Source organism: Oncorhynchus tshawytscha, linkage group LG09, assembly GCF_018296145.1.
Source record: "Oncorhynchus tshawytscha isolate Ot180627B linkage group LG09, Otsh_v2.0, whole genome shotgun sequence".
Lineage (NCBI taxonomy): Eukaryota > Metazoa > Chordata > Actinopteri > Salmoniformes > Salmonidae > Oncorhynchus > Oncorhynchus tshawytscha.
Genome location: NC_056437.1, coordinates 15089607 through 15156780, shown reverse-complemented (window position 1 = coordinate 15156780; position 67174 = coordinate 15089607). Strand labels below are relative to the sequence as shown.

General features: G+C 42.1%; 1 protein-coding gene, 2 long non-coding RNA genes and 2 pseudogenes across 3 annotated transcripts in view; 4 read left to right on the top strand and 1 right to left on the bottom strand.

Moving 5' to 3' along the window:
- The first annotated feature begins 7482 nt into the window (after positions 1 to 7482).
- On the top strand, positions 7483 to 9488 carry LOC112257250 (annotated as a pseudogene).
- A 10395-nt stretch (positions 9489 to 19883) lies between these two features.
- Positions 19884 to 21591, top strand: LOC121847140 (annotated as a pseudogene).
- Positions 21592 to 21617: 26 nt separating this feature from the next.
- On the top strand, positions 21618 to 35440 carry LOC121847139. Its single transcript, XR_006084032.1, has 2 exons — positions 21618 to 22025; positions 35189 to 35440. It is a non-coding gene; the product is annotated as an uncharacterized LOC121847139 (long non-coding RNA).
- LOC112257412 (C3a anaphylatoxin chemotactic receptor) lies at positions 29170 to 35440 on the top strand. The gene is made up of 2 exons (XM_024430945.2): positions 29170 to 29308; positions 33152 to 35440. The coding sequence occupies exons 1-2, from the start codon at positions 29304 to 29306 to the stop codon at positions 34239 to 34241; spliced, it is 1095 nt and encodes a 364-aa protein (XP_024286713.2). The 5' UTR covers positions 29170 to 29303; the 3' UTR covers positions 34242 to 35440.
- Positions 35441 to 57938: 22498 nt separating this feature from the next.
- LOC112259307 overlaps positions 57939 to 67174 on the bottom strand; it is an 11685-nt gene continuing 2449 nt past the window's right edge. Inside the window, exon 4 of the long non-coding RNA XR_002954816.1 lies at positions 57939 to 58280. This is a non-coding gene — a long non-coding RNA (uncharacterized LOC112259307). The remainder of the gene's footprint in view (positions 58281 to 67174) is intronic.

Genomic DNA, 67174 nt, shown 5'->3' with positions numbered 1-67174 from the left:
TTAGAAAGAGAGGGTCCAGATTGTCTAGCCCGGCTGATTTGTAGGGGTCCAGATTTTGCAGCTCTTTCAGAACATCAACTATCTGGATTTGGGTTAAGGAGAAATGGTGGGGGCTTTGGCGGGTTTCTGTGGAGGGTGCCGGGCAGTTGACCGGGGTACGTGTAGCTAGGTGGAAAGCATGGCCAGCCGTAGAGAAATGCTTATTGAAATTCTAAATTATCGTGGATTTATCGGTGGTGACAGTGTTTCCTAGCCTCAGAGCAGTGGGCAGCTGGGAGGAGGTGCTCTTATTCTCCATGGACTTTAGTGTCCAAGAACCTTTTTGAGTCAGTACTACAGGATGGAAATTTCTGTTTGAAAAAGCTAGCCTTAGCTTTCTTAACTGCCTGTGTATATTTTTCCCTAACTTCCCTGAAAAGTTGTATATCGTGGGGGCTGTTCAATGCTAATGCAATACGCCACAGGATGTTTTTGTGCTGGTCAAGGGCAGACAGGTCTGGAGTGAACCAAGGACTATATCTATTCCTAGTTCTACATTTTTTGAATGGGGCATGCTTTTTAAGATGGTGAGGAAACTACTTTTTAAAGAATAGCCAGGCATCATCTACTGACATGATGCGATCAATGTCATTCCAGGATACCCCGGCCAGGTCGATTGGAAAGGCCTGCTCGCAGAAGTGTTTTAGGGAGCGTTTGACAGTGATGAGGGGTGGTCGTTTGGTCACAGACCCATTACGGATGCAGGCAATGAGGCAGTGATCGCTGAGATCTTGATTGAAAACAGCAGAGGTGTATTTGGAGGGCGAGTTAGTTAGGATGACATCTATGAGGGTGCCCGTGTTTACGGATTTGGAGTTGTACCTGGTAGGTTCATTGATTAATTTGTGTGAGCCTGAGGGTATCAAGCTTGGATTGTAGGCTGGCCGGGGTGTTAAGCATCTCCCAGTTTAGGTCACCTAGTAGCACGAGCTCAGATGACAGATGGGGGGCAATCAATTCACATATGGTATCGAGGGCACAGCTGGGGGCAGAGGGTGGTCTATAGCAAGCGACAACAGTGAGACTTGTTTCTGGAAAGGTGAATTTTTAGAAGTAGAAGCTCGAATTGTTTGGGTACAGACTTGGATAGTAATACAGAACTCTGCAGGCTATCTTTGCAGTAGATTGCAACACCGCCCCCTTTGGCAGTTCTATCTTGGCAGAAAATGTTATAGTTTGCGATGGGGTTTTTGGTGGTTTTCCTAAGCCAGGATTCAGACACGGCTAAGACATCCGGGTTGGCAGAGTGTGCTAAAGCAGTGAGTAAAACAAACTTAGGGAGTAGGCTTCTAATGTTAACATGCACTGCAGGACCTGGATTAACCTCTACATCACCAACATCTAGCATGTTCGGAACAGAGTAAAAGGAGCATGTTTCTGGCCACAATAGCATAGATTCAAGGCATAATGTACAAACAAAGGTAAGGTAGGATGAGAGTACATTGGAGGTAAACCTAGGCATTGAGTAATGATGAGAGATATAGTCTCTAGAGACGTTTAAACCAGGTGATGTCATCCCATATGTAGGAGGTGAAACAACATGGTTGGTTAAGGCATATTGAGCAGGGCTACCAAAATCCTAATTGAGTGGAACTTCTGACCCACTGGGAATGTGATGAAAGAAATAAAAGCTGAAATAAATCACTCTACTGTTCTGACATTTCACATTCTTAAAATAAAGACAGGGAATTTTTTACTAGGATTTAAATATCAGGAATTGTGACACTGAGTGTAAATGTATTTGGCTAAGGTGTATGTAAACTTCCGACTTCAACTGTATTTATCAGTATGGTCAACTCCTACTAAAGCACTAGGTCCACCCTTTACTACTCCTTCCTGTGACTCAATTAATTCAAACACCTGATTAACACCAGTGTCCGGCACAGATTCCATCCCTGTACATAGTTCTTGCCTCACCACCTTACCATCCCTGCCTACTCCTTCCTTTAGCTGCATAACACGATCGCCTAGGCCTATATCAGCAGTCTCGTCTTTCTATAGCCACTTAAGCCGATTGGCACTAATCCTTTCTGTGTTTTCTGTAGCAGTTAACCATTGCAGAATTTGGGCTACTTCCTTCAAATGTGTCATCCATCTTTTCCTTGTGCTGCATAATGGAATTAATTGCAATTGAAATAGCAGGGTAGTGCAGAGATCTCTGTGTCCTCTTTCAGTGTCTGACCATTCCCTGACCCTACCCTGCTGCCTGCCCCCTTTTCCCCCTGACTATTTCCTGACCCTACCCTGCTGCCTGTCCCTCCACCACCACCAGACCTCTAGAGCACCTCCCTTCCCCGACACATTTCTGGTGTGTAGCCTTCCTCCTCCTGGTCTTCCACTTGGGTGTGGTCTCTCGCAGAGGTTCTCTCTGTACTCTGTAGGACTTGGACGCACAGGAAGTCCACCTCCATGTCTTGCTGACCCAGTGGGATTCCTATAGCTGCAGATGACGCCACCGTTCACTTTACCCTGTAATCAGATGGATATTTTCGGTTTTGCAGTGATTATTATACTTTCTAACACATGCGCTATGCAGAAATCACTTCGCCATTTCCTGTTTGCAACAATTCTAATATACTGAACAAAAATATAAACGCAACATGTAAAGTGTTGGTCCCATGTTTCATGAGCTGAAATAAAAGATCCCAGAAATGTTCTATATGCACAAAAAGCAAATGCACTCAAATTTGTTTATCCCTGTTAGTGAGCATTTCTTCTATGACAAGATAATCCATCCACCTGAAAGTGGCATATCAAGAAGATGATTTAAACAGCATGATCATTACACAGATGCACCTTGTGTTGGGACAATAAAAGGCCACTAGTAAATGTGTGGTTTTGTCACACAACGCTGCCACAGTTTTGAGGGAGTGTGCAATTGGCATGTTGACTTCAAGAATGTCCACCATAGCTGTTGCCAGTTAATTGAATGTTAATTTCTCTACCATAAGCTACCACCAACGTTGTTTTAGAGAATTTGGCAGTACGTCCAGCCGGCCTCACAACCACAGACTACATGTAACCACGCCAGCCAGGACCTCCACAGCTGGATTCTTCACCTGCAGGAGCGTCTGAGACCAGCCACCCGTACAGCTTATGAAACTGAGGAGTATTTCTGTACTAAAAGCCCTTTTGTGGAGAAAGTCTCCCCCAGTGGCTGGGCCTGGCTCGGCCTGTGCCCCCCCAGGCCCACCCATGGTTGCGCCGCTGCCCAGTCATGTAAAATCCATAGATTAGCGCCCCATTTATTTATTTCAATTGACTGATTTCTTTATATGAACTGTGACTTTGTAAAATTGTTAATTGTTCCATGCTGCGTTTGTTCTTGTTCAGTTTGTGACAAAACAAGCAAGTGTAGAGAATCATTGTACCGGCTAAACCACTGCGAAATATAGCATAGAAAAAGCAGACATAGAACATATCTACTGCTTCTTAGACTTGCTTTCAATTAGAATGACAGATCGACAACACATTTCTGTGAATTTGGTTGGAGCGCCCAAAAATGGACATATTGCAGCTTTTAAAGAAATGTGGATACTATTTCTGCCAAGAACAACAGTAAATAACATGCATATTCTCCGGATCATTTGAAAGTACTTCTTTGCACACCACTGTGGCACAAAAACCATCATGCCTCCACATGGCTAAACTGATGGAGAAGGTGTAGGAGCAGGTGGGTCAGCAGGTGAAGCTGCAGGCAGGGGTTTTGCTGGGGGTCCAATAGAACTGGTGGCCTTAAGTCTTAGCTTAGCTACTGATGGAGAAGCCACAGCTGTTGGGGGTTTATCAGTGGTGGCATTGGTCTAGCCAACCTTGCCCGTTGCCTCTATTAGACACCTTATTTGTGGACTGAACTTTGCATAAATGCAGAGAAACTAAGTAGGAAAAAATGACACGATTTAACATTCAAAAAATAAGATATCTCACACTTTGGATCACAGCAGAAGTAGGCCTAGTTGCACCCATGTACCCCTCAGTCCCTCGAACAAAGTGTCTTTGATAAGCATGACCAAAAATGGCATCCTGTAATTATCACTCCGGGGTACTTTATTGTGGGAGCAGAAGCACTGTTGGGAAAGCATTGGACGAAGCCCTTCTCTAAGTCACACCAAGCTCCCATGCTTGGCTTTCATACTCCAATTCCAGCTGCTCTTGGTATTGTAAACCATTTTTACAATTTATGCCACTTGGGAAGTCGAGGACAAAGATCTGGAAATAATTGCCAGTAGCATTGCAGAGTTTTAGTAATTTGCAAAACATTGTCTTGGAAATTGTGAGTTTCACTTACGTTATGTGTTTGTGGAACTAGTAATGGTAATTACTCGAGTCCACTTCAACAGAGCAGCACGGTGTAGTTCTTTAAACTCTATTCCTGCCTGGTCGATGGATGGACGGTCTATACGGTTGTTACTAGGAGCTAATAGACAATGTCCGGGACAAGGCCTTGTGGTAACACAGTTCACAAACGTCTGTCTCCAGGAGTGGACGTGAAGCCCAAAAGCCAAGGAGGGTAGCATGACCTGTGAGACCAGCTCGGTTTTGCATGTGCACAATATCATCCACCACCAGGACAAACTTAAGGAAAGTGTTTTTGTAACACTAATTCATTTTTGTTTTGTTTTGGAAATGATGTCCATATCCTAAAATGATCATGGTAAATGAAGACTGGGCTGTAGGTGTTACTGTAAAACGAATAATAATGGGAAATAAAAACTAAACTTGTATACCAGAGAAGATGCAATACAGAAGAGAGCATCCTTATTTCAGTATGTGTTATTTATAGTGTTTATACAGTTATGCAAATTAACCACTCCTCACCTCTTTACCCGAGATCTGTCTCAGCCAGCGGGTTTTGTGGCGCTTGGGGCCAGTTGATAGCACTGTAACGGGAACCATACACACAGAAAGTCTGGCATGACTGAAAGATGAAATGTCATTAATATGATTTGATAGGTGACTAGTGAGGGAGATTCCTTACTAAACTCAGCAAGAAAAGGAACGTCCTCTGTGTCAACTGCGTTTATTTTCAGCAAACTTAACGTGTAAATATTTGTATGAAAATAAGATTCAATTACTGAGACAAACTGAACAAGTTCCACAGACATGTGACTAAAAGAAATTGGATGTGTCCCTGAACAAAGTGGGGGTCAAAATCAAAAGTAACAGTCAGTATCTGGTGTGGCCACCAGCTGCATTAAGTACTGCAGTGCATCTCCTCCTCATGGACTGTACCAGATTTGCCAGTTCTTGCTGTGAGATGTTACCCCACTCTTCCACAAAGGCACCTGCAAGTTCCCGGACATTTCTGGGGGGAATGGTCCTAACCCTCACCCTCCGATCCAAAAGGTCCCAGATGTGCTCAATGGGATTGCGATCCGGGCTCTTCGCTGGCCAAGGCAGAACACTGACATTCCTGTCTTGCAGGAAATCACGCACAGAACGAGCAGTCTGGCTGGTGGCATTGTCATGCTGGAGGGTCATGTCAGGATGAGCCTGCCGGAAGGGTACCACATGAGGGAGGAGGATGTCTTCCCTGTAACGCACAGTGTTGAGATTGCCTGCAATGACAACAAGCTCAGTCCGATGATGCTGTGAGACACTGCCCCTGACCATGACAGACCCTCCACCTCCAAATCTATCCCGCTCCAGAGTACAGGCCTCGGTCTAACGCTCATTCCTTTGACGATAAACACGAATCCGACCATCACCCTTGGTGAGACAAAACCACGACTCATCAGTGAAGTGCACATTTTGCCAGTCCTGTCTGGTCCAGCGACGGTGGGTTTGTGCCCTTAGGCAACATTGTTGCCAGTGATGTCTGGTGAGGACCTGCCTTACAACAGGCCTACAAGCCCTCAGTCCAGCCTCTCTCACCCTATTGCGGACAGTCTGAGCACTGATGGAGGGATTGTGCGTTCCTGGTGTAACTCGGGCAGTTGTTGTTGCCATCCTGTACCTGTCCCGCAGGTGTGATGTTCGGATGTACCGATCCTGTGCAGGTGTTACACGTGGTCTGCCACTGCGAGGACGATCAGCTGTCCATCCTGTCTCCCTGTAGCGCTGTCTGAGGCATCTCACAGTACGGACATTGCAATTTATTGCCCTGGCCACAGCTGCAGTCCTCATGCCTCCTTGTAGCATGCCTAAGGCACGTTCACGCAGATGAGCAGGGACCCTGGACATCTTTCTTTTGGTGTTTTTCAGAGTCAGTAGAAAGGCCTCTAGTGTCCCATGTTTTCCTAACTGTGACCTTAATTGCCTAGCGTCTGTAAGCTGTTAGTGTCTTTACGACCGTTCCACAGGTGCATGTTCATTAATTGTTTATGGTTCATTGAACAAGCATGGGAAACAGTGTTTAAACCCTTTACAATGAAGATCTGTAAAGTTATTTGGATTATCTTTGAAAGATGGGGTCCTGAAAAAGGGACATTTCTTTTTTAGCTGGGTTTAGAACAGAACAGGACCATGATTTGTATGTATTTTTACCACATGTAGGCCTATACACTTTGAATAGTCAAATAACAAAGAAACAAACTATTGATAACTGTTTACTTGAACACGTAGTAAAACACTAAATTTAAGTGACTTGGATAACCTTTGGAACATTAATGCATTGAATGCAGTGGGATCCTCATCTCATTTGAGTGTTGGATTTAGGCTTGGGGTCAGTTTGTATTGAATGCAATCAATTCAGGAATATAAATTATATTCCAATGCAATAATTGAAGAGGTAGGATAAAGCAATGAGGATTGTCTCTGAATGGATCAAGTTTAAGTTTGATTGACCAAGGTGTGTGTGTGTGTGTGTGTGTGTGTGTGTGTGTGTGTGTGTGTGTGTGTGTGTGTGTGTGTGTGTGTGTGTGTGTGTGTGTGTGTGTGTGTGTGTGTGTGTGTGTGTGTGTGTGTGTGTGTGTGTGTGTGTGTGTGTGTGTGTGTGTGTGTGTGTGTGTGTGTGTGTGCGTGCGTGCGTGTGTGTGTGTAAATGTCCATTGGCTCATTTCTCTGGTTGAGGGGATATGACGCCACTCCCTTTTTACCTGTAGGCCTATCGGATGAGAGCATTCTGTAGGAAATGCTACCAAGCCATTGGAAGGGAGGTTGAAAGGAGCACAAGTAAAAACAACCATTATTTTATAAAGTATAAAACTGATCAAGTGTATTTCATTGTCCTTTCTTAGACCTTCTAGTAAGACAACGGACAAATAGTAATCACTTGTAAAAAAAAATCTTGTCAGAAAAAATATATCAATGTTATTTGTCAGGTCAAGCGATTAACCTGCTGCATTTTTTTTGGCACGTCAAGGCTGGCCTTGGGCTGATTTTAAATGTGTAACGGTGCATCAATTGCCATCACCATTAGGTTAATCTAGGTCGTTAACAGGTATGCCAGTCGATCATTGTTTACTTCGTCTTTGTTTATATTTTATTTCACACTGGAAGCAAATGGGGTAAGCAAAAAAATATATAATTATTTTGTCTTTACAACTGATGTTCAACACAACAGTACCTGTATTTATTGTTTGGGAATTACTATAACATGCAGGACTAAATGCATGTCTATAACACAGTCCCCCTCCAAAACTACACATATTTGGTTAGTGGAGACCCTGCTGAGTATTTCCCACCCTGCTTTAGCTGAGACAGGTAGAAAAGTTCTCTCTCTACAAGCCAATAAGTGTTCCATATATGTGTATTGCATTGCAGTGGAAGGAGTGGGTGGAGTAAGGAGTCACCAGTACTCTGTATTAAACCCGTTGCCCAGCACAAGAGACCCATTTAAGTTTAGCAGACTGAGTCATTTTTATTAAAATTATATTTCTTTACATATAGCTTTCAACATCCCAGTATTTGTATAAACTTTCAAAATAATTGGTGGTGTAAAAAATAAAATGCGTACAACTATCATTTTTTTTCTTCCAGAGGTGGTTGCAATGCTGTGAAAGACCGTTGTACTGCACTAGCGTGCAAAACAAAAAATGGATATTCCCAAAGTTAACATGTCTTTGCAGGAGGACTCTTATTTTGGAGGAAATAAATCTGCTATCATGCTGCCAGCATAATATCCTGCTGCTAGGAGAAATGTAATCATTTTCTCATCTTTCTTTTGCAGGTTTATCTGCATATACCCTTCCTATGTAAACAGAAAGAAGACCCTTGCAGAGGGGAGACGGATACCCGCTGAAAAGGTAAACCAAACCTGCAGGATTCTTTTTATTTGTTTGGTTCAATACATGGTGGACCACTTGCTTTTGCAGATCTATCCTGGTGAATGTGTACACACACCCACCACTGGTCTACCTCTTTCTGAAACAGATTTTTTTTTTTGTAGTTTGTCACACGAGTGCTGAGGGACATGTCTGACATGTTGGTTTTCATCTCTGTCTCCCCAACCAGGCAGTGGAAAACCCTACTTGTGCTGAGATCTGTCATGTGTTGACAGTAGGGGGGGCAAATGTTCTTATCGAGGTAATGGCAGATCTTACATCCAATAATGGATTGCGTACGTTTGTGCTTTTACATGCTTTAAATAAGAGGGTAACTTGCCTCATTCAGTACCATTGTGTAACAGTAGCTCCAACCTAGGTGAATCCACAACAGCCATTTTCCATTGTCAAACATTTGGTTATTTAGCAGACGCTCTTATCCAGAGCGACTTACAGTAGTGAGTGCATATATTTTCGTACCTGGTCCCCTGTGGGAATAGAACCCACAACCCTGGCAAGCGCCATGCTCTACCCACTGAGCTACACAGGACCAAATGTAATCATAGTAGGTTAAGGTATGGCGTTGCCCAATTTCTAAGTCTCTCATTGTTATTTTACTTATCTATCACAGAACAAGATGTACTCTAGAGAGTGGAACAGGGATGTGACTTTCGGAGGAAGAGTGCGTGTACAGCTGAAGCAGGAGGATGGAACGCTCTGCTCAGACAAGTTTGCATCACGTGAGTGCTTGTTTGTGAAGGGGAGAAGCAATGACCTATGGCTGAAGTTAGTAAAACGGGAAGCAATGCAGTTAGTTTTACCATCAACTGCTTTATGTTATTTAAAATGATTCTCCTCTCTGATCCATGTTTGAAAGTTCTGCACTACGGTCCTTCTCTGACAATGCCCTCCTACATGTTACACATTCCAGTTTGTGGATGCAACACAGTTGTGTAAAACACACTTTAGTACTACAGCTTTATTATCCTGTCTGAATGTCCCCGAAGGTAAATACGTGATGATCTACTGTGCTGAGATGATCCCCAAACTGAAGACCCGGATCGGTGGCAGACTCTGGCTCCCAGCAAGGGGAGGGCAGCAGGAAAAGCAAGAAAAAGAGGAAGTAGCCACACAAAGTCCCCCATGTTGCTGTTTGTTGGTTTTGCACAGTAACAATACTAAGGAAGGAAGTATTTCGCAAGGAACTGGTACAGTGGCAGAAAGAATGAAAGAAGATTCATTTATGTGATGTCATTTTGTATAGGCCTACTTGTGATGTTTATGCCATCAGTCACATGTAATTGTAAAAATACATATTTTGGGGATACGGTGCATTCGGAAAGTATTCAGACCCCTTGACTTTACAGCCTTATTCTATTTTTTTTCTTCACCCTCATCAATGAACACACAATACCCCTGAATGACAATGCAAAAACAGGTTGTTATACATTTTTTGCAAAAATATATATATTTTTTTAAAGTACAACTTTTACCTAAGTATTCAGACCCTTTACTCTGTACTTTGTTGAAGCATCTTTGGCAGCGATTACAGCCTCGAGTTTTCTGTGACATGACACTACAAGCTTGGCACACGTATATTTGTGGAGTTTCTCATTCTTCTCTGCAGATCCGCTCAAGCTCCTTTCAGGTTGGATGGGGAACTACTCTGCACAGCTATTTTCAGGTCTCTCCAGAGATGTTTGATCAGGTTCAAGTCCGGGCTCTGGCAGTGCCACTCAAGGACATTCAGAGACTTCTCCCGAAGACACTCCTGTGATGTTTTGGCTGTGTGCTTAGGGTCATTGTCCTGTTGGAAGGTGAACCTTCACCCCAGTTTGAGGTTTTGAGCAGGTTTTCATCAAGAATCTCTCTGTACTTTGCTCCGTTCATCTTTGCCTCGAACCTGACTAGTCTCCCAGTCCCTGCCGCTGAAAAACATCCCCACAGCATGATGCTGCCACCACCATGCTTCACCGTAGTGATGGTGCTAGGTTTCTTCCAGATGTGACGCTTGGCATTCAGGCCAAGGAGTTCAATCTTGGTTTCATCAGACCAGAGAATCTTGTTTCTGGTCTGAGTGGAAAACTCCAAGCAGGCTGTTATGTGTCTTTTATTGAGGAGTGGCTTCCGTTTTGCCACTACCATAAAGGCCTGATTGGTGGAGTGCTACAGAGATGGGAGAACCTTCCAGAAGGACGACCATCTCCACAGAGGAACTCTGGAGCTCACCTCTCTGACCAAAGCCCTTCTTCCTCGATTGTTTAGTTTGGTCGGGCGGCCAGCTTTAAGAAGTGTCTTGGTGGTTCCAAACCTCTTCCATTTAAGAATGAAGGAAGCCACTGTGTTTTTAGGAACCTTCAATTTTGAAAACCTTTTTTGGTACCCTTCCCCATATCTGTGCCTCAACACAATCATGTCTCGGAGCTCTGAGTACAATTCCTTCGACCTCATGGCTTGGTTTTTGCTCTGACATGCACTGTCAACTGTGGGACCTTATATAGATAGGTGTGTGCCTTTCTAAATCATGTCCAATCAACTGAATTTACCACAGGTGGACTCCAAGTTGTAGAAACATTTCAAGGATGATCAATGGAAAGAGGATGTACCTGGGAAGTATAAGTATTTGTAGATGAAAAATGCATATTTGGCATACATTAATGTCATAAATAGACAAGATATTGAGTTTCTTAAACTAAGGTGCAGACGGAACCGGGCAAATAGAGGTGGCTAGTCTTGCAAATGTATGATGAGTAATTTGTGTAGGTAAGAGGCATATGTACTGGCCCAGACAATGTTACAGTAATTGAGATATGGCTAAATTAAACTATAGTATAGAGCAAGCAAGCTTGATTAACCAAACCAGTAATCTTTCTGATGATACCAAAAGATTTCTTCACTTTGCTACAGACAAATTATTGAATATGATTGTTGAAGGAATTTAATTCCTCTGTTTTAATTCCCAATTAAAATTAAACACACTGTCAATTCATAGGGATCTAGGGATCTCTTATGCTTGTTTTGGAACAAAATCCTCATCATCTAAACCATGGGTCAAATTACCACTCTCCGCATACTCAAGTAGGACGTGCTGTATCAGGAATATGGCACCCACGATAAGACAGCTCAGACGAACAGCTTCCATGTGAAGCCCCACCCTCTCCCCGAGAACACATCACTAGCAAGAGCCAGACACACCTTCACTTCTATGAACAAAAACAGGGGTGATAGGACAGGGAGGATTACTTCATTCGAGAGATGGCCCCCGGAATTCTGTTAATTCCAGTTCTCCTCTCGAACACTGTTTATTGTTCGACAGTATCGTTGTGTCGTACCCTCCCACCGTGCGATATGAATCCGGGTAGCTCTTTCAGCTAGCTGTCACCAGGGATCCTTGGTATGGTCCCCCCAACAAGCCTCTGGGACTGGATTGAGTGACTTCACCTGTAGTTCACCTGTTATGCATAAAATCCTGGACATACAGGCTTGGTTAACTTCTTCGAGATAGGGGGCGCTCTTTTAATTTTTGGATAAAAAACGTTCCCGTTTTAAACAAGATATTTTGTCACGAAAAGATGCTCGACTATGCATGTAATTGACAGCTTTGGAAAGAAAAAACTCGGACGTTTCCAAAACTGCAAAGATATTATCTGTGAGTGCCCCAGAACTAATGCTACAGGCGAAACCAAGATGAAGTTTCATACAGGAAATGCCCCAGATTCTGAAGGCGCTGTGTTCCAATGTCTCCTTATATGGCTGTGAATGCGCCAGGAATGAGCCTGCCCTTTCTGTCATTTCCCCAAGGTGTCTGCAGCATTGTGACGTATTTGTAGGCATATCATTGGAAGATTGACCATAAGAGACTATATTTACCAGGTGTCCGCCCGGTGTCCTGCGTCGAAATTATTGCGTAATCGCCAGGTCCATGCGCGTTCCATTTCTTCAGAGGATTAACTAAACTGACACAAATGACTTATCATCGAATAGATATGTGAAAAACACCTTGAGGATTGATTCTAAACAACGTTTGCCATGTTTCTGTCTGATATTATGGAGTTAATTTGGAAAAAAGTTTGTTTTAATTACTTAATTTTCGTTTTTTTTCTTACCCAAACGTGAAGAAAACGGAGCGATTTGTCTACACAAATAATATTTTTGTAAAAACTGAACATTTGCTATCTAACTGAGAGTCTCCTCATTGAAAACATCTGAAGTTCTTCAAAGGTAAATTATTTTATTTGAATGCTTTTCTTGTTTTTGTGAAAATGTTGCATGCTGAATGCCAGGTTTAATCCTATGCTAGGCTATCAATACTAATACACAAATGCTTGTTTAGCTATGGTTCAAAAGCATATTTTGAAAATCTGAGATGACAGTGTTGTTAACAAAAGGCTAAGCTTGAGAGCAAATATATTTATTTCATTTCATTTGCGATTTTCATGAATAGTTAACGTTGCGTTATGCTAATGAGCTTGCCTAGACCTTTTACACTCCTGGATACAGGTTTTTTTCGTAGCCAAACGTGATGAACAAAACGGAGCGATTTGTCCTACACAAATAATCTTTTTGTAAAAACTGAACATTTGCTATCTAACTGAGAGTCTCCTCATTGAAAACATCTGAAGTTCTTCAAAGGTAAAAGATTTTATTTGAGTGCTTTTCTTGTTTTTGTGAAAACGTTGCATGCTGAATGCTACGCTAAATGCTACGCTAAATGCTACGCTAGCTATCAATAATCTTACACAAATGCTTGTTTTGCTATGGTTGAAAAGCATATTTTGAAAATCTGAGATGACAGTGTTGTTAACAAAAGGCTAAGCTTGAGAACTAGCATATTTATTTAATTTCATTTACGATTTTCATGAATAGTTAACGTTGCGTTATGGTAATGAGCTTGAGGCTGTATTCACGATCCCGGATCCGGGATGGCTAGAATCAAGATTAACAAACAGTTTCTCATATTTATTTTTTATTATTAGTTCCTTATCCAATAGGCCACTAACTTACCCACCCCCCTTTTGATACCTGGCTCTGCCCAGGTAACAACCTTATATACCCTAAATAATGACTTAGGTAGGATTAGTAAATTATCCTTATTTTCTGACATTATCATGTATGTCCAATTCTCCCTTGGGCATCCATTCATCTTAATCCAAATAAAATCAAATCAAATCAAATCAAATTTTATTTGTCACATACACATGGTTAGCAGATGTTAATGCGAGTGTAGCGAAATGCTTGTGCTTCTAGTCCGACAATGCATTAATAACCAACAAGTAATCTAACTAACAATTCCAAAACTACTGTCTTATACACAGTGTAAGGGGATAAAGAATATGTACATAAGGATATATGAATGAGTGATGGTACAGAGCAGCATAGGCAAGATACAGTAGATGGTATCGAGTACAGTATATACATATGAGATGAGTATGTAAACAAAGTGGCATAGTTAAAGTGGCTAGTGATACATGTATTACATAAGGATGCAGTCGATGATATAGAGTACAGCATATACGTATGCATATGAGATGAATAATGTAGGGTAAGTAACATTATATAATGTAGCATTGTTTAAAGTGGCTAGTGATATATTTACATCATTTCCCATCAATTCCCATTATTAAAGTGGCTGGAGTTGATTCAGTGTCAGTGTCAGTGTGTTGGCAGCAGCCACTCAATGTTAGTGGTGGCTGTTTAACAGTCTGATGGCCTTGAGATAGAAGCTGTTTTTCAGTCTCTCGGTCCCAGCTTTGATGCACCTGTACTGACCTCGCCTTCTGGATGATAGTGGGGTGAACAGGCAGTGGCTTGGGTGGTTGATGTCCTTGATGATCTTTATGGTCTTCCTGTAACATCGGGTGGTGTAGGTGTCCTGGAGGGCAGGTAGTTTGCCCCCGGTGATGCGTTGTGCAGACCTCACTACCCTCTGGAAAGCCTTACGGTTGAGGGCGGAGCAGTTGCCGTACCAGGCGGTGATACAGCCCACCAGGATGCTCTCGATTGTGCATCTGTAGAAGTTTGTGAGTGCTTTTGGTGACAAGCTGAATTTCTTCAGCCTCCTGAGGTTGAAGAGGCGCTGCTGCGCCTTCTTCACGATGCTGTCTGTGTGAGTGGACCAATTCCGTTTGTCTGTGATGTGTATGCCGAGGAACTTAAAACTTGCTACCCTCTCCACTACTGTTCCATCGATGTGGATAGGGGGGTGTTCCCTCTGCTGTTTCCTGAAGTCCACAATCATCTCCTTAGTTTTGTTGACGTTGAGTGTGAGGTTATTTTCCTGACACCACACTCCGAGGGCCCTCACCTCCTCCCTGTAGGCCGTCTCGTCGTTGTTGGTAATCAAGCCTACCACTGTTGTGTCGTCCGCAAACTTGATGATTGAGTTGGAGGCGTGCGTGGCCACGCAGTCGTGGGTGAACAGGGAGTACAGGAGAGGGCTCAGAACGCACCCTTGTGGGGCCCCAGTGTTGAGGATCAGCGGGGAGGAGATGTTGTTGCCTACCCTCACCACCTGGGGGCGGCCCGTCAGGAAGTCCAGTACCCAGTTGCACAGGGCGGGGTCGAGACCCAGGGTCTCGAGCTTGATGACGAGCTTGGAGGGTACTATGGTGTTGAATGCCGAGCTGTAGTCGATGAACAGCATTCTCACATAGGTATTCCTCTTGTCCAGATGGGTTAGGGCAGTGTGCAGTGTGGTTGAGATTGCATCGTCTGTGGACCTATTTGGGCGGTAAGCAAATTGGAGTGGGTCTAGGGTGTCAGGTAGGGTGGAGGTGATATGGTCCTTGACTAGTCTCTCAAAGCACTTCATGATGACGGAAGTGAGTGCTACGGGGCGGTAGTCGTTTAGCTCAGTTACCTTAGCTTTCTTGGGAACAGGAACAATGGTGGCCCTCTTGAAGCATGTGGGAACAGCAGACTGGTATAGGGATTGATTGAATATGTCCGTAAACACACCGGCCAGCTGGTCTGCGCATGCTCTGAGGGCGCGGCTGGGGATGCCGTCTGGGCCTGCAGCCTTGCGAGGGTTAACACGTTTAAATGTCTTACTCACTTCGGCTGCAGTGAAGGAGAGACCGCATGTTTTCGTTGCAGGCCGTGTCAGTGACACTGTATTGTCCTCAAAGCGGGCAAAAGTTATTTAGTCTGCCTGGGAGCAAGACATCCTGGTCCGTGACTGGGCTGGGTTTCTTCCTGTAGTCCGTGATTGACTGTAGACCCTGCCACATGCCTCTTGTGTCTGAGCCGTTGAATTGAGATTCTACTTTGTCTCTGTACTGGCGCTTAGCTTGTTTGATAGCCTTGCGGAGGGAATAGCTGCACTGTTTGTATTCAGTCATGTTACCAGACACCTGGCCCTGATTAAAAGCAGTGGTTCGCGCCTTCAGTTTCACACGAATGCTGCCATCAATCCACGGTTTCTGGTTAGGGAATGTTTTAATCGTTGCTATGGGAACGACATCTTCAACGCACGTTCTAATGAACTCGCACACCGAATCAGCGTATTCGTCAATGTTGTTGTCTGACGCAATACGAAACATCTCCCAGTCCACGTGATGGAAGCAGTCTTGGAGTGTGGAGTCAGCTTGGTCGGACCAGCGTTGGACAGACCTCAGCGTGGGAGCCTCTTGTTTTAGTTTCTGTCTGTAGGCAGGGATCAACAAAATGGAGTCGTGGTCAGCTTTTCCAAAAGGGGGGCGGGGCAGGGCCTTATATGCGTCGCGGAAGTTAGAGTAACAATGATCCAGGGTCTTTCCACCCCTGGTTGCGCAATCGATATGCTGATAAAATTTAGGGAGTCTTGTTTTCAGATTAGCCTTGTTAAAATCCCCAGCTACATGTGGAATGAAACTTCATTCCACATCAAGTAACATTCACAGATTTCACAACACACTGTGTGTCCTCATGCCCCTACTCCACCACTACCACATATCTACAGTACTAAATCCGTGTGTGTGTGTGTGTGTGTGTGTGTGTGGAGTGCATAGTACATGTTATCGTGTGTGTTTGGTAATGTCTGTGCCTATGTTTGTGTTGCTTCACAAGGTGTTTTTTAATCTGTTTTTTTTAAATCTAAATTTACTGCTTGCATCAGTTACTTGATGTGGAATGGAGTTTCATGTAGTCATGGCTCTATGTAGTACTCTGCGCCTCCAGTCCAGTCTGTTCTGGACTTGGGGACTGTGAAAAGACCTCTTGTGGCATGTCTTGTTGGGTATGCATGGGTGTCCAAGCTGTGAGCCAGTAGTTTAGGCAGACAGCTCGGTTCATTCAACATGTCAATACCTCCTCCTCTTTGAGCCAGATGATATTGACATGCATATTATTAATATTAGCTCTGTGTACATCCAATGGCCAGCCGTGCTGACATGTTCTGAGCCAATTGCAATTTTCCTAAGTCCTTTTTTTGTGGCACCAGACTTCTCCCCATCTTAGCTACTTCTGTATCAATATGTTTTGACCATGACAGTTTACAATCTAGGGTTACTCCAAGCAGTTTAGTCATCTCAACTTGCTCAATTTCCACATGATTTATTACAATATTTAGTTGAGGTTTAGTAAATGTTTTGTCCCAAATACAATGCTTTTAGTTTTAGAAATATTTAGGGCTAACTTATTCCTTGCCGCCAACTCTGAAACTAACTGCAGCTCTTGAAGTGTTGCAGTCATTCAGTCGCTGTTGTAGCTGACGTGTATAGTGTTGCGTCATCCGCATACATAGACACTCCGGCGTTACTCAATCAGTGGCGTGTTGTTTCCCCAGCTAAACTGGGGAAATCCTGATTCTACCTGGATTATGTTTGAGAGGCTTCCATTAAAGAACCCTCTATGTTCTGTTAGACAAGGATCTCTTTATCCACATTATAGCAGGAGTTGGAAAGCCATAACACATACGGTTTTCCAGCAGCAGACTATGATCGACAATGTAAAAAGCTGCCCTGAAGTCTAACAAGACAGCCCCCGCAATCATTTTATCATTACTCTCAGCCAATCATCAGTCATTTGTGTAGGTGCTGTGCTTGTTAGGTGTCCTTCCCTATAAGCGTGCTGAAAGTCTGTTATTTGGTCAAACACAGTTTTATTCCAGAAGTTTACTAAGGGTTGATAACAGGCTGATTGGTCGGCTATTTGAGCCAGTAAAGGGGGCTTTATGACTTTTGGGTAGCGGAATGACTTTAGCTTCCCTCTAGGCCTGAATTGAAGATGTGGCAAATAGGAGTGGAAATATCGTCTGCTATTATCCTCAGTAACTTTCCATCCAGATTGTCATACCCTGGTGACTTGTCATTGTTGATAGACGACAATTCTTTCACCTCTTCCACACTGACTTTACGGAATTCAAAAGTACAATTCTTGGTTTGGTCCAATATACTTGGATGTGTAGTGTCAGCGTTTGTTGCTGGCATGTCATCCCTAAATTTGCTTATCTTGCCAATGGAAAAAGTAATTAAAGTTGTTGGCAATATCAGTCGGCTTTGATCAATGAGCCATCTGATTCAACTGGATTTACCAGTTTTTACAGTCATTTTCTTAATGGGTGCATTCTATTATTAGCAACTGGAATAAGCAATTTCATGTGTCAAGTGCAGCTTCTGGTTGCTCCACATTCACACACCACAGACCAGCAAATATTCTTTACATTAACATATTAATCACTGCTACATGTCCAAAAGTATGTGGACTCCTGCTCGTCGAACATCTCATTCCAATATCATGGGCATTAATTTGGAGTTGGTCCACACTTTTGCTGCTATAACAGCCTCCGCTCTTCTGGGAAGGCTAGTCACTAGATGTTGGAACGTTGCTGCGGGGACTTGCTTTCATTCAGCCATGAGCATTAGTGAGGTTGTGGACTGATGTTGGGGTGATTAGGCCTGGCTCGCAGTCAGTGTTCCAATTAGTCCCAAAGGTGTATGATGTGGTTGAGGTCAGGGCTCTGTGCAGGCCAGTCAAGTTCTTCCACACCGATCTCAACAAACCATTTCTGTATGGACTTTGCTTTGTGCTCTGGGGCATTGTCATGCTGTAACAGGAAAGGGCCTTGCCCAAACTGTTGCCATGGAGTTGGAAGCCCAGAATCATCCAGAATGGCATTGTATGCTGTAGCATTAAGATTTCACTTCACTGGAACTAAGGGGCTAGCCTGAACAATGAAAAACAGCCCCAGACCATTATTACTTCACCACCCAACTTTACAGTTGGCACTATGCATTGGGGCAGGGTAGCATTCTCCAGGCATCTGCCTAAGCCAGATTTGTCTGTCAGAATGCCATATGGTGAAGCGTGATTCATCACTCCAGAGAACGTGTTTCCACTACTCCACAGTTCAATGTTGGTGAGCTTTACACCACTTAATCCGACACCTGGCATTGCACATAGTGATCTTTGACATTCATGAAGCTCCCGACGAACAGATCTTATGCTGAATTTGCTTCCTGAGGCAGTTTGGAACTCTGTAGTAAGTGTTGTAACCGAGGACAGATGATCTTTACGCGCTTGAGCACTCGGCGCTCTCGTTCTGTGAGCTTGTGTGGCTGTACAGGAGAGGGCTGAGCACACACCTTTGTGGGGCCACTGTGTTAAGGATTGGGGAAGTGGAGGTGTTGTTTTCTACCTTCACCACCTGAAGGGGCGGCCTGTCAGGAGGTCCGGGGCCCAGTTGCACAGGACGGGATTCAGACCCATGGCACCAAGCTTAATGATGAGTTTGGAGCATACTATGGTGTTGAAGGCTGAGCTATAGTCAATGAATGGCATTATTACGTAGGTATTCCTCTTGTCCAGATGGCATAGGGCAGTGTGGAGTGTAATGGCGACTGTATCGTCTGTGGATGTATTGGGGCGGTAAGAAAATTGAAGTGAGTCTGCTAGGGTGTCAGGTAAGGTAGAGGTGATGTGATATGATCCTTAGCTAGCCTTTCAAAGCACTTCATGATGACAGATGTGAGTGCTATGGGGCGATAGTAATTTAGTTCAGTTACCTTTGCTTTCTTGCGTACAGGAACAATGGTGGACATCTTGAAGTAAGTGGGGACAACAGACTGGGATAGGGAGAGATTGAATATGTCTGTAAACACTCTAGCCAACTGGTCTGCATGCTCTGAGGACACTGCTAGGGATGCCGTCTCGGCCGGTAGCCTTGCGAGTTGTTAACACGCTTAAATGTCTTACTCACGTTGGACACAGAGAACGAGAGCACTATGTCCTTCGGAGAGGGCCACGTCGGTGGTACTGTTTTTATCCTCAAAGCGGGCGAAAAATGTGTTAAAACCGTTTTAGCTAATCCTTCCCTTAAGCCTAACCTTAAACATTTAACCTAAGTCCTAAACTTAACCCTGACCCCTAACTAACGTTGGCGAGCCAGCTAAAGTTAGCCGCCTCGCTAGAATTCGTAACATGTCATACTTTGCAAATTTGTAACATATTGTACATTTAGAAAATTCGTAACATAACATGTTTTGCAAATTCGTAACATATAATGCTAATTGTAGTTGGAACATATAAAATGGATGCTGGACATTCATAAATTAATTTGTAACATAAATGAATTTTTCAGATTTACTTATAGAATAATACGAAATGCTCTGATACCAGGATGTAGTTACACATGCCATATAGACAGTTTCCATCAATCATGAATGGTTATTTGACGTCAATGACAATCCTCAATGCCATGAAACATTACATTAGAACATAGATTGTGTTTTAATGATTAAGTCAGAATGAGTGACATTCTGTGTCAATTTCTCCATAGTGACAACATGGAGTTCTCAGAGCATTATGGGAATTTCTTAGAGAATTATGTCACAGAAGGTTATGGGGAGTTTGACTTGTATTATGACCCGTTATATGAAACCTCTCTGTCAGAACAAGGGCATCGATCCATATGGGTGGTGTCCATAGTTCTCTGCAGCATTGCCTGTGTCCTCGGTATCCCAGGCAATGCCTTTGTCATCTGGATAGCTGGAGTGAAGATGAAGAGGACAGTCAACACTGTCTGGTTTGTAAACCTGGCTGCAGCAGACCTTCTCTGCTGTGTCTCCATACCCTTCTCCATAGCTGACATCATACTGAACTCTCACTGGCCTTATGGAGAGGCTATGTGTAAGATTCTTCCGTCCATGGTCGTACTCAACATGTTCGCCAGTGTTTTCACACTGGTTCTCATCAGCCTGGACCGCTTTGCCCTGGTCATCCTGCCTGTCTGGGCCCAGAACCACCGGATCATCACCCTGGCCTGGCTGCTCTGTGGTCTGGTCTGGGTCCTGGCCCTGCTCCTCAGCCTCCCCTCTATGATCTACAGAGAAATAGTAGTCCATGATGATATGAACATAACACTGTGCATCTATAACCACCTACAAGACAAAACTGAGGGCAACCAGTCGGCTATCAAAGCCACCCACGTCACCAGCCTTATACTCCGGCTTCCTCATCCCCCTACTGGTCATCGCTGTCTGCTACTTGCTGATCGGTAGGAGGGTGAGCAGCGGCCGCTTTAAATCCCAGAGGGCCTTCCAGATAATTTTGGTTGTGGTGACGGCGTTCTTTGTGTGTTGGCTGCCTTATCATGTCATTGGACTGGTGATCGAGTATGGCAAGGAAGCCTCCCAGGTCATGGCCAGGGCTAGACCCCCTGGCCATCTCTCTGGCTTACATCAACAGCTGTCTCAACCCTGTCCTGTATGTGTTCATGGGCCAGGACTTCAAGGAGAGGGTCAGGGTTTCTCTACGTAAAATATTTGAGAAGGTCTTCAGCGAGGATGTGACTCTGTGTACTCCAAGGGACAGTCACAGCTCTCACGGGCCACCAACTCGTCTGAGGCTCAGGTCTGAGTCAGAAATGTCTCAGACCTAAAATGAGTAATCTGATATATAAAACATTTTATAAGCAATTAAGAAATTAGACTTTGACAGTAACAAAATAGGTTTTAAAGTTCAGTCCATGCCTGATTTGAAATGTTACATGTATGGTTTTGTGTAAAGCTGTTGGGTTTTTGTTTGAAATTTGTCCTATAAACTCATCTATTACACTTATGTGTTTCTTATCAGTGTAGTTATAATGGGGTGTGGAGGAAGGAAGTACCACCACTGTAGATTACTCTGAAGACATACCAAATGAAAAAAGTTTTAGTCACCCACCCATCTTACACCTTCATGTAGCACTGCATCTATCATTTAAAAAACCAACCAATAATATCAACTGGGGCTGGTTGGTGTAGTTGGTCTCGCGAATGGTGCAGTGGTCTAAGGCACTGCATCTGTGCAAGAGGTGTCACTACAGACCCTGGTTTGAATCTAGGCTGTGTCAGATCTGGCCATGATTGGGAGTCTCATAGGGCGCAATTGGCCCAGCATCGTCTGGGTTTGGCCGGGGTAGGCTGTCATTGTAAATAAGAATTTGTTCTTAACTGACTTACCTAGTCAAAGGTTAAATAAAAAGTCTCTAGATAAGCACCACAATGTGGTTAAGAGCTTCGAGAAGCACCATAATTAAACTTGACTAACCCCATATGCTGCCAGTGTAGTTGTCCGTGGAACCGAATAGATTGAAATGTTCATTTTCATGTGTCAGAACAATCAGAATACCCTTTTGCTGACAGGCCTACTCAGAGCTATCTCCTGTTATGTGTATGTGATGACTTTCATTGGGTGGGATGGAGTTTAATTGGGACAGGAGGAAGTGAACTATTAGCTGATCCTCTGCTGGGAAACTGAAACTTATATTTCACCCTGAGTTCCCTTTTTATCTTCCCTGTGTTACAATCCTCCTAATGGATGTAGGTGCTACAGTAAGGAGAATAAGTATTTGATATACTGCTGATTTTGCAGGTTTTCCTAATTACAAAGCATGTAGAGGTCTGTAATTTTATCATAGGTACACTTCAACTGTGAGAGACGGAATCTAAAACAAAAATCTTTTAAAGTAATTTTTAAGTAATTCATTTGCATTTTATTGCATGACATAAGTATTTAATATTTCAACTTATTATTTGGTACAGAATCCTTTGTTTGCAATTACAGAGATCATACGTTTCCTGTAGTTCTTGACCAGGTGTGCACACACTGCAGAAGGGATTTTGGCCCACTCCTCCATACAGAAACATTACTGTGCAACCGTATTCATTGATCTGGCCAAGGCTTTCGACTCTGTCAATCACCACATCCTCATCGGCAGACTCGACAGCCTTGGTTTCTCAAATGATTGCCTCGCCTGGTTCACCAACTACTTCTCTGATAGAGTTGTCCGGACCTCTGGCAGTCTCTATGGGGGTGCCACAGGGTTCAATTTTTGGACCGACTCTCTTCTCTGTATACATCAATGATGTCGCTCTTGCTGCTGGTGAGTCTCTGATCCACCTCTACGCAGACGACACCATTCTGTATACTTCTGGCCCTTCTTTGGACACTGTGTTAACAACCCTCCAGGCAAGCTTCAATGCCATACAACTCTCCTTACGTGGCCTCCAATTGCAATACAAGTAAAACTAAATGCATGCTCTTCAACCGATCGCTGCCTGCACCTGCCCGCCTGTCCAACATCACCACTCTGGACGGCCAGACTTAGAATACGTGGACAACTACAAATACCTAGGTGTCTGGTTAGACTGTAAACTCTCCTTCCAGATCACATCAAACATCTCCAATCCAAAGTTAAATCTAGAATTGGCTTCCTATTTCGCAACAAAGCATCCTTCACTCATGCTGCCAAACATATCCTTGTAAAACTGACCATCCTACCAATCCTCGACTTCGGCGATGTCATTTACAAAATAGCCTCCAATACCCTACTCAACAAATTGGATGCAGTCTATCACAGTGCAATCCGTTTTGTCACCAAAGCCCCATATACTACCCACCATTGCGACCTGTACGCTCTCGTTGGCCGGCCCTCGCTTCATACCCGTCGCCAAACCCACTGGCTCCATGTCATCTACAAGACCCTGCTAGGTAAAGTCCCCCCTTATCTCAGCTCGCTGGTCACCATAGCATCACCCACCTGTAGCACGCGCTCCAGCAGGTATATCTCTCTGGTCACCCCCAAAACCAATTCTTTCTTTGGCCGCCTCTCCTTCCAGTTCTCTGCTGCCAATGACTGGAACGAACTACAAAAATCTCTGAAACTGGAAACACTTATCTCCCTCACTAGCTTTAAGCACCAACTGTCAGAGCAGCTCACAGATTACTGCACCTGTACATAGCCCACCTATAATTTAGCCCAAACAACTAACAACTTTCCCTACTGTATTTATTTTATTTATTTATTTATTTATTATTATTATTATTTTTATTTTTTTTGCTCCTTTGCACCCCATTATTTTTATTTCTACTTTGTACATTCTTCCACTGCAAATCTACCATTCCAGTGTTTTACTTGCTATATTGTATTTACTTTGCCACCATGGCCTTTTTCTGCCTTTACTTCCCTTATCTCACCTCATTTGGGGGGACGGCAGTGTAGCCTAGTGGTTAGAGCATTGGACTAGTAACCGAAAGGTTGCAAGTTCAAATCCCTGAGCTGACAAGGTACAAAATCTGTCGTTCTGCCCTTGAATAGGCAGTTAACCCACTGTTCCTAGGCCGTCATTGAAAATAAGAATTTGTTCTTAACTGACTTGCCCAGTAAAATAAAGGTTAAAAAAAATAAAAAATTTGCTCACATCGTATATAGACTTGTTTATACTGTATTATTGACTGTATGTTTGTTTTACTCCATGTGTAACTCTGTGTCGTTGTATGTGTCGAACTGCTTTGCTTTATCTTGGCCAGGTCGCAATTGTAAATGAGAACTTGTTCTCAACTTGCCTACCTGGTTAAATAAAGGTGAAATAAAATATGTTTTTAAAAACGTTAGTCGAGTTCTTTCCCATTTATTAAGAGGCATATTATAGCAAGGAGAGGGAATGCCAAACTGATCACCTTCACCTGACTACCTCACGGTAACCATCTTTAAACAATACTACTTTGCATTCGTCCTTGCTTTAAGTTAGATGTGATGAAAAAAATGACAATTAGTATCCTCATGTTACTCTTAAGTTATCAATGACGAAGGAGACGGCTTCTGATCAAAAGAGAATAGATTTGGAGCCCCAGACCGTCATCTTGAACTTCTTCCATTTTCTAATAATTGCGCCAACAGTTGTTGCCTTCTCACCAAGCTGCTTGCCTATTGTCCTGTAGCCCATCCCAGCCTTGTGCAGGTCTACAATTGTATCCCTGATGTCCTTACACAGCTCTATGGTCTTGGCCATTGTGGAGAGGTTGGAGTCTGTTTGATTGAGTGTGTGGACAGGTGTCTTATACAGGTAACGAGTTCAAACAGGTGCAGTTTATACAGGTAATGAGTGGAGAACAGGTGGGTTTCTTAAAGAAAAATTAACAGGTCTGTGAGAGCCGGAATTCTTACTGGTTGGTAGGTGATCAAATACTTATGTCATGCAATAAAATGCAAATTAATTACTTAAAAATCATAAAATGTGATTTTCTGGATTTTTGTTTTAGATTCCGTCTCTCACAGGTGAAGTGTACCTATGATAAAAATTACAGACCTCTACATGCTTTGTAAGTAGGAAAACCTGCAAAATCGGCAGTGTATCAAATACTTATTCTCCCCACTGTATATAAATAGGATGACTAGAATGGACAAATCCCCTCAGACCACAACAATGTGAAAGTACACTTAAGGGAATGTCCGTTCCAGTAATTATCTTTCTGTGTTTAAACTTGGAATCTGCCTTCTATGTCCTGTATGACTATCATTGGCCAATGCTGTAGTGTATTGATGTGGACAATAATTACACTTAAATGTTACACCATCCATCTGTTGCATATTTTATCAAATAAATCAATTATATTTTGATCAGTAGCTGTGTCCTTGGTCATTGATAATGTATGATGTCATACTTCAGAAAGAGTCGCATGCTGTATACCAGAGATAATGTTTATTCTTATTCAGTCATTTTTTCATTACATCTAACTGAAAGGAAGAAAACAGCACTAACCCTTTACATGGCATACCGCGCACGTCAATGGAGGAAAAAACACCTTAAATCCATTGACATTGTGGTCTTTCAAAGCACACTTCTAAAACAGTACAAAGAAATCCTGATACACCCAAATAATGAACCTTTCAATAAGGAAAAACACATTTCCTACGGCATCGAAATCATCTATTGTAACACCAATATATAAATCACCAGACCAATATGACGTGAGCAACTACAGACCAATCAGTATCCTCCCTGTCATCTCCAAGGTTGCAGAGAAAGTGGTTATGGAACAGCTAACAGCCCACTTGAATGTTGGTAGTTTTCTCCTTCACCCCATGCAGTGTAGGTCACTCTACAGAGTCTACAGAAAATGTATGTTGCTATCTCCTAAAGATGATCAAAGCCAAGCTGGACAAACAAGGTGTTGTAGGTGCAGTTCTCCACCTCAGAAAAGCCTTATCATTTTGCATTGAAACAATCGTTAAAAGGGTATCAATTGTAGGTTCTGTGTTGGTTTAATACGTGGATGATTGTTATTAGCGTCAAAAGACGAAGAAACTCTTATCTGAGACTGCACCACATTGGTAGACAATTTGGCAGAACAGGTCATGAAGCATCGTATGAGAAAGCACAACCAGCAAAGCAAGAGGTAACATATTTGGAGATTTCGATTTCTAAGGTTTTCATCAAGGATCTCTCTATACTTTGCTCCATTCATCTTTGCCTCAAATCTGACTAGTATCCCAGTCCCTGCCGCTGAAAAACATCCGCACAGCATGATGCTGGCACCACCATGCTTCACCGTAGTGATGGTGCAAGGTTTCCTCCAGATGTGACGCTTGGCATTCAGGCCAAGGAGTTCAATCTTGGTTTCATCAGGTCAGAGAATCTTGTTTCTAAAACCCCAAGTGGGCTGTCATGTGCCTTTTACTGAGGAGTGGCTTCCGTTTTGCCACTACCATAAAGGCCTGATTGGTGGAGTGCAACAGAGATGGGAGAACCTTCCAGAAGGACAACCATCTCCACAGAAGAACTCTGGAGCTCACCTCCCTGACCAAAGCCCTTCTAACTCGATTGCTTAGTTTGGTCGGGCGGCCAGCTTTAGGAAGAGTCTTGGTGGTTCCAAACCTCTTCCATTTAAGAATGAAGGAAGCCACTGTGTTTTTAAAATGTCTTCAAAATTGAAGGTTCCTTTGGTACCCTTCCCCATATCTGTGCCTCAACGCAATCCTGTCTCGGAACTCTGCGGACAATTCCTTCGACCTCATGGATCCATGTTTGAAAGTTCTGCACTACGGTCCTTCTCTGACAATGCCCGCCTACATGTTACACATTCCAGTTTGTGGATGCAACACAGTTGTGTAAAACACACTTTAGTACTACAGCTTTATTATCCTGTCTGAATGTCCCTGAAGGTAAATACGTGATGATCTACTGTGCTGAGATGATCCCCAAACTGAAGACCCGGCTCGGTGGCAGACTCTGGCTCCCAGCAAGGGGAGGGCAGCAGGAAAAGCAAGAAAAAGAGGAAGTAGCCACACAAAGTCCCCCATGTTGCTGTTTGTTGGTTTTGCACAGTAACAATACTAAGGAAGGAAGTATTTCGCAAGGAACTGGTACAGTGGCAGAAAGAATGAAAGAAGATTCATTTATGTGATGTCATTTTGTATAGGCCTACTTGTGATGTTTATGCCATCAGTCACATGTAATTGTAAAAAGACATATTTTGGGGATACGGTGCATTCGGAAAGTATTCAGACCCCTTGACTTTACAGCCTTATTCTATTTTTTTTCTTCACCCTCATCAATGAACACACAAACACTGAATGACAATGCAAAAACAGGTTGTTAGACATTTTTGCAAATGTTTTTTTTTTTTTAAGTACAACTTTTACCTAAGTGTTCAGACCCTTTACTCTGTACTTTGTTGAAGCATCTTTGGCAGCGATTACAGCCTCGAGTTTTCTTTGACATGACACTACAAGCTTGGCACACGTGTATTTGTGGAGTTTCTCATTCTTCTCTGCAGATCCGCTCAAGCTCCTTTCAGGTTGGATGGGGAACTACGCTGCACAGCTATTTTCAGATCTCTCCAGAGATATTTGATCAGGTTCAAGTCCGGGCTCTGGCAGTGCCACTCAAGGACATTCAGAGACTTCTCCCGAAGACACTCCTGTGATGTTTTGGCTGTGTGCTTAGGGTCGTTGTCCTGTTGGAAGGTGAACCTTCGCCCCAGTTTCTCTCTGTACTTTGCTCCGTTCATCTTTGCCTCGAACCTGACTAGTTTCCCAGTCCCTGCCGCTGAAAAACATCCCCACAGCATGATGCTGCCACCACCATGCTTCACCGTAGTGATGGTGCTAGGTTTCTTCCAGATGTGACGCTTGGCATTCAGGCCAAGGAGTTCAATCTTGGTTTCATCAGACCAGAGAATCTTGTTTCTGGTCTGAGTGGAAAACTCCAAGCAGGCTGTTATGTGTCTTTTATTGAGGAGTGGCTTCCGTTTTGCCACTACCATAAAGGCCTGATTGGTGGAGTGCTACAGAGATGGGAGAACCTTCCAGAAGGACGACCATCTCCACAGAGGAACTCTGGAGCTCACCTCCCTGACCAAAGCCCTTCTTCCTCGATTGTTTAGTTTGGTCGGGCGGCCAGCTTTAAGAAGTGTCTTGGTGGTTCCAAACCTCTTCCATTTAAGAATGAAGGAAGCCACTGTGTTTTTAGGAACCTTCAATTTTGAAAACCTTTTTTGGTACCCTTCCCCATATCTGTGCCTCAACACAATCATGTCTCGGAGCTCTGAGTACAATTCCTTCGACCTCATGGCTTGGTTTTTGCTCTGACATGCACTGTCACCTGTGGGACCTTATATAGACAGGTGTGTGCCTTTCTAAATCATGTCTAATCAACTGAATTTACCACAGGTGGACTCCAAGTTGTAGAAACATTTCAAGGATGATCAATGGAAAGAGGATGTACCTGGGAAGTACAAGTATTTGTAGATGAAAAATGCATATTTGGCATACATTAATGTCATAAATAGACAAGATATTGAGTTTCTTAAACTAAGGTGCAGATGGAACCGGGCAAATAGAGGTGACTAGTCTTGCAAATGTATGATGAGTAATTTGTGTAGGTAAGAGGCGTATGTACTGGCCCAGACAATGTTACAGTAATTGAGATATGGCTAAATTAAACTATAGTATAGAGCAAGCAAGCTTGATTAACCAAACCAGTAATCTTTCTGATGATACCAAAAGATTTCTTCACTTTGCTACAGACAAATTATTGAATATGATCTTTCCAGGATAGCTTTTCATTATTTCGAACTCAGAGGAATCTAGTGAATGTGACTTGTTTCATTTCATTCCCACCGATTTAAGATTCTGGCACTTTTTTATATATATATATTTTTACAATATTTCTTATCCTTACTTGTGAATACAATAAAGTTAGATTTTTTTTTTTGACATTTAAAAAATAATTTGTTTACCTGGAACCATTCAGAACATTTGTCTTCATTAATTAGTGTAATAAAATCAAATTGGTATCATCAGCAAAGAGAATGGGAAGTACGGAACACAGCAGCACGGACCTTGATATAGATTAGGAAAAACAAAATTCCAATTACCAAACCCTGTGGCACTCCACAGGATATCTTGGCCCTGGTAGATGCGTACCTGTTTGCATGAACAAATTGCTCTCTATCATAAACATAATTATATAACTAATTATATGTGTAATCATGAAAACCTTAATGCAATTTAGAAAGTAATATTTAATAATCAACTGTGTCAAATGCTTTGGATGTACTGTAGGTCCATAAGTCTACGCCTAGCCATCATTTCAGCTTTCATTTGATGACAGCAGAGTCTATTCCAATAATGTGCAAGAGATGAATCTGTGGTTATAATTGGGGGGAATTGCTTAAGCAAGGATTTGCCTACTGTATATATCGGATGTTGTTGGATAGATGGTATCAACAGCTGCTGATGTAGTTTCCTGTGGGTTTGCCTCAGTTCTCTCTTGTGGTTAAAAACTGAAAACAACATTTAGAAAGGAAAGCTCAAAGATGGGGTAAGTTTGATTTGTATTTTCAGTAGAATTGTAGGTGAACTTTTGTGTAGTACCTGTAAGTTATTTACTTGTGGATGAAAGATACTGTGATAGACAATAGCTTAGCAGTAAATTGTAAATGCCTTTTCCAGCAGCTTTGTGGCGTTGTGAGAAGAAATTTACTCTTCAGTTACTAATTATGCAAACTAACAAACAACATTCTGACTACATTGTAGTCACCAGCCTAGTCTCAGTACATTTCGTATTATTCTGTACGTAAATCCGAGACACCTTATTTAGAATGATATGGTACGTTTGGTATGGTGGCATAAGACAGATGGTTACTTAAGGCAAAATCAAAAGTAGGGTGGATGGGCGGGCGTATAACACGAACAGCTTGATCATTTTAGCTAGTTAGCAACTTTTCAACTACTTGCTACACTACATTTGTATTCATTATGTATCCCCATTTAGTCACCAGCCTAGGCTCAGAGCATTTCGTATTATTCTGTATGTAAATCCTTGGGTCCAGCAAAATTAAGGCAGTTTATAAAATGTTTAAAACATTACAATACATTCACAGATTTCACAACACACTGTGTGTCCTCATGCCCCTACTCCACCACTACCACATATCTACAGTACTAAATCCGTGTGTGTGTGTGTGTGGAGTGCATAGTACATGTTATCGTGTGTGTTTGGTAATGTCTGTGCCTATGTTTGTGTTGCTTCACAAGTTGTTTTTTTAATCTGTTTTTTAAATCTAAATGTACTGCTTGCATCAGTTACTTGATGTGGAATGGAGTTACATGTAATCATGGCTCTATGTAGTACTCTGCGCCTCCAGTCCAGTCTGTTCTGGACTTGGGGACTGTGAAGAGACCTCTTGTGGCATGTCTTGTTGGGTATGCATGGGTGTCCAAGCTGTGAGCCAGTAGTTTAGTCAGACCGCTCGGTTCATTCAACATGTCAATACCTCCTCCACTTTGAGCCAGATGATATTGACATGCTTATTATTAATATTAGCTCTGTGTACATCCAAAGGCCAGCCGTGCTGACATGTTCTGAGCCAATTGCAATTTTCCTAAGTCCTTTTTTTGTGGCACCAGACTTCTCCCCATCTTAGCTACTTCTGTATCAATATGTTTTGACCATGACAGTTTACAATCTAGGGTTACTCCAAGCAGTTTAGTCATCTCAACTTGCTCAATTTCCACATGATTTATTACAATATTTAGTTGAGGTTTAGTAAATGTTTTGTCCCAAATACAATGCTTTTAGTTTTAGAAATACTTTGGGCTAACTTATTCCTTGCCGCCAACTCTGAAACTAACTGCAGCTCTTTAAGTGTTGCAGTCATTCAGTCGCTGTTGTAGCTGACGTGTATAGTGTTGCGTCATCCGCATACATAGACACTCTGACATTACTCAATCAGTGGCATGTTGTTTCCCCAGCTAAACTGGGGAAATCCTGATTCTACCTGGATTATGTTTGAGAGGATTCCATTAAAGAACCCTCTATGTTCTGTTAGACAAGGATCTCTTTATCCACATTATAGCAGGAGGTGGAAAGTCAGGAGAATGCTACCCTGCCCCAATGCATAGTGCCAACTGTAAAGTTGGGTGGTGAAGTAATAATGGTCTGGGGCTGTTTGTCATGGTTCAGGCTAGCCCCTTAATAAGCAATTTCATGTGTCAAGTGCAGCTTCTGGTTGCTCCACATTCACACACCACAGACCAGCAAATATTCTTTACATTAACATATGAATCACTGCTACATGTCCAAAAGTATGTGGACTCCTGCTCGTCGAACATCTCATTCCAAAATCATGGGCATTAATTTGGAGTTGGTCCACCCGTTTGCTGCTATAACAGCCTCCGCTCTTCTGGGAAGGCTATTCACTAGATGTTGGAACGTTGCTGCAGGGACTTGCTTCCATTCAGTCATGAGCATTAGTGAGGGTGTGCACTGATGTTGGGGTGATTAGGCCTGGCTTGCAGTCAGTGTTCCAATTAGTCCCAAAGGTGTTCGATGTGGTTGAGGTCAGGGCGCTGTGCAGGCCAGTCAAGTTTTTCCACACCGATCTCAACAAACCATTTCTGTATGGACTTTGCTTTGTGCTCTGGGGCATTGTCATGCTGTAACAGGAAAGGGCCTTGCCCAAACTGTTGCCATGAAGTTGGAAGCCCAGAATCATCCAGGATGACATTGTATGCTGTAGCATTAAGATTTCCCTTCAGTTGAATTAAGGGGCTAGCCTGAACCATGACAAACAGCCCCAGACCATTATTACTTCACCACCCAACTTTATAGTTGGCACTATGCATTGGGGCAGGGTAGCATTCTCCTGGCATCTGCCTATGCCAGATTTGTCTGTCAGAATGCCATATGGTGAAGTGTGATTCATCACTCCAGAGAACGCGTTTCCACTACTCCACAGTTCAATGGTGGTGAGCTTTACACCACTTCATCCGACATGTGGCATGGTGATCTTTGGCTTTCATGAAGCTCCCGATGAACAGTTCTTGTGCTGAATTTGCTTCTTGAGGCAGTTTGGAACTCTGTAGTAAGTGTTGTAACCGAGGACAGATTATCTTTATGCGCTTGAGCACTCGGCGCTCCCGTTCTCTGAGCTTGTGTGGCTGTACAGGAGGGGGCTGAGCACACACCCTTGTGGGGCCCCAGTGTTAAGGATCTGGGAAGTGGAGGTGTTGTTTTCTACCTTCACCACCTGAGGGGGCGGCCTGTCAGGAAGTCCGGGACCCAGTTGCACAGGACGGGATTCAGACCCATGGCCCCAAGCTTAATGATGAGTTTGGAGCGTACTATGGTGTTGAAGGCTGAGCTATAGTCAATGAATTTCATTATTACGTAGGTATTCCTCTTGTCCAGATGGGATAGGGCAGTGTGGAGTGTAATGGTGACTGTATCGTCTGTGGATGTATTGGGGCGGTAAGAAAATTGAAGTGGGTCTTCTAGGGTGTCAGGTAGGGTAGAGGAGATGTGATATGATCCTTAGCTAGCCTTTCAAAGCACTTCATGATGACAGATGTGAGTGCTATGGGGCGATAGTAATTTAGTTCAGTTACCTTTGCTTTTTTGCGTACAGGAACAATGGTGGACATCTTGAAGTAAGTGGGGACAACAGACTGGGATAGGGAGAGATTGAATATGTCTGTAAACACACTAGCCACCTGGTCTGCATGCTCTGAGGACACTGCTAGGGATGCCGTCTCGGCCGGTAGCCTTGCGAGGTGTTAACACGCTTAAATGTCTTACTCACGTTGGCCACAGAGAACGAGAGCACTATGTCCTTCGGAGAGGGCCACGTCGGTGGTACTGTTTTTATCATCAAAGCGGGCGAAAAATGTGTTAAAACCGTTTTAGCTAATCCTTCCCTTAAGCCTAACCTTAAACCTTTAACCTAAGTCCTAAACTTAACCCTGACCCCTAACTAACGTTGGCGAGCCAGCTAAAGTTAGCCACCTAGCTAGAATTCGTAACATGTCATACTTTGCAAATTTGTAACATATTGTACATTTAGCAAATTCGTAACATAACATGTTTTGCAAATTCGTAACATATAATGCAAATTGTAGTTGGAACATCTATAAAATGGATGCTGGACATTCATAAATTAATTTGTAACATAAATGGATTTTTCAGATTTACTTATAGAATAATACGAAATGCTCTGATACCAGGATGTAGTTACACATGCCATATAGACAGTTTCCATCAAACATGAATGGTTATTTGACGTCAATGACAATCCTCAATGCCATGAAACATTACATTAGAACATAGATTGTGTTTTAATGATTAAGTCAGAATGAGTGACATTCTGTGTCAATTTCTCCATAGGGACAACATGGAGTTCTCAGAGCATTATGGGAATTTCTTAAAGAATTATGTCACAGAAGGTTATGGGGAGTTTGACTTGTATTATGACCCGTTATATGAAACCTCTCTGTCAGAACAAGGGCATCGATCCATATGGGTGGTGTCCATAGTTCTCTGCAGCATTGCCTGTGTCCTCGGTATCCCAGGCAATGCCTTTGTCATCTGGATAGCTGGAGTGAAGATGAAGAGGACAGTCAACACTGTCTGGTTTGTAAACCTGGCTGCAGCAGACCTTCTCTGCTGTGTCTCCATACCCTTATCCATAGCTGACATCATACTGAACTCTCACTGGCCTTATGGAGAGGCTATGTGTAAGATTCTTCCGTCCATGGTCGTACTCAACATGTTCGCCAGTGTTTTCACACTGGTTCTCATCAGCCTGGACCGCTTTGCCCTGGTCATCCTGCCTGTCTGGGCCCAGAACCACCGGAGCATCACCCTGGCCTGGCTGCTCTGTGGTCTGGTCTGGGTCCTGGCCCTGCTCCTCAGCCTCCCCTCTATGATCTACAGAGAAATAGTAGTCCATGATGATATGAACATAACACTGTGCATCTATAACCACCTACAAGACAAAACTGAGGGCAACCAGTCGGCTATCAAAGCCACCCACGTCACCAGGCTTATACTCGGCTTCCTCATCCCCCTACTGGTCATCGCTGTCTGCTACTTGCTGATCGGTAGGAGGGTGAGCAGCGGCCGCTTTAAATCCCAGAGGGCCTTCCAGATAATTTTGGTTGTGGTGACGGCGTTCTTTGTGTGTTGGCTGCCTTATCATGTCATTGGACTGGTGATCGAGTATGGCAAGGAAGCCTCCCAGGTCATGGCCAGGGCTCTAGACCCCCTGGCCATCTCTCTGGCTTACATCAACAGCTGTCTCAACCCTGTCCTGTATGTGTTCATGGGTCAGGACTTCAAGGAGAGGGTCAGGGTTTCTCTACGTAAAATATTTGAGAAGGTCTTCAGCGAGGATGTGACTCTGCGTTCCTCTGTGTACTCCAAGGGACAGTCACAGCTCTCACGGGCCACCAACTCGTCTGAGGCTCAGGTCTGAGTCAGAAATGTCTCAGACCTAAAATGAGTAATCTGATATATAAAACATTTTATAAGCAATTAAGAAATTAGACTTTGACAGTAACAAAATAGGTTTTAAAGTTCAGTCCATGCCTGATTTGAAATGTTACATGTATGGTTTTGTGTAAAGCTGTTGGGTTTTTGTTTGAAGTTTGTCCTATAAACTCATCTATTACACTTATGTGTTTCTTATCAGTGTAGTTATAATGGGGTGTGGAGGAAGGAAGTACCACTACTGTAGATTACTCTGAAGACATACCAAATGAAAAAAGTTTTAGTCACCCACCCATCTTACACCTTCATGTAGCACTGCATCTATCATTTAAAAAACCAACCAATAATATCAACTGGGGCTGGTTGGTGTAGTTGGTCTCGCGAATGGTGCAGTGATCTAAGGCACTGCATCTGTGCAAGAGGTGTCACTACAGACCCTGGTTCGAATCTAGGCTGTGTCAGATCTGGCCATGATTGGGAGTCTCATAGGGCGCAATTGGCCCAGCATCGTCTGGGTTTGCCGGGGTAGGCTGTCATTGTAAATAAGAATTTGTTCTTAACTGACTTACCTAGTCAAAGGTTAAATAAAAAGTCTCTAGATAAGCACCACAATGTGGTTAAGAGCTTCGAGACGCACCATAATTAAACTTGACTAACCCCATATGCTGCCAGTGTAGTTGTCCGTGGAACTAAATATATTGAAATGTTCATTTTCATGTGTCAGAACAATCAGAATACCCTTTTGCTGACAGGCCTACTCAGAGCTATCTCCTGTTATGTGTATGTGATGACTTTCATTGGGTGGGATGGAGTTTAATTGGGACAGGAGGAAGTGAACTATTAGCTGATCCTCTGCTGGGAAACTGAAACTTATATTTCACCCTGAGTTCCCTTTTTATCTTCCCTGTGTTACAATCCTCCTAATGGATGTAGGAGCTATATAAATAGGATGACTAGAATGGACAAATCCCCTCAGACCACAACAATGTGAAAGTACACTTAAGGGAATGTCCGTTCCAGTAATTATCTTTCTGTGTTTAAACTTGGAATCTGCCTTCTATGTCCTGTATGACTATCATTGGCCAATGCTGTAGTGTATTGATGTGGACAATAATTACACTTAAATGTTACACCATCCATCTGTTGCATATTTTATCAAATAAATCAATTATATTTTGATCAGTAGCTGTGTCCTTGGTCATTGATAATGTATGATGTCATACTTCAGAAAGAGTCGCATGCTGTATACCAGAGATAATGTTTATTCTTATTCAGTCATTTTTTCATTACATCTAACTGAAAGGAAGAAAACAGCATTAATCCTTTACATGGCATACCGCGCACGTCAATGGAGGAAAAAACACCTTAAATCCATTGACATTGTGGTCTTTCAAAGCACACTTCTAAAACAGTACAAAGAAATCCTGATACACCCAAATAATGAACCTTTCAATAAGGAAAAACACATTTCCTACGGCATCGAAATCATCTATTGTAACACCAATATATAAATCACCAGACCAATATGATGTGAGCAACTACAGACCAATCAGTATCCTCCCTGTCATCTCCAAGGTTGCAGAGAAAGTGGTTATGGAACAGCTAACAGCCCACTTGAATGTGGATAGTTTTCCCCTTCACCCCATGCAGTTTAGGTCACTCTACAGACTCTACAGAAAATGTATATTGCTATCTCCTAAAGATGATCAAGGCCAAGCTGGACAAACAAAGTGTTGTAGGTGTAGTTCTCCACCTCAGAAAAGCCTTTGACACTGTTAGCCACAACATCCACTCCAAGCTATCCATCTTCATCTCAAGTGCTTTGATTTTAAAAAAGCATGTACTTCTCCACAAAACTAAACGGACAGGCTTACCCAGACATACTCATCCACAGAAAAAAAATCTAAGCAGACAAGAGTTTAAAAAAAATCTGGGCATTATCCTATACTTGAAACTTTAAAAAAACACATAAAAAATATGTCCACAGAATCAGATACTGTATATTCTCTGAAATGTTTTGAATTCACTCTCTACACAGGCAGCCAAGATGTATTTACATGCAATGATCTTCTCTCACCTGTCCTATTGTATCACCAGCTGGTCAACAACACCATACACTCTGTTGGATTTGACATTTTGAAGACATGATAGATCAGACGCATAGTATATTTAAGGAGTGAGATCTGTAGAAAGACAGAGTGGCTGTGGAATGTGCTGGGTGGATGGGAGGAGATCAAAGGATTGCTATAGGGGAGGCAGATGGACATCTGTGGACTAGGTGAAGGAGGGGTTGAGGTCAGGAGGTGAGGTCAGATCCCCTGAAGGGAGTAATATAGGTTTACTACCCTCTTCCTGTGGAACCATAAGATGTAAGGATTGGAGAGAAGGAGTGTCTTAAGTGGGATATATATATATATATCTGTGATGGGATAAATGTTGGGTTGTCTGAATTACAGCTGTACAGAACTTTTGAGAAGAATTAAACTTGGTTAAAGCTTCTCTAGTGTCCGTGAGTTATTTACTCTGAAAAATATGAGCCTAACAGAAGGCGGCGTCGGCAGGATTCACCACGATTTGTAGTCATACCAAAGAGTCCAGATCAGTGGAGCAGAGCTGGCAAGAAACAAGGTATGCTAGTTCCTACATGTGTATCTGTTTCCACTCATTTTGACATCTTGAGGATCATTGGCTGAACTAATTATGGGATACGGACCTGGAGAGCCTAAGTTTAATTCTATAGGCCCATTGTGTAATGACCGGTCTTAGCTTTATTATAAATGGTAAGGCCCAGAAGGTAAACTCTTACAGGCTGGTACCTGTGGTGTAAGTCCTAGGGGGTAAATCCCTTGTAGGTTGGTTCCTGCTAGTACTATAAAGTCAATAGTAAACCCCAGTGGGTTAATACCTGCGACTACTGTAAATATAGGGTGAGTCCCAGAAGGTAAGCCTGGGTAGGCTGGAACCTGTGAAGGGTAAGTCCTAGGGGGTAAATTCCGGCAGGGTTGGTTCCCTGCATAACCTATAACTGGGTGAGAGCCTAGTTGTAGTAGCCATAAAAGTGTGTGTGTGAATGGGAGGTTAGTTGGGTGACCTGTTGGGGTACTGAACCATGGCAGATTATGTGGAAATATGAAGACAAGTGTGAATAATTTTGGTGATGTGTGTTATCAATAATAGGCATATTGGAGGAGATACGGCCCAAAGCCATTAAGAAATCGTATTCTCCAGTCATAACTTTGCAGATGCTATGGTATCGGTTCTAATACAAAGTATTAAGTGCCGTGACCAATTAATTATTATCCGGGGAAGTGTGTAGTGCTATCTTAGCACATAGTTAATAAAAGGTGTGTATTTTAGACGGGAGTGAAGAAATCTAAAATACCCTGAACACCATCGGGAGTGTTTAGGGATTAATAACTATTGATATGGTGACAGACGGACCGGACCCGTTACTCCCTGTAATATAGTGTAACGGCTGTTGTTGGTGGAAGAAGGTGAGGACCAAAGCTCAGCGTGGTAAGTGTTCATGTTTTTTAATAAAGTAATGAACACGGAACAAAACAATAAACGTGAAGTCATCAAACAGTAACAGTCCCGTGTGGCACAGACACTAACACGGAAAATAAACACCCACAACTCAAAAGTGAAACCAGGCTCCCTAAGTATGATTCTCAATCAGGGACAACGACTGACAGCTGCCTCTGATTAAGAACCATACCAGGCCGAACACAGCAATCCCAAATCAATAGAAAAAAGAACATAGACAACCCACCCAACTCACGCTCTGACCATACTAAAACAAAGACATAATAAAAGAACTAAGGTCAGAACGTGACATATAGAGCTAGCAGTGTTTAATAAAGCCATAGAGGTGCTGAAAGAAGCGCCCGAGCATTCTACCAATTCGGCTGGAATATGGGATAAATTTAGCAAATTAGATAAAATTGGACAACATTTTTCCGCTAACGGAGTATTCAAATCTAATAAAGAATCCAGGGAGGCAATTATGACTTGGCATACAAACATAAAACCAGAATCAAAAGCTCAATATACCAGCGTTTTGATACCAGCATTCTATCAACAAAAAAATGCATCACGATAAACCCAGAATGAGTACCAGTATGCTGCCACAGAAGGACTGGGAACGGGAGTGTATTGATAGAATTTGCACTTCTGCTTTGATGGCAGGATTGAACCCTGTGATCCAAACGATAATTGCGGGTCTCTGTTCGATCAATAAGTGGTTCATCGAGATTACAGAGATCACGTTTTAGTAGAGTACCAATGGGATTTACAAATAGTCCCACTTGGTTTCATTTTGCATTGAAACAATCATTAAAAGGGTATCAATTGTAGGTTCTGTGTTGGTTTAATACGTGAATGATTGTTATTAGCGTCAAAAGATGAAGAAACTCATATGTGAGACTGCACCACATTGGCAGACAATTTGGCAGAGAAAGCACAACTAGCAAAGCAAGAGGTAACATATTTGGGGGTTTCGATTTCTAAGGGCAAGATACACATTACCCGGGATCGGGGAGCACACCATTCTTTGGCAATGCCAAACACTCCTTGCACGCTCATGAAAACTTTAACTTCACTAGGGTAGGGGGCAGCATTTGGAATTTTGGATGAAAAGTGTGCCCAAATTAAACTGGCTGCTACTCAGGCCCAGAAGATAGGATATGCATATAAGTAGAGATTTGTAGATTTGGATAGAAAACACTCTAAAGTTTCCAGAACTGTTAAAATAATGTCTGTGAGTATAACAGAACTGATATGGCAGGCAAGAACCCGAGGAAAATCCAACCAGGAAGTACTATTATTTTGAAAGGCTGTTTTTCCATTGAAAGCCTATCCACCATACAAAGACTTAGGACCCAGTTCACGAGCTCTGTGGCTTCCTCTACATGTGGCCAGTCTTTAGGCATTGTTTTAGGCTTTTACTCTGAAACATGATGGAGATACAGCACTTTCAGAGGCCAGTGGAATCAGCCTGATCGGGAATGTGCCTTTCTTGTTTCTCCTTTCCTATTGACGAAGCTTTTGTCTGGTTTAAATAATATTTATGACAAAAACAACCGGAGGATTGATTTTAAACATCGTTTGGCATGTTTCTACTAACTTTTATTGTACTTAAAAAAAAATTGTCTGGACTTAAGAGTTTTACATTTTGTTAGACATTTTATTTCGTTATTCTCTGAAATTGCTGAGAAACTTACAGAGTGGAAGAAAGGGGGGGAAGGGTCCCCATGAGGGGATAGAGTGGAATCAAGAGTGTGAGGAAGCGTTTGTCGAGTTAAAGAAGCAATTGGGTCAAGCGCCAGCATTGGATTTGCCAAACCTAAAATGTTCTTTTAAATGGGGTTGCAAAACACGGCTTCAATTACAATGGGTCAAAAAGTAGAGTTTATGTTCCACAGGCAGTAGCAACCATAGTGGACAGCACAAAAGCATAACATGTTACTAGTGCAAGATGGACAAACAAAGAAGTTAACATTAAATGGGGAAAATCTACAATTACATAAGATTGGTGGTTTGAATCCTGCATCATTAATGCCGTTGCATGGGGAGGGTGAATCGCATACATGTGACCCAGATCAGATTACTCCAAAACCCAGTCCTGGTTTGCAAGAGGCAGCATTGGAATCGGGTAAAATATTGTATGCAGATGGCTCTAGTTACAACACAGAAGGAAAGTGAGTAACGTAACGGGGTAGGCTGTGTGTGATATGCATTTGGAGTAGTTCATGATTTCGGTACATTATGGTCACAATGGGGCGTGTTAACAGCGACAGCGATTTTTTAAAATCATGAGACATTTTATGTGGTTTTATTTTTTAAATAAAGTTACGTTTGATATCGTCTTATTCTGGAATACGATTCTAGAATGGACGAAAGGGTGGAGGGGTCACGAGGAATTAGTATAGGGGTTACCTAAAATGAACTGGGATCACAAGGAATTAGTATAGGGGTTACCTAACATAAAATGAACTGGGATCACAAGGAATTAGTATAGGGGTTACCTAACCTAAAATGAACTGGGATCACGAGCAATTAGTATAGGGGTTACCTAACCTAATATTATTATTATTTTTTTTTTATGTGGTGTAGTCGTTATGGAAAATCATGGGGAAAAGGAGACCAGTGAATCGTTAGACTCGGTGGGGAGACACTGTCGCCGTGTTGTGGGATTTATTGAATGGGGTCTTTTCAATTCAGTTAAATTGGGTATGCAGGATGATGGAAATGTTTTGAAGAGGAATTTAAATGGTTTCCGAAGGACAGGGAAAGAAAGGGAGAAAATTCCTAATGAGGAATGATCAACCTCATTAAATATTAACAGAATAGGGGGATTTAATTATAACATTCATGAGAAACACCATTCTTTATCCAAATTGTACCATTACTTTAGGAGTTTATTATTATTTCCGTAGTTATAAAGAGTTGTAATTCTAAATTGATTAGTTATTCGAATTTGTTTATTTTAGTTTTTTTTATCATGTGTTTGGAAGGGAAAATGACAGGTTCCCTGAGGTCCTGATCTTTGTGTACTTATACAGTGGTACTGTGTTCAGTCTGCTTATAGAAAGGAAAATATATGTTAATAAGGGATGACAGTTACTTCAAATGGATTGTGATATATGTCTTGCTGATTTCATGTTGTGATTTTGTTTTGATACAAATTTCACCAGATTGGGATCCTGGAGTGGGAGTTCTGCGAGGGATTAGGGTGCTATCTTCATGATCTGGTAACTCTTCCAAGAGGTCACCAGTAGAATAAGGGAGTATGGACAAATGTAGAAAATGTTTTTTAGCAGTAACAGCATGTTATGCTTTTTTGACATTTGTTTTAGCGATGTTATTAAGAAAAGTTATATAGTCAATGTTTGTCTGAATTTCCTGAAACAGAAATGAAACTTAACTGTTGTTATGATCTGTGCTCTTTTGAGGTTATCATGGAAGGTGACGTTAGATCGTGTCTTAATGCATGGTAGGAATAATTTGACCATAGACAGTGTGTGTAAACCTCAAAACCCTCCCTAACCGGCTGAAGAAAGAGCGACAAAGGCGTGCACTGAGAGACAGTGACTTTTACCACTCCTATTAGAGTCTGAGCCATAAACCAGGGCATGGGGTGCTGAGAGCGCGTGTGGAGTGAGTGTGGAGAGAGAACAAGCTCAGGTGAGAGACTGTGTATGTGGGAGAAACAGAAGTATCTACTTGGATATTAAAATCGGGACATTATCAAGGGCCATGAAATGTGACATGTGCCGTTGGGAAAATGAACTGTAAACGATATCTGAAGAAGACACGCTAGAATGATATGTGCCGGGTGAAGGAAAGGGGGGGTGGTGGTATACACCCTGCTAACTATTTAAACTAAGAATGCATTGAGATACTGATCTTTCTTTAACAGGCCACTCATGACAGGAAAACAGGGACAAAGGGGGGCTGTAATGAGAAGAGTTATGACCGGCAATAAAAGGTTGTTTATAAATGTGTGTTCTAACAGGGATGATCTGTGCTAAATTGATGAACTGGAATTTGAGCCCTAGACTCAAAGTAAGAACTGAGATCAGTCATTCTAAATTTGGGTTTGATAATTTATCAAATGTTTTAGTTGTGATTGGGATACAGCGAGAGAGAATTGCTAAAGCACAATGAGGGGTGGGGGCGCTGCGAACATTTATTTGGCCGAGAGATTCTACAGAAACTTATCTCCAAGTGTCATCCTGAGGGGAGGTGGTTTGTTTGGGGGAATCACTGGATGATAGCTTGGACAACCATGAAAATTCAAAAAAAAAGTTTTACCCTGGATTCAGAATTTTTATGTTACATAGCATCAATGAGTGGCGCTAAGTTATTAAACATGTACTTTGTTTCTCTTTTCTTTTTAAGTCAATATATTTTTAGGTTTCGTGGAACATGAGGGTGTTCATTGTTCCAGAGGAGGGAATGATGTATATTGACTAACTGAAATTACGTATATTGACTAACTGATGTGAGAATGTTTTAGTATGTATATAACTGTAGAAAATGCATTAGGGGTAGTGACTAGTGTGTTATGTGTTAGATGTAATGATAGAAGAGTATCATTCCCAGAGACTGTATGTTGTTTCAGGAGATAGAAGAGGGAGGACAGCTAACTGTACACAATATGAGAATTTAGTTGAACACTACACATACCTAGATCATGGTGAGAGTAGAAGAGATACCAGTGGCATTTCAGACACTATGGTAAACTTTCAGGATGACTGTGACTCAGTTTTGTTAGGTTGGATATTATTCCCAAATCATACATTTTTCTCCAATTTCAAACAGCCGGCGAATATTTGGCAGATTACATGCAGGAGGTATTCTCATGGCAGTCGCTGTAGGGACAGTAACTGAAGGAGCTGTAGGGACAGTAACTGAAGGAGCTGTAGGGACAGTAACTGAAGGAGCTGTAGGGACAGTAACTGATGGAGCTGTAGGGACAGTAACTGAAGGAGCTGTAGGGACAGTAACTGAAGGAGCTGTAGGGACAGTAACTGAAGGAGCTGTAGGGACAGTAACTGAAGGAGCTGTAGGGACAGTAACTGAAGGAGCTGTAGGGACAGTAACTGAAGGAGCTGTAGGGACAGTAACTGAAGGAGCTGTAGGGACAGTAACTGAAGGAGCTGTAGGGACAGTAACTTATGGAGCTGTAGGGACAGTAACTGAAGGAACTGTAGGGACAGTAACTGAAGGAGCTGTAGGGACAGTAACTGAAGGAGCTGTAGGGACAGTAACTGAAGGAGCTGTAGGGACAGTAACTGAAGGAGCTGTAGGGACAGTAACTGAAGGAGCTGTAGGGACAGTAACTGATGGAGCTGTAGGGACAGTAACTGAAGGAGCTGTAGGGACAGTAACTGATGGAGCTGTAGGGACAGTAACTGAAGGAACTGTAGGGACAGTAACTGAAGGAGCTGTAGGGACAGTAACTGAAGGAGCTGTAGGGACAGTAACTGAAGGAGCTGTAGGGACAGTAACTGAAGGAGCTGTAGGGACAGTAACTGAAGGCGCAGTACTAGTAGCGAAGGATACTGTATTGATAGCATGGAATTGGACTACTGCGCAAATGAGGGGTATTGTGAGACTATAGTCATGGGCCATTTTGGAAGTAACAACGGTTACTTTAGTAGCATTGTTGGGATATCAGTTTATGAGGACTCATGTCACATGGATTGGTAACTGGTAACTGGGGGACCGATGGGAGGACAGGGGATGTGGTTATTCAAATGTCACAAATTATGTCGTCAGGAAATGACCCATGTGTTGCAGTGTGTATATTCTCAGGTGAAAGCAGAGATATAACCAAGGGCACGGGCTGAATTCTGGAGATTGAGTGTACATCAAGAGACACCATGTGAGGGTGTTGGGACAGCATTGGTTTGAGACACACACTACTCCGTACAGTACCTGCAGCGGTAAAGAACGTCATGTCTCTCCTTGGGGGGGGGGGGTGCATAGTTCTCACGTGAAGTGAGGTCCAGCTGCATAATGGGTGAAGACACTGTGACACAGGAAGCAGAGCGAGAGAGAGAGACTAGATTCCACTGTAAGACATACAGATGGGTTGGGTCTGGGAGCTACTATAAACATCATAGTTGGTTTGGGGTTTAGCTGCTTTATTGGTTAATGCATCATATGATGGAGGACAGAGGGGTAATTGTACTCTGAACAAAATGTTGAAGTCATTGATGGAAAGCATATACAGTGCTGAGTTACCTCAAGAGGATGTAACGTGGATTAGGGATACACACTTGCTTATCAGGTGACATGCCTATCAGGTGAAATGGAATAGATGGTGAACAAAGTGAAAATGACATGACTTGGGAACACCACTCGGAACCTGGGGCCTAAAGGGGAAGACTGGGTGAAAGCATGAGGAAGCTTTATAGAGCTTTCATTTTGTGGAACCCAGCAGGAAAGTATCCTGGAGGCATAGAGACAGGTGAAGAGAGAGTGGGAATTGTCATGGTCTCAGATTTTGGTTTTCATGCATATATAATTATGCATAGCTTATCACACTATTATTAATACTGTTATGTTTTGTGTGTCTTTTTGTTGCTTTCCAAGTCTTGTGCTATTACTCTCTTAGGAACCAGAAGGGGGAAGTGGAGAAACTAAAAGCTGCTCCATCTGCCATAGAACGAGACCCCAGATTCTGCTGGAATGGCATTTTGTTGTGTGATGATAGATGGAAATAAAATTGTGTGATCATAGTACAGAGGCCGTATGTCTCTGAATTTGTAAACCTCAAATGTATGTTAATTGTTTGTTCCATTTGTTAGTTTAATTAATGTTTTATAATAATTTGTTCATTTTTTAAATTCATGTTTTATTATCATTGCATATTCATGTATTAGTAATTTCCAAGTTTATATAAATTGAACATTAGGATTCTATTGTTCAAGAGAAGGGACTGTTGGATTCGACATTTTGCACATTGAGATATTAAAGACTGATGATAGATCAGACGCATAGTATATTTAATAAGGAGTGAGATCTGTAGAAAGATAGAGTGGCTGTGGAATGTGCTGGGTGGACAGGAGGAGATCAAAGGATTGCTATAGGGGAGGCAGATGGACATCTGTGGACTAGGTGAAGGAGGGGTTGAGGTCAGGAGGTGAGGTCAGATCCCCTGAAGGGAGTAATAAAGGTTAACTACCCACTTCCTGTGGAACCATAAGATGTAAGGATTGGCGAGAAGGAGTGTCTTAAGTGGGATATATATATATGTGATGGGAGAAATGTTGGGTTGTCTGAATTGCAGCTGTACAGAACGTTTGGGAAGAATTAAACTACATTTATATTATGAAATCACAAGGTAAATTATCAAATCCTACTGCAATTTTACTACATATTAAAAACTACACGTTTTACACTTCACTAGAATTGTCTACTTGGAGGGCTGTTAGATTGTTTTTTTTAATTAATTAAGCTACCCCCCTACTTTTTTCAATTTCCACGTGAAGACATACCCAAATCTAACTGCCTGTAGCTCAGGCCCAGAACCAAAGATATGCATATTCTTGGTTTAATTTGAAAGAAAACACTCTGAAGTTTGTGTAAATGTGAATTGAATGTAGGAGAATATAACACAATAGATCTGGTTTAGATAGTACAATGAAAAAACCATAGGTTTTTGATTTTTATTGTTGTATCATCATCTTTAAAATGAACAAGACAAAACAAACATTCAGATAGGATGATGGGGACAATTTCAGTGAAAAACATAAGGGGGCAACTGTACTTGTGCAAAGTTTCAGAATGATAACTTCCAAAATGAATGTGCTACATGACATTTATCATGAAGTCACCCAGGTGTCCCACACATATAGCCCAAATGTACCCAAGTGGCCAAATTGGTGAAGTTATACATTTTGAATGGAATAACTATACACAAAATACCAAAATGGTATTCTAACCCCCCAAAATGGAGAGAAAACATGAAAAAAATCAATTTACAAAATAACACTTTCAATATTTGGAAGACCCTCAGTCCTCTATACACTATTATGCTGCCCGATGCCAGGTGCCATAGCAGTCTTTTTCTGCTTTAAGCAGAGGGTCACCAAGCATGTGGTGCAGGTGATGGGGGACTTCATTTTGCAAAGAACACAGCGACGCCTCAATGCTGTGCCCCTCCATGCTGTGCCTGCAGAAATAAATTTGGGCAGATGAACACCACTTGTGGCAGGAGCAGAAGGGACAGAGGTAGAGGGGCCAGAATGTGGTGCAGTGGTGCTGTGGTCAGCAAGTTCTTTGATAAGCAGCTTTCTGAAGGCTAGCTGTGAGATGGGGGGCTTTCCACAGCTCTTAGCCATTTCCTTGTGTAGGATGAATGCCTTCACCACAGGAATGTCGATGAAATGATAGAAGAAAGTCTTGTGTCAGGCTGGATGAACCAGCTTCAGTGGGGGATGGACACCTTGGCACTGGGGGCTCCCATTCGGAGTCAGTGTCACTGTGAAAGAAAATGTTCAGTTAGAATAGTTTCACATATGAGCCCTGTATCAACAGGTATAATAAACAGATACAGTGGGACAAAAAAGTATTTAGTCAGCCACCAATTGTGCAAGTTGTCACACCCTGACCATAGTTTGCTTTGTATGTTTCTATGTTTTGTTTGGTCAGGGTGTGATCTGAGTGGGTATTCTATGTTACATGTCTAGTTTGTCTATTTCTATGTTTGGCCTGATATGGTTCTCAATCAGAGGCAGGTGTTAGTCATTGTCTCTGATTGGGAACCATATTTAGGTAGCCTGTTTGGTGTTGGGTTTTGTGGGTGATTCTTCCTGTCTCTGTGTTTGCACCAGATAGGGCTGTTTTAGGTTTTCACGTTTCTTGTTTTTTGTTAGTCTGTTCATGTGTAGAGTCTTTATTAAAGAACCATGAATAGAAACCACGCTGTGTTTTGGTCCGCCTCTCCTTCAACTCAAGAAAACCGTTACACAAGTTCTCCCACTTAAAAGATGAGAGAGGCCTGTAATTTTCATCATAGGTACACTTCAACTATGACAGACGAAATGAGGGAAAAAAATCCAGAAAATCACATTGTAGGATTTTTAATGAATTTATTTGCAAATTTGTGCAATTTCCGCCTGAAGACATACCCAAATCTAACAGCCTGTAGCTCAGGCACAGAACCAAGGATATGCATATTCTTGGTACCATTTGAAAGAAAACACTGAAGTGTGTGTACATGTGAATTGAATGTAGGAGAATATAACACAATAGATCTGGTTTAGATAAAACAATGAAAAAAAACATATGTTTTTATTTATTTTTGTATCATCTTTAAAATGAACTAGATAAAACAAACATTCGGATAGGATGCTGCGGACAATTTCAGTGAAAAATATAAGAGGGCAACAGTACTTGTGCAAAGTTTCAGAATGATAACTTCCAAAATGAGTGTGCTACATGACATTTATCATGAAGTCACCCAGGTGTCCCACACAAGGAGCCCAAATGTACCCAAGTGGCCAAATTGGTGAAGGTATACATTTTGAAACAAATAACTATATACAAAATACCAAAATGGTATTCTAACACACCCCCCCCCCCAAATTTTTTCGAAAAAATACATGAACAAAAAAAAGTTATGGAAAAAAAATAATTATTGATAAAGAATACCTGAAAAAAATAAAAATAAAAATAAATATATATATATATATATATATTTACAAAATAACATGGGTAGGTTAAAGGTTAAAGCTTCTCTAGTGTCTGTGTCTACACCTCCAAGCTCATCATTAAGCTCAGGGCCCTTCGTCTGAACCCTGCCTTCTGCAACTTGGTCCTGGACTTCCTGATGCGCCTTCCTGATGCGCCGCCCCAATGTGTTTAAGGTAGGAAACAAGACCTCCACTACGCTGATCCTCAACACAGGGGACCCACAAGGGTGCATGCTCAGCCTGCTCCAGTACTCCCTGTTCACCAATGACTGCATGGCCACGCATGCTTCTACTCAATCATCAAGTTTGCAGACAACAAACTTGGAGCTGATTTGGACTTCAGGAGACTGCAGAGGGAGCACACCACTATCCCCTTCGACGGGACCTCAGTGGAGAAGGTGAAAAACTTCAAGTTCCTCGGCGTACAAATCACTGACGATCTGAAAAGGTCCACCCACACAGACAGTGTGGTGAACAAAGAGCAATAGCGCCTCTTCATCCTCAGGAGGCTGAAGAAATTTGGCTAGTCCCCTAAGATCCTCACAAACTTTTACAGATGCGCCATTGAAATCATCCTGTCAGGCTGTATCACCGCCTGATATGGCAACTGCTTCTATTTCAAGACCATCAGACTGTTAAATAGCCATCACTAGCCAGCCTCCACCCAGTACCTTGACTTTCAGCCTTTGTCAAAATAATCCATCCACCAGACAGGTCTGGCATATCAAGAAGCTTGTTATAAAGCATGATCATTATCATTGTGTTGTGTGACAAAACTGCACATTTTACTGCACCTTTTATTGTTAAAACTGCACCTTTAATTGTCCCCAGAACAAGTGCACCTGTGAAATGATCATGCTGTTTCATCAGCTTCTTGATAAATCATACCTGTCAGGTGGATGGATTATCTTGGCAAAGGAGAAATAATAACTAACATGGATGTAAACAAATTTGTGTACAACATTTGAGAGAATTAAGTTTTTGTGTGCATGGGGTATTTTATTTCATCTCATGAAACATGGCACCAACACTTTACATGTTGCATTTATATTTTTGTTCAATATAGTTATGTTTATTTTGGGTCTGTGGATGGAAATTAGCAGTGTTTAGCAAACATAATACGCTACTTGGCCAAAAGTATATGGATTCCTGCTCGTCGAACATCTCATTCCAAAATCATGGGCATTAATATGGACTTTTTGCTGCTATAACAACCTCCAGTCTTCTGGGAAGGCTTTCCACTAGATGTTGGAACGTTGCTGCGGGGTCTTGCTTCCATTCAGCCATGAGCATTAGTGAGGTCGGGACTAAGGGGCCTAGGCTGAACCATGAAAAAGCCCCAGACCATTTTTCTGTAATCCGCCAGGATGCATTGTCGGAACTTGAAGCACAAGCATTTCGCTACACTCGCATTAACATCTGCTAACCATGTGTATGTGACAAATAAAATTTGATTTGATTTGAAACCCAGATTCATCCGTCTGCCAGATGGTGAAGCGTGATTCATCACTCCAGAGAACGCATTTCCACTGCTCCAGAGTTCAATGATGACAAGCGTTACACCACTCCAGCCGATGCTTAGCATTGCCCATGGTCATCTTAGGCTTGTGTGCGGGTGTGTGGCCATGGAAACCCATTTCATGAAATGTCAGCACATTTCTTGTGCTGATATTGCTTCCAGAGGTAGTTTGTAACTCGGTAGGGACAAAATGAATGGTATTTATTGAGAGGAGGACCATGACTACAGTATGTCAATGCGTACTAGGAATATGGGACCAAATACTAAACTTTTGACTACTTTAATACACATATAAGGGAATTTGTCCCAATACTTTCGGTCCCCTAAAATGGGGGGACTATGTACAAAGGTGTTGTTATTTCTAAACTGTTCACCTGATATGGATGAAAATACCCTCCAATTAAAGCTGATAGTATGCACTTTGACCTCGGTCATTGTATCATTTCAAATACAAAGTGCTGGAGTACAGAGCCAAAACGACAACAAATGTGTCACTGTGATTTCACAGTAAGTTACCAGCTACAGTAAAAATACAGAACCAACTTACATCCTATTTTTAACAGCTGAACTGTGTTTAACTCAGGTATGTTATTGTAATTTTACAGGGTAAGTGTAACATTTTGTAACATGATTTACTGTTAGCACACTTCAGACTGAATCTCACCTGGGCTTTGAACTCACAACCTCTTTGTTGCCAGTAACCTGAATTTCCTGCTATGCCACCAGGTATGTGGTTATGATAGAGATTGTTAAAAAATTATAACCAATAGAGGGTTCTGTCCTATGTCCTTATGGGGAACGCTGTTTAGTGATAGAGATTGGCAATAGAATAATTGGCATTTGCTAAAAGTTTTCCCGAATCAACTAAACAATTCAGATTATCTGACAACACCAACATAAAAATAGCAATGCTCAGGGACACTTGACGTACAGTGTGCATAAATCCTCTGGGGATTTGATCTTGCAACCTTTTGGTTGGAAATGCATTAATGTTTCAGCAGGGCCAACCAGTACATATATATATATATATACACTTTTTTTTACAGGGTACAACACTGTACTCTAACCATTCTTTTATTTTTGAGAGTATGTGGATGTAGGTTCTTGGTAAAAAAATAAACAACATGTATATATGTATATATATATATATATATATATATATATATATATATATTTTACCATACTCTCAAAAATAAAAGTATGGTTAGAGTACAGTGTTGTACCCTGTACAACTTCCAGCGCACGTTTACTGTGAACACTGAGGCTGTGCCCCCTTCAAGTTAGTTTTAACAGTGGCCAAGTAATCATAATGTTGTTGTTTTAATTTTACCCCCTTTTCTCCCCAATTTCGTGTTATCCAATTTTTAGTAATTACTATCTTGTCTCATTGCTACAACTCTCGTACGGGCTCGGGAGAGACGAAGGTCGAAAGCCATGCGTCCAACCCAACCAAGCTGCACTGCTTCTTAACACAGCGCTCATCCAACCCGGAAGCCAGCCGCACCAATGTGCGGAGGAGGAAACACTGTGCACCAGGCGACCTTGGTTAGCGTGCACTGCGCCCGGCCCGCCACAGGAGTCGCTGGTGCGCGATGAGACAAGGATATCCCTACCGCCCAAATCCCCCCTAACCCGGACGACCAATTGTGCATCACCCCATGGACCTCCCGATCGCGGCTGGCTGCGACAGAGCCTGGGCGAGAACCCAGAGTCTCTGGTGGCACAGCCAGCGCTGCGATGCAGTGCGCTAAACCACTGCACCACTCGGGAGGCACAATCATAATGTTGTTTGATGCAAGAAACCACTTATTCCCTTATCTGCGATCACACTCACTCCTTTTAAGTCGGTAGTGCTTCACATTGTCTGCACTGGTATTCTTCAGCTGCTGGCTTAATTCCAAATGGCATTCTCAGCCATCTATATCTTTGTCATCGGGTACTGAGAATACCTTTGCATTGATATCTCTGGTAGAATCTCTTCTATTGTGGGCATCTGGAAGTGCGATCTCAGTAAGGCTTTTTTGAGTGCACTGGGGTCCATGTATATTTGTAGCTTATAAGGTTTTACAATGACAACCTTGTTACTGATCCACAGTGTAGGCTCTGTGGCCTTTGTGATCCTTTTCTTCAGTGGAATAGGTATCTGTTTTGCTAGCTGCTGCACAGGCCAGGGCTGCATTGTCTACTTCCAGGTGTAGCTCTCCAGGAAAGCATCCAAGCCCATCGATCACGTCCTTGTACTTGGAGATGATCTCCTCAGTTGTCATGATGACCTCAGTGGATGTGGTGCTTGGGGTGTCGACGTGATGTAACATATGGCTGTGGTGCACATGTAGTAGGCTGAGTCTTTCACGTGTCAGCTGACAGCAGAGGAAGCTGGGATGTCTCCATGACCTGAAATTTGATATGAAACATTTGTCCATCATGATCTGCTTTGAGATTGCATTCTCCTGTTGGCTTTATCAGTGTGCCGTCATATAGCTTGAGTGGAGCTTCGCTGGGTAGGAGAACTGGATTGCCGTCTTGCATGACTTGCTGTAGGTCCCCATAGCTTATGACATTCACTGTTGATCCTGTGTCTAGTTGACATTTAATTGTATAGCTGAGGTCATATGTCAATGGCTCATCACCGAGTGGAGCTAGCTTAAGGTTAATGAACCCTTTCCACAGAAAGCAAGGCTAAAAGTGAGATGTACCACATTGCATCTGTTGTTTGGTCATCTGACTCATTATCTTCCTCTACTAGATTGAGTAGAGGTTTGTGTTGTGTTTGTTTACAAACTCTGGTAAAGTGGTTTCGTTTGCCACATGCTTTATAGGTGACACCTTATGCTGAGCATTTGACTTTGGCATGTACTGAACCACAGTAATGACACGGTACGTCGTTTGGCATTCTATGTTTGTTAATATCCCCTGTAAACTCTGTCTGTTTATGTTTGGCATTTTGATTCTGAATGTTGCTCACGAGAGGTATAATGTACAATCTCTGGTTCACCTCTATCAATTTTCCTGATTTGCCTTTGTGCTTGTTCACTTGAACAACACATGTCAATAGCTTTGTTCAGTGTGAAATTCGGTTCGCTGAGCATGCGCACGTGCAGAATTCTTTTTAGTGCCTATGACAAGCCTGTCACAGACTGTTTCCTCTCGTAATGTGCCAAATTCACATCTGTACTGCTCTGTTGTTTCACATTGATATTTTTGACAAACATTATACATGTACCTCTCATAGATCATGTTCCTGGATGGCTCAAAGTGTTTCTGCAGTGCCTCTATCATTTTTACCTGATCAGTTGTCTCTGCTTCAGGCATATGAAGAGATTATATTCCTTTCCCATCACGGTGAGCAGAGTTACTATGCAGACTTTTGCTTCCTTTTTGTCCAGACCGGTAGCTATTTCATAGTTTTCCCATTGTGCTCGAAAGAATGTCCAGTTGTATGTATTGCCGTTCATATCCATAGGCTCTGGTACTGGAATGTAACGGCTTTCTTTAGGTGAAGTAGAAGCAGACCAAAATGCAGCGTGGTGGTTATTCATGTTCTTTAATAAAGGAACTAGACATGAAATTACTAACAAAACAATAAATGTGCGAAAACCTAAACAGTCCTATCTGTGCAAACACAGAGACAGGAACAATCACCCACCAACACACAGTGAAACCCAGGCTACCTAAATATGGTTCCCAATCAGAGACAATGACTAACACCTGCCTCTGATTGAGAACCATATCAGGCCAGACATAGAAATAGACAAACAAGACATCCAACATAGAATGCCCACTCAGATCACACCCTGACCAACCAAAACATAGAAACATACAAAGCAAACTATGGTCAGGGTGTGACATGGAATTACTGGGTAAGACATTGTTGTCATTATTATCATTTTTTGTAGCTGGTTAGTTAGTTGGCATGTCCCTTCCTACTTTGCATTTATCCATGTGTCATTTTGATTAGTCAAGGTTATTCCTATTTGGTTCTGACTTCTGACCATGTTTTGTGTGCTGTTTGTTCTATACAAAACCAAGGTAATGTTGATTAGAAAGTATTTACTTCAGCATCACTCAGTAGCATGCATACAGCTCCATTCATTGCATAGTAAGTAATGCCTAACTTGGCTCGCTAGTACTATATAGCATCACACTCTGATACACATAACAGCAACGCTATCTATTACCTTGGCGACATCTTGTAACAGGACCTAAAATATTTAAAGTGTATGGCCGAGCTTTCCATGCTACTCTGGATATTGGAGATGTTTCATGGACTGGTAGATAATCTGTTTTCTTGTATCAGTTTCTCTGTCTGTTCTTTTATCTATCATATCACTTACATATTTACAACACACCTAAATCCTCAAAATTTGAGGTAGGCTATAAGATTACACAGGTAATAGATCTGTTATTATATTACTTGTGAGACACAGGTGAGTGAGCATACATTTACATTATTTGCTTTTTATTTTTATTTTACTGGGCTGATGGTGCCTGCGTCTGATGGTCAGTCTCAGTGGAGGGAGAGAGCAGCAGACTGAGTATCCGCCTCTCAACATCCCTCCGCTCTCTCTTTCCTTCACTGACACTGACCAAAAAGTGACACTGTCTTCCAGCTGATGGTGAAACTCGAGTTGCATCGCATTATTTCTGCCTCATGCACAAATTCATGTTGTTCCTCCTATGAATAGAGAAAGTAAAATGTTCCTTGATATTGAACAAGACCCAAGTCGCTAATAATACACCACACATGCCTACTCATTCATTGCTGTTGCAGTGCTTGTTGTAGCTCTGAGTGGAAATAGGAATAATACACATTTGTACAGTTGTATAACTGAATGCATTCAACATAAATGTGTCTACCGCATTTAACCCAACCCCTCTGAATCAGACAGGTGTGGGGGGCTGCCATAATCGACATCCATGTCTTCGGCCCCCGAGGAAGAGTGGGTTAACTGGCTTATAAAAGGGTTGATTACAAAGTGTTGGCAGTGCTGAGTAAGATTTTTAAAAACAACAGTTCTTTGCTGCATTGGTTGACAGTCTATCTATAGTCATCCTTTTGGATCGCGATCCACCGGTTGGTGACCACTGCTCTAGAATGTTGAGTGAAGTTCAATCTCCTGCTTCTCTCTGTGGGCTGATATTTCTTCTGCAGCAGTCCTGGGGCGCCCACACGGCAGTTTAGAGGGAACATTCCTAGTCGGTACCTTTAAGGATACATGTATGCATAATCTAGTATAATGGTAAGTGTTTCTTCCAAATATATTTTTAACTATGCAATTTACAGTAACTTAATGGCAGCTGGTTGCCAAGAAGTTCATTTCAAATTTTCGATAACATACTGTCAGCTACTTGCAAGTGAGTTATTGTACATTTTGCAGTAACTTACTGTGGTTGATCTCTGTTACGCTCACCGACCTGGTGGTGTGGTAGGAAGGTCAGTTTACGGCCAACCAAGACGTTTCGGCCACGTGAGGCTAAATGGTTGCAAGTAAGGTACTTTGAATTTTACAATAACTTACTGACAGCTGACTGCCAATTAAGTAATGCAAAATTAACAGCAATTTACTTTGAACTAACTGCCATTAAGTTACTGGGAAATGGACAGTAATCTCTTTACAATGCAGCTCTTTAATGTCACATGCTCTTACAGTGATTGCAGAACTGACAGTTTCAAAAGAGGTGCTCAACGTTATGTCATTAAAACTTGTTATGGCTGTCGGCAGTATTGAGTAGCTTGGATGAATAAGGTGCCCAGAGTAAACTACCTGCTACTCAGGCCCAGTTGTATATATATATATATATATATATGAATATATAATATATGAATATGAATATATATGAATATTATTAGTAGATGTGGATAGAAAACACTCTGAAGTTTCTAAAACTGTTTGAATGATGTCTGTGAGTATAACAGAACAAATCCAACCCGGAAGTGGGAAATCTGAGGTTTGTAGTTTTTTAACTCTTTGCCTATCAAATATACAGTGTACATGGGGTCAAATTGCACTTCCTACGGCTTCCACTAGATGTCAACAGTCTTTAGAACCTTGTTTGAGGCTTTTACTGTAAAGGAGGGGGGAATGAGAGGGAATTGAGTCAGTGGTCTGGCAGAGAGGCATTAGCTGACCATGCGCATTCACGTGAGAGTTAGCTTGAGTTCCATTGCATTTCTACAGACAAAGGAAGACATTATTGAAGATTTATGATAAAAACATCCTAAAGATTGATTCTATACTGCGTTTGACATGTTTCTACGAACTGTAATATAGCTTTTTTGACTTTTCATCTGAACTAAGCGATCGTGCATTGAACATTTGGATTACTGGGCTAAACGCGCAAACAAAAAGGAGGTATTCGGACATAAATGATGGACTTTACCGAACAAATCAAACATTTATTGTGGAACTGGGATTCCTGGGAGTGCATTCTGATGAAGATCATCAAAAGTAAGTGAATATTTATAATGTTATTTCTGTTGACATGGCGGATATCTGTATGGCTTGATTAGTTGTCTGAGCGCTGTACTCAGATTATTGCATTGTGTGCTTTTTCCGTAAAGCTTTTTTGAAATCTGAGACAGCAGTTGCATTAAGGAGAAGTGTATCTATAATTCCATTCATAATAGTTGTATCTTTTATCAATGTTTATTATGAGTATTTCTGTAAATTGATGTGGCTCTCTGCAAAATTACCGGATGTTTTGGAACTACTAAACATAACGCGCCAATGTAAACTCAGATTTTTTTATATAAATACATACATGTATTGTGTAACATGAAGTCCTATGAGTGTCATCTGATGAAGATCATCAAAAGTTAGTGATTCATTTTATCTCTATTTCTGCTTTTTGTGACTCCTCTCTTAGGCTGGAAAAATGGCTGTGTTTTTCTGTGACTAGGTGCAGACCTAACATAATCGTTTGGTGTGCTTTCGTCGTAAAGCCTTTTTGAAATCGGACACTGTGGTGGGATTCACAACAAGTTTCTGTTTAAAATGGTGTAAAATACTTGTATGTTTGAGGAATTTTAATTATGAGATTTCTGTTGTTTTGAATTTGGCGCCCTGCACTTTCACTGGCTGTTGTCATATCGATCCCGTTAGCGGGATTCAAGCCATAAGAAGATAACTACTTAAACTGATACAACACTTCCTCTGTGGTTGGCGCAAATATATATACATTAGATCATGCCCCATAGGCTAATGAGCCCCAACAGTACATTGCCCCACCTAGATTTAAAAGCGCAGTATTGGGTAGAAGATTTATCATTATACTATATCATCTGCGCATATACCCTAAAGGTACAACACAGTACCATGTGAGTTTCTATATGTACCTCTAAAGATACCTCATCTGTACCTTTGACATTTTTGAACCCCATGGAACCACACTATACCCAAACCATACCCGTATTTTTAGAGTGTGTGGATATACAGTGCCTTCAGAAAGTATTCATACCCCTTGACTTATTCCACATTTTGTTGTGTTACAGCCTGAATTCAAAATGTATTAAAATAGATTTTTTTCCTCACCCATCTACTTACAAAAATGACAAAGTGATTTTGTAACAAATTTATTGAAAATTAAATCAGGAATATTTCATTTACATAAGTATTCACACCCCTTGAGTCAATACATGTTAGAATTTCAGATGTGAGTCTTTCTGGGTAAATCCCAGTGGCTAGATGTGCCACGCTCAAGGTTTTACTTTTTTTTTTGTCTTATTTCTTGTTGTTTCACAATAAAAAATATTTTGCATCTTCAAAGTGGTAGGCATGTTGTGTAAATCAAATTATACCAATCTCGCCCCAAAAATATATTTTAATTCCAGGTCGTAAGGCAAAAAAATAGGAAAAATGCCATGGGTGTGAATACTTTCGTAAACCACTGTAACGTGCATTTCTGTGCCACATTTTTTTCAGTGTTACTTTAGTGCCTTATTGCAAACACTATGCATGTTTTGGAAAATGTGTATTCTGTACAGGCTTCCTTCTTTTCACTAATGTTACTATTGTGGAGTAACTACCATGTTGTTGATCCATCCTCAGTTTTCTCCTATCACAGCAAATAAACTCATGGTGAAATCCCTGAGAGGTTTCCTTCCTCTTCTTCCTCTTTGTAGTGACTGGGTGTATTGATATACCATCAAAAGTGTAGTTAATAACTTCAGCATGCTCAAAGTGAAATTCAATGTCTGCTTTTTTAAAGTCCATAATTAACCTATACAGCTCTGGATCCATTGTCTTACCTACTACTGCAACAACTTGAGTAAATTATTTCCATTTTTATAGAATACCCTTTTTTACTAATGACTCCAAGGTGTGTGACCATTAACATTGGCTGCATGTCCATTGTCTTTTTTCCAAAGTGTGGACTTGCACAGTTCTTCTCATCTCAGGGATTTAACAATGATGTAAAGTAGCTCAAACCAATGCTTACACCTATCCAATTATTGGATATGCATGAGGAGAGGGATAGACAATTGGTATGCAGCAATTGATTTCAGGTGGCTTCATCAACAGATATGTGTCCCAAATGGCACCCTATTCCGTATACATAGTGCACAAATTTTGACCAGGGCCCATAGATCTTTTTGGAAGCATTCCGCCTGTTGAACCCCACCCTGCCTATTGTAAACCATTTCTCCATTCCATTCTCCCAGCTAAGCAAACAAAGGGGAGAGGCTCTGACTATAATTGATGTACTTACCTTTTTCCTGTCAATTATTTTATTTTATAAACTTCCTTTATTGTGTATGTGTGTCCCTTTTAATAAAACCTTAATTCAGACAAGAAATCCATATTTTCATTGGTGGAATATTCAACAGACTGAACAGTCATGTACCAATGAGATTATTTAGATGTATTGAAGTTGTGTGTGGTGTTGTTGCCATTCAGGCTCATCCAGCCTTGGTATGGAATAACTGATAACTGGCTAAATACATCAGCCTAAGGACATCATTGGGGAAAGAAGTCACACTTCCAGTCCACAATATTTATTTGACTTACATTAATACAGAGATACAGACCGTATAAAAGCATACATTCAAGACCTTATAGTCAGACGTCATGGTAAGTAATGGAAATTCACGTTTCTGGGTGTGTGGGGAGTGGGGGTCAGTGTTTGAGGAGAAAGAACCAGTGAAGGCAGCAATAGGCAGGTAGCAGGTAGAGCGTGGCAAGGTGGGATTGGGCTAGGCACGTCCAGGTGTCAGGCCAGGGAGTACTCAGTCTCGGTCCAAGAGCCTCAGGTCCTCCGGAAAGGGAGACAGAGACAAGATGAGGGTTTCAAGCATTCACTGGGGGTAGAGAAGAGAATAATCAATAGTGTTGTTGTGTACACTGGATAATCTGACTAACACACACACACACCTGTTTGACCGGCCAGTGATACCGTAGGCCTACTTGTGTTACTTTTCTGAGTCAATTCAGACAGCATTTAATATCCTGCATTTGTGTTAAACATGACAAACAACATTGTAATTAAAGAGATGTGCAGATTGATCATCAGCCTCTGATGTCTGTGGATCCTTTACCCTTAATGTATTTTTAATGTCAGCCAGGCCCATATTTTAATAAAATCACATGGTTTACACAGACCCACCGCGGACCTTTGACAAATACATTGTGTGAAAAGATGTCTGTCCCATGGTCTGTTTTGTCAACAAACTCAATGTTTTCCAAACACTGGTGGTAACCATATGATCCTATTTATTCAGGTAGCCTAGTAAACGATGCCCCCCTTTGGTCAGATTCTGGTATGCTCTCTTGCAAATTGTCTGACTTGTTGTTTCCTTGTTTCCTTGTTTACTACACCATTATATATTTTCTTATTATGTCAAAGATGAAATTAACTGCAATACACTGATCTGAAATATATCGGCACAACTAGGCTACACAGAACCATGGTGGACCCATTGTAAAATGAGAGCCTTTTCAAATCAAATCAAATCAAATCAAATCAAATCAAATTTTATTTGGCACATACACATGGTTAGCAGATGTTAATGTGAGTGTAGCGAAATGCTTGTGCTTCTAGTTCCGACAATGCAGTAATAACGAACAAGTAATCTAACTAACAATTCCAAAAAAACTACTGTCTTATACACAGTGTAAGGGGATAAAGAATATGTACATAAGGATATATGAATGAGTGATGGTACAGAGCAGCATAGGCAAGATACAGTAGATGATATTGAGTACAGTATATACATATGAGATGAGTATGTAAACCAAGTGGCATAGTTAAAGTGGTTAGTGATACATGTATTACATAAGGATGCAGTCGATGATATAGAGTACAGTATCAACGTATGCATATGAGATGAATAATGTAGGGTAAGTAACATTATATAAGGTAGCATTGTTTACAGTGGCTAGTGATATATTTACATCATTTCCCATCAATTCCCATGATTAAAGTGGCTGGAGTAGAGTCAGTGTCATTGACAGTGTGTTGGCAGTAGCCACTCAATGTTAGTGGTGGCTGTTTAACAGTCTGATGGCCTTGAGATAGAAGCTGTTTTTCAGTCTCTCGGTCCCAGCTTTGATGCACCTGTACTGACCTCGCCTTCTGGATGACAGCGGGGTGAACAGGCAGTGGCTCGGGTGGTTGATGTCCTTGATGATCTTTATGGCCTTCCTGTAGCATCGGGTGGTGTAGGTGTCCTGGAGGGCAGGTAGTTTGCCCCCAGTGATGCGTTGTGCAGACCTCACTACCCTCTGGAGAGCCTTACGGTTGAGGGCGGTGCAGTTGCCATACCAGGCGGTGATACAGCCCGCCAGGATGCTCTCGATTGTGCATCTGTAGAAGTTTGTGAGTGCTTTTGGTGACAAGCCGAATTTCTTCAGCCTCCTGAGGTTGAAGAGGCGCTGCTGCGCCTTCCTCACGATGCTGTCTGTGTGAGTGGACCAGTTCAGTTTGTCTGTGATGTGTATGCCAAGGAACTTAAAACTTGCTACCCTCTCCACTACTGTTCCATCGATGTGGATGGGGGGGTGTTCCCTCTGCTGTTTCCTGAATTCCACAATCATCTCCTTAGTTTTGTTGACGTTGAGTGTGAGGTTATTTTCCTGACACCACACTCCGAGGGCCCTCACCTCCTCCCTGTAGGCCGTCTCGTCGTTGTTGGTAATCAAGCCTACCACTGTTGTGTCGTCCGCAAACTTGATGATTGAGTTGGAGGCGTGCATGGCCACGCAGTCGTGGGTGAACAGGGAGTACAGGAGAGGGCTCAGAACGCACCCTTGTGGGGCCCCAGTGTTGAGGATCAGCGGGGAGGAGATGTTGTTGCCTACCCTCACCACCTGGGGGCGGCCCGTCAGGAAGTCCAGTACCCAGTTGCACAGGGCGGGGTCGAGACCCAGGGTCTCGAGCTTGATGACGAGCTTGGAGGGTACTATGGTGTTGAATGCCGAGCTGTAGTCGATGAACAGCATTCTCACATAGGTATTCCTCTTGTCCAGATGGGTTAGGGCAGTGTGCAGTGTGGTTGAGATTGCATCGTCTGTGGACCTATTTGGGCGGTAAGCAAATTGGAGTGGGTCAAGGGAGTCAGGTAGGGTGGAGGTGATATGGTCCTTGACTAGTCTCTCAAAGCACTTCATGATGACGGATGTGAGTGCTACGGGGCGGTAGTCGTTTAGCTCAGTTACCTTAGCTTTCTTGGGAACAGGAACAATGGTGGCCCTCTTGAAGCATGTGGGAACAGCAGACTGGTATAGGGATTGATTGAATATGTCCGTAAACACACCGGCCAGCTGGTCTGCGCATGCTCTGAGGGCGCGGCTGGGGATGCCGTCTGGGCCTGCAGCCTTACGAGGGTTAACACGTTTAAATGTCTTACTCACTTCGGCTGCAGTGAAGGAGAGACCGCATGTTTTCGTTGCAGGCCGTGTCAGTGGCACTGTATTGTCCTCAAAGCGGGCAAAAAATTTATTTAGTCTGCCTGGGAGCAAGACATCCTGGTCCGTGACTGGGCTGGGTTTCTTCCTGTAGTCCGTGATTGTCTGTAGACCCTGCCACATGCCTCTTGTGTCTGAGGCGTTGAATTGAGATTCTATTTTGTCTCTGTACTGGCGCTTAGCTTGTTTGATAGCCTTGCGGAGGGAATAGCTGCACTGTTTGTATTCAGTCATGTTACCAGACACCTTGCCCTGATTAAAAGCAGTGGTTCGCGCCTTCAGTTTCACACGAATGCTGCCATCAATCCACGGTTTCTGGTTAGGGAATGTTTTAATCGTTGCTATGGGAACGACATCTTCAACGCACGTTCTAATCAACTCGCACACCGAATCAGCGTATTCGTCAATGTTGTTGTCTGACGCAATACGAAACATCTCCCAGTCCACGTGATGGAAGCAGTCTTGGAGTGTGGAGTCAGCTTGGTCGGACCAGCGTTGGACAGACCTCAGCGTGGGAGCTTCTTGTTTTAGTTTCTGTCTGTAGGCAGGGATCAACAAAATGGAGTCGTGGTCAGCTTTTCCGAAAGGGGGCGGGGCAGGGCCTTATATGCGTCGCGGAAGTTAGAGTAACAATGATCCAGGGTCTTTCCACCCCTGGTTGCGCAATCGATATGCTGATAAAATTTAGGGAGTCTTGTTTTCAGATTAGCCTTGTTAAAATCCCCAGCTACAATGAATGCAGCCTCCGGATAAATCGTTTCCAGTTTGCAGAGAGTTAAATAAAGTTCGTTCAGAGCCATCGATGTGTCTGCTTGGGGGGATATATACGGCTGTGATTATAATCGAAGAGAATTCTCTTGGTAGATAATGCGGTCTACATTTGATTGTGAGGAATTCTAAATCAGGTGAACAGAAGGATTTGAGTTCCTGTATGTTTCTTTCATCACACCATGTCACGTTGGCCATGAGGCATACGCCCCCGCCCCTCTTCTTACCAGAGAGATGTTTGTTTCTGTCGGCGCGATGCGTGGAGAAACCCGCTGGCTGCACCGCTTCGGATAGAGTCTCTCCAGTTAGCCATGTTTCCGTGAAGCAGAGAACGTTACTTTCTCTGATGTCCCTCTGGAATGCTACCCTTGCTCGGATTTCATCAACCTTGTTGTCAAGAGACTGGACATTGGCAAGAAGAATGCTAGGGAGTGGTGCACGATGTGCCCGTCTCCGGAGTCTGACCAGAAGACCGCTTCGTTTCCCTCTTTTTCTGAGTCGTTTTTTTGGGTCGCTGCATGTGATCCACACACTGGTTGTAAGGCAGAACACAGGATCCGCATCGCGAAAAACATATTCTTGGTCGTACTGATGGTGAGTTGACGCTGATCTTATATTCAGTAGTTCTTCTCGGCTGTATGTAATGAAACCAAAGATTACCTGGGGTACTAATGTAAGAAATAACACGTAAAAAAACAAAAAACTGCATAGTTTCCTAGGAACGCGAAGCGAGGCGGCCATCTCTGTCGGCGCCGGAAGTATGGAACCTTTTTATTGTATTAAAACGTGTCTCAGTCCAACGTGCCTAGCTCTGCCCACTGGGGCGTGGCTTACAGCACGCTCTATGAAACAAGCGCTCATATCACCTTATTCAAACAGATCGAGTTCTCACCACACCGACAGAGACATCTATTGCTGTAATCTTGAAGGGCTCTGGCTAGTATTACTTAGAGAGCTAGAAGGATGAAGTAAGAAGCTAACAGTAAACGGAGCCTACCTCAGCAGGAGCAAAAGATACGCTATTAAGTTCTCATAACTTTGCTTTACAGAGAGACGGTAAGGTAAGCTACTGAGACAGACAGTGATGTGGATGGTGAGGCTAAAGCTTCGAACACACCAACAATGTCATTGCATTTTGGTACACCAGAATTACATTCATTTCCAATGAAACGCAGCATTGCTTTGCAGAGGCAGTTGCAGTACGTTCAGTGTGGTGCATATGTTGGATATATTGAAAGTATTCTTCAAACTTCTGCTACCATTTCTGTCAGCCGTCTACGCATACAGTTTGAGCATACATTCCATAAATCCAACGTCTGCACCACAACGAACTGATTACAACTGCCTGTAATTTTGGTGTATCAAAATGCAATGACACTGTGGGTGTGATCGAAGCATGAGGCAGGCTGCAATGCATGCAGGACGAAGCAGAGGAGACAGACAGAGAGAAGAAGCAAGCAGAGCGAGAGGTAGTACAGTACAGTGGTTCCCAAACCCCCCCATCCACATCGATGGAACAGTACGTGTCTGTCTGAATCAGAGGTATAACAGTACAATTGAATAACTAAAAGGCAATGGGTTTGTAGATTCACTGAGGTACATATTTGCTTGTTTTTGATGTTCTCCAAATAGCATTTTAAAGTGTTTCAATTGTTTAGAAATGCACTAAATGAGCCCAAAACACCTTGCGGACCTCACTAAAACCCAAACTGAACTGAATCAATTTGTCTCCATTTGTCTCCACTGGAATCTCAGATGCGTGACTTACGTCATCAATTTGGGCACCAGGCGTGTCTGTATAGCCTCTCCCAGTTTAGAAAGTGGGACCCCGTGTAATTAAGTTGCTGGCTTGCGGTGCAAACTCTGCACCGCAATGCAGTATACTGTATCACCGTGACATCTATTCTGATTAAACAGGCTGTAATACACAATAATTGCCTGCAAAATTGTGTAAATCTTTGTTACAAGCCTGAATGTTGAATACAACGAGTAGAGTTTAAATGTAATTATATGTGGGGTTATCCTTCAGCTGCTTGAAATTTTTTGATAAAATATCTTGAGGAAAAGTATTGTTTACTCAACTTTTTAGAGCCTGTAGACTTTCTGGTTATGTTTGGCACCTAGATAAAATTTGTTTTTACATCGGATATTCGGTTCTCTCTCGTCAATAGCTATTGAACAATGAAAATGGAAGATTCTGAATCAACACCTTTCAATTTTTTAAATATTGGAATACGAAAAAATTTAAATAAAGAATTTACACAACAAAGTGGGTGATTGTTCTAATTTATATAGTTAATTATCTTTAACCTTCTCTGAAGGGCCTGTGGGTTTGATGATTGTTACGTTCCCCAGATTATGTGTTGTAGTTTGTGTATTTGCATGTGTTTATTTCAGGAAATGGCTTCCTGAAATCCCTCAAGCAGCTGATTGGTCGACTCCAGGGCTAATTGGAGAGCTGACCCCGCCCCCTCGTCAAGACACAGCTGTCTCCAATTCCCCATTCCTTCAGAAGCTATATAAAAGCCAGTGTTCTGTTCAGGAGATCTTTTTCTTTTTGTAGAGGATTTTGCTGGAGGTAGATTTGTTAGAGATTTGTTAGAGATTTGTTAGAGATTTGTTAGAGATTTGTTAGAGATTTGTTAGAGATTTGTTAGAGATTTGTTAGAGATCTCTTCTTTTTGGAGGTAGAGATTTTGCTGGAGGTAGGGATTGCTGAGATTGATTGTGATAGAGGTTGATTTTGTTGGAAAGTGGTATGTTCTGTGAGTTTGTTGCTCAGATAGAGCTTATTTGACATCCTTTTGTTTCTTAGTTTGTTTAAAATTGTTTAATATTCTGTTTCATTTGTTCCCAGGGGGGAAGGGGAAGGCACCTAGGGAGTGCGTAGGCAAGAGGCCCGCGGGCATACATATACCCGTAGCATATTCGCTGTCTAGACACACTAGGTAAGACCTGGGCGGACCACCCCTTGTATTTTGGTTAGGGCACCAGGTGGTGCTAAATTAGGTAAGTAGTGGGTAGGCAGGTAAGATAGGAGAGGGGGGGGCTTTGAGATTTACTTTCTTTGCTTTGGTTCCGTCCAGCCCCTTTTCCCCATATTACCGTGTAAAGGAATAAAGTCCTTGTAAACGGTACCACATTCTGCCTGTTGTCATTCTTACTTGCACCTACAGTCCATACCTTTTTCGCTTCAGAGTTTAGTTGTAGCAGGGTGTTGCGTTCCCTCTTCATAGAGGCGTGCGTAACAATGATAAAGTCAAAATTAAGTTCCTTTCTACAGTTTAATCCATCCAAGTAGCAGAAGAACAACTTTAATGGCACAACAGGTTACATCTCCATCACTCTCATTCTCTGTCACTCCTCTCCTATGTGAATCTCTCCTCACATGCAGGTGAGTCTGGGAAGGGTAATGCCAAATTATTCTTCCATTATAATATTTATATCTATGGCAATGCCAGAATAAAAGTCTCAGATTACAAACCACATATTTCTTATTACAAAACCATCCCTACACCATAAAACTGATGACTATTTCACCTCTGCGCAACTCAGAAAAAGGAAGTAACAGTTTGAAGTGGACACATTTTTGCAGACACCTCAAACTTCGCATGCATTTTTATTTTTTCAAATGACTGGTTTCATTCTCACATGCCTCAGAGTGGAACTAATGCTGCATTCATTACCAAGTGGGAAGGTGGCAATTACCAGTTGTGAAGTCATACATACAAGTTAAGTGCATTCTTGTTTCAAACTGGGAAATACCATCAAACATATAGGACATTAGAAGGCTAGGGATTGTTTTGCTCTTTTTTGCCCATAAAGTTTATCCAGAGATACTTTCTAAATGAAAAAGAAGATGAACAGAATCCATTTTGTATCAACAATGGTATTTCTTGTTCTTACTATATTACCAACTTATGACATTTTATGGCAAGTGAATGTGGCCCTGGGCAAGGGCAAGCAAAAACAAACTCCCTAAACGTGTTGAAAACCCATGGGAGAAACCAATGTCTTGACCGTTAGACCAAAAGTAAATTCTCTCTTTGGCCGAGGGTGACACAGATTTGGAGGTCACACGCAGGGCTACCTCATCACAAGACCGTGAGCCCGACTCACGTCCGCTAAACATACACAGTGACATAGGACCCTTTCACTAATTTGTCCCTCATGTGTACATGCCTCTCCGATGGCCTCACCAGCGCCATCCAACTTCTAACACCAATGTAGAAAAATTCAGGGAGTAGCCCTGACCAAGACTCAAACCCGCATCATTGACTGTCATCATCCCAACAACCTAATCTGTTACGTCAAGATATCTGAACTGCTTAACAAGGTTGCTAGGTGTAAAAACTTGTAGTAGGCAAAAACGATTTCAGAGTCAGCCAGCATAATTTCTGCTCAACTCAAAAAAGGGAATTAACAGTTTGAAGTGGATATATTATCCCAGACACCTCTGATATTTTACATGCATTTTATCTACTCATATGAGTGGTTTCATTCGCACAGAGTAGAACTAAGTGTGACGATGAAAATAAATCCTCACTGTTAAGTTTGAACATTTCCACCAAGTTTTCCTAAATGTATTTATTAGTGGTGGGCACCAATATTGATTAAAACTGGTTGAGTTAGATTTAGGCTTCCAGAACATTCACACCTTGCCGAAAGGGCAACCAGTTGTCTGGACTTCAGGATAGACGAAGTTACACACATCCACATTCAGTGTGTATAGCAGTACCAGTCTATTTAGCCACTACTTGTACTCCGTATCATATGCCAAAGGTGACTACACAGATGTATTTTTACTATTCTAATTATGTTGGTAACCAGTTTATAATAGCAATAAGGCACCTCTGGGGTTTGTGATATATGGCCAATATACCATGGCTAAGGGCTGTATCCAGGCACTCCACGTTGTGTCGTGCCGAAGAACAGCCTTTAGTCGTGGTGTATTGGCCATATACCACAAACCCCCAAGATACCTTATTCCTAATATAAACTGATTACCAACATAAATAAAATAGTAAAGAAGTATTTTTGTGTCATACCTGTGGTATATTGCCTGATATACAATGAGTATACCAAACATTAGGAATGCCTACCTAATATTGAGTTGCACCACCCATTTTGATAATAGCTTGTTGAGAAAAGGTCGAAGGAGAATGGCAAGAATCGAGAAAGTTAATAGGTGGGCGACAAACAGGCAAATACAGTGCCTTGCAAAAGTATTCACCCCCCTTGGTGTTTTTCCTATTTTGTTGCATTACAACCTGTAATTTAAATGGATTTTTATTTGGATTTCATGTAATGGACATACACAAAATAGCTAAACATTTAAGAAAATTAAAAACTGAAAAGTGGTGGGTGCATATCTATTCACCCCCTTTGCTAGCCCCTAAATAGGATCTGGCGCAACCAATTACCTTCAGAAGTTACAGTTAAGTATAGTTAAGTATAGTTAAATAAAGTCCACCTGTGTGCAATCTAAGTGTCACATGATCTGTCACATGATCTCAGTATA